The 72,089-nt window shown below is 35.5% G+C and overlaps 1 protein-coding gene across 1 annotated transcript; it reads left to right on the top strand.

The window, feature by feature from the left end:
• The first annotated feature begins 7,321 nt into the window (after positions 1-7,321).
• LOC149085342 (NK1 transcription factor-related protein 1-like) lies at positions 7,322-40,902 on the top strand. Its single transcript, XM_089233946.1, has 2 exons — positions 7,322-7,822; positions 39,492-40,902. Exons 1-2 carry the CDS (start codon positions 7,591-7,593, stop codon positions 40,133-40,135), a joined length of 876 nt encoding a protein of 291 aa, XP_089090072.1. The 5' UTR covers positions 7,322-7,590; the 3' UTR covers positions 40,136-40,902.
• The last annotated feature ends 31,187 nt before the right edge of the window (positions 40,903-72,089 follow it).

Here is a 72,089-nt window from a genome sequence, read left to right on the forward strand (position 1 = left end):
AAGGAGAAAGAAAACCAATGAAATTTACATGAGGAGTTTCACTGAATAATTTATTAGTACTACTTGATGATGGAAATTAATTTCGGAAGAGCCCTTGTTTTTGGAGGGGGATATTTACTGCACGTCTTTTGGATGCAAGAGACAAGAAAATTAAAAATTAAAACCGAGCCTAAGGTTTTTTGGGTGAAATTAAGAACGCGGAGTTTATTTTCATTCCTTCTCTAGTGCGATGGATGGCATGCAGCGCCTTGTTGAAGCATATTCATGCTTTTTTTTATTTAGTGTTATTATTATTTTCGCATGTGAACTTCTCCGTCTTTCTTTGAACCAATCGCTTTTTTTTTTCTGACATTCCTGTCGCTTTCGGCATATTTTCCAGTTTTCTTCAATATATGTGTGAGTTGATTTTTTCTTCTGGTTTTTCTCCGTCTGCTAAGGATTTTCAGTTTTTCTTATGGTTATTCCGAATGAGACATGTAAGAGAGCGAGAGATGCTCTCGCGTTTAATTTGATTGTCCTTACTCGGAAAGAAGAATAAGTAAATGCGCTCGAAGGCGATGTTTTTAACATGAGATGGCATCCTAAGTATCGAATCCATTAATGATGATTAAAAAGATTTTAAAGCGCTAAAAATATTACTTTAACTTAATAATCGTGATAGGGTTTAATTGATTTCATCAATAAAATAGGGTATCAAAAGCTTCGAGGTTTAATTTTTGTTGGAGAAAGGGGGGAAAAATCAAAAACAAAATCTCGCGATGATTTTATTATTATTTACGGAAAATAAGAGAGAAAAAATGTTTCTCTGAAAATTTCATGTTTTTACATATTGATGATAAAATTAATTTGAATTGGTTTGAATAACTTCACCAATGTTTCAGTTTTTTTGTTACTTGAAAAATTTTAAATTTTTTTATCATTTGAAAATTTGATTGAATGAGAATTTCATATATTGTGATCTTATTAGTTGATTGATTTTGATCGCTTTTCATTTACTTTGCAGATGATTAATGTAATTGGTGGATTGAGGATGCCTGATGTGTGGCTTTTTTTGCAATATACTTCTAACAACAGTGAAACAAACATGTAGAATTAGGTTGATTTTTTTTTCTGCCAGATTTCTCAGTACAGTACTTTAATTTACTTATTCAAACATATCTGAACAGAAAAAAGTTCTATAACAGAGATGTTAAAAATAAAATTATATATAAATGCAAGCAATGGTAAAACATGATGCACAAATAAAGTAAAAAAAATGATACGTGTGTGTGTATATATATATATACACACACACGTACAACCAATTAAAGCATGATATAAAATAATGCTGTTTAATCACTAATAATAAAAACCGATATCAGAAATGCAATATACAGTAGTTGATTGGCAGTAGTAACATTGAAACTTAAATTATTGGAAATTATTATTTTACATTGGAAATTAAGTTATTGGACGTTTCGAGAGGACTCAAACCCAATATTTCTATATTATGTGTTATGAAGATGGTGGTAAATATGGGGGAGAAGGTCTGGCCCATGTGCCCAATACAAGTTTAAGCCTATGTTTTAAGGAAGGGGCTAAAATGGCTTTCTTGCGAAATACAATCTGTAAAATTTTACAGTTGGCATGATTAATAAAGCATTGCAAAGCTCTGATTCAGACCCGAAGCTCGATACATTTTAACTTGATAATACTAATATGTTTATACTCTAGTTCAGTGGTTTTAAGAAGGTCATCCGTGATTCCTGGGGGTCCGTCTCTATTTCATATTTGAATGTGATAAATAGGGCTCGGATTTTTATGACATGGCATATTTCTTTAAGACAAGTCATATTTTTAGTATTTTCGAGCTATTGGTCATATTTTAAGCATTTTTGATCAACCGGTCATATTTTAGGAATTTTCAAGCAATCGGTCATATGTTTCGGCCATTTTTATCACCGAAAATTTTAATCTGTATTCATTTCTTCAGAGATGTAGACTTACAATGAATTCGCGTCTTTTTTTTTTTTTTTGGAAAAAATTACATTCCCAGTGGCCATTTTTTTGTTCTTGGAGGATCCTTTTGCTATGTTTTTGAATGACACGCCAAGCATTACGAAAGATGTTATTCATTCGGACACTCGAAATCTTCGCATTCAATGCATTTTAATCATGCCTAAATACAAGAAATGTGTGAGGAGGGGCAGACTTGATTTTACCAGCTCTCTCTGTGACTGTAAAATTCCAAAGCTCGATAACACGGTTTTTACAGTATTTTTTCAAGCAAAAATCTTTCGCTTTTTTCGAATCCCCTCCCCCAAAATTGCCACTCCCTCAAGTTTGGTAGTTATAATTTTATCGAACTTTTAGAAAAACCTTTGGAAAGTATAGGCCTGTATACAGTTTCCTCAAATATTTCTTAGAAGGAACTATAAACAGTAGCAGTTTTTTTTAAACATGAAACTGCATCTCATGAAATTCAGTGTGATTCTAGAATGTACCGAAAAACAGTGATTGTCCATAAGGTAGGCGTGGTTTTAATTTGAATATAGTAAGAGACTTTTAATTAAAATGGTAAATTGATGTATATTTCTTTAACAAGAAGCAATAATTGATAAAAAAGATGCAATAATTGAAAAAAAAAGATGCAATAATTGAAAAAAAAGATGCAATAATTGAAAAAAAAAGATGCAATAATTGAAAAAAAAAAGATGCAATAATTGAAAAAAAAAGATGCAATAATTGAAAAAAAAAGATGCAATAATTGAAAAAAAAAGATTTAAATAATGGGAAAATTATAGTCATATTTTTAAATTTTAAGGACATATCTTCATGTTTTCAGGTCATAAATGCTTGCTTGCATAATTTCAAGATTTTCAGGTCATAAAAATCTGAGAATAAATTATGAATATGGTCGAAAATGAATAAATAAAACAATCATTGGCATTATACCAGTTTTTTTTCTCAATATTTTTTGGTATTTTAGAAATTACATCTTTTATGGTGTCATTTCAGTAAAAAATAAGGCTGTATAAGTTCAATACTTTTTGTTTTATCTAGACAGAGTTTATTCCTTGTCGGTGTCATTTTTTTAGAGCTGCTGAAATTTTACGTGTTTAGAGATTTATAAAATCGCACCAAGTGTTGAGGAAATCGGAAATAAAATTCAAGAAAACACTCTATTCAACATTTCTAAGCAAGATTTTATCTTCTTATAGATAGCTTTAATAGTAAAATAAAGGCAAACTTTCACTCTTATAATTAATCATTTTACCTAGTTAGAAAAATCCACTGTAATTAAATAAATTTCTCTGTTGATGAATTGTTTCAATTAAAAATACGCTAATAGCTCCAATTTTTACATCCATTTTTGTAAAAAAAAATTCAATATGCTTTTATGGGGGGGGGTGAACCATGGGGGTAAAGAAACAATTAAATTTTTATGGATTTTTCGAAGTACTTAAAGTGTAATTGATATAAACATTGGCCTTAATTATAGTGGTTTTCCCAAATAATTCTAATCATTAAACTAATAAACATCATAGCAATTCGACAAAAAAATCTCGAAGTGATTTCACGATTGTTCTAGTACAATGCCATCTAATTAATGCATTTCCACGGACGTGATTCCTAATTATAAGCTAATTGAATTCAACATCTCCGGAGAGGAATTTTGTTTTTGAATATCTGCGAAAGGGGGAATAATACGTAATATAACCGGCAGAAAATTTTTTTGAAAGAAAGTCCTTTTATTATATCGACAATCCGAACTGAAATACGCATCTTAAATGGGAGTTGTTTACTTTTTTCTTTCTTCTCGTAATTTTTGTTAAATATTCATAATTAACGAATAAAACGTGCAGTTGTTATGTGTCATAATACATCGAAGAAGTGCTCAGGAATTTTTAACGCGTTTATGACACATTTCGAAAGATTAGTTAAAACAATCCTGACATAGTATGGAAGAAAAGCAAGAGGTCCACGGCTGTAAATTTTTCTGACTTCACATCGTTCAAGCTCAATAAAGATTTTTCGGAAGAATAACTGTTTCGTATTTTCTTAGCTGTTCTCGCACGTAAGCATCGAACATCTTTTCAACAATGAACAACAATAACAACAATAAGGGAAAAGGATGACATTCTTCAGAGACGCTTCTAAAAACTGTTAGTCGGAAAGTCGTTCCGATGATATATATACATAAATTGGTGTATGGATGGTGCCAGAGAGAGAGAGAAATATATACAATACTATGTGTTGTTGCCTGGCACGGGAAATGCGCCGCATTGAAGATCATTAGCAGCAACATCAAGCAAGCCAAAGCGACGCGTTGTTCATTAACTTTTGTGTCTAGCGACGCCCTGGGCTTTGATGTGCAAGAACGCGACATTCGCTAATTGGCATCGTCGCTTAGCAAACGGCGAACATTAGGGAAATGGTTAACGTATTAGCGCGTTCATTGGCAATTTTTTTTTATTTTTTAAATTTATTTAATTTTTTTTTTGCTACTGTGTGTGTGTGTGTGTTAACCTCTCGCAGTGCTCCACCGTCTTGAGCTGCAACTCCTCCTATTCTAAGCATCATCTCGAAAAAGGGTGGAGCTGAAGGAAGGAATGGGTAACGGGATAAAGAATAAGAAGAGCAGCTAGAGGAGGAACAACAACAAGAGATAGTAAGGAGGAATAGGAGTAAGGGTTGGTAGGAAAGGGTCTCAGCGGCAAGCTATGGCAAAGCACTACACTGGCAAGCTTAATTGGCATTGTACGCGAAAGTCTTCGCTCCGCTTAATTATTGTAATTTCTTTCGCGTTGTCACATGTTTGCTCCGAGAAAACAAATTAGTTTCTCTGGATCGCGTATACAAAGAACAGGGAGAAAAATTAGCTTTCATGTTTCGTTTGTCTCGTTAAAAATCTCCCTCCACCCTCCTATTTTCTCCTTTTACAGTCTATACTCTCGCACCCCCCCCCCCCAATTTTCTCTTCGCTTTTCCTAACAAACGTTTATCTTAGACGCTTTTGTGAATCCAATTAAGGGACGAACCGTTGACGTACCAGAGTTCATTTAAAAATGAATAACCGGTAGCGTCAATCAAGGAATTAAAAAAAAAGAATTATATATACGTATGTATGTGGAAACGAAGCAAACTACTGTCGGCAACTTGCGAGAGATTATCTCCCAAGAAAGTAACATTTTTCTAAGAAATACGAATAACGTGAAGAGAAACATACACAATACTGTAAGAATCTAGGTGCGATTGCGTTATTTATAAGTCCATTAGATATGAATTTTAAATTTTTTCGGGTCTTGACAATCATTTAAATAATTATGTTAGTATCTTGGGTATTGTTTTAGCAATATAAACTTCGAATACCTTGTTTAGTAAAAATACTTAATTTTAGAATTAGAATGAATTAATGAAGTATATATTGACCATAAGTTATCATTTGTATAATAGTCTTTTCTAATTTCTCTGTTCATACCAATGGTCAAGATCACCTATTCACGAGGACTTTCTAGAAGTGCCGTTTTAACGCATGGGCCCACCCTGGCACAGCCCGGAGGAGAAGGGGCCTCCCAAAAACGAGAACAGGTTCAAATTTTTGAGAATTTGCCAGATAAGGTCCTCATAAGAATCACTTGGCCTGGTGGCCCATGATGCTTTTAAGACGGTCCTGCTTTCTAGAGCAGTCTTCCAAACTTTTTGTTCTACCAATAAATTTACATTTTTAAGTCAACCCATATAATCCCATGTATCTCTCTCTCTCTCTCTCTCTCTCTCAGTAGTTTCTACTACCCACTTTGTTTTCTACCCTTCCAGCTACAGCACGATGTTCCAAGCCACCAATCTTTACCTGGATTCGACTGACAATTATAAGAGTATATTTTCTGCTGAATTCTGATCTTGTTCTTGATTTTCACACCCACAACCCAAGTGGCGATATCGTCCACTCTGGTGAAGATTGTTCTAGAGCAGTGGTTCTTAATCTTTTTCGTGATTGGTCTGGCCATATATACGATTTATGTAAAAAAATGGGTGAAAATGAAACAATGAACCTCTCAACGGCACAATTTGACTGATGTTCGGTGGTTGAGAAGCGCTGTGCTGGAGCATTTAAGAAATTTCATGATGTCTCTTAGGCCGGGATTACACTATAAAAAGTTTGATAAAAGGTCTTTCACAAAACTTGAAAAAACCAACCAATAAGCCTATAGGTTACATTTGCCCGAATGTAACTGATACGCTTATTGGTTGCATTTTCCAAGTTTTATAAAAGAACTTCTGTAAAATTTTTATAGTGTAATCCCAGCCTTAAGGAAATTAAAACCGTCAACACTGGAACGTTTCCTTTCTCTTGTGAGTGCGATGGTTAAAAGTTGACATTATTGAACTCTATTACTCTGTACATATTTGCACAATGTTTGTAATCAATTTGTTCCAATATCTCTCTCTCTGTTTATTTTCACCTTCCCCTGGTACGATTTTTTTTTTGATCAAAAGTTGTGACAAACCGTTTAACTCGGATCAATTCATTCGATCACCCCAAAAGCCCCTTCAGCTTTCAATCAGATTGAATTGCTTGCTTGCTCGCTATTCATGTTCCGGTTACGAGTTGAGAAGGGGATTAGGGTTGTGTATAACAAGTTGAAAAACGCGTGTACTTGTCAGTGACATTACAGTTTAGGAGCTCGGAGTGACATTATCGGAGGGGATGAAAAAGAGCTAACAATAAAAAGCAGATGGGGAACGGGATCGTGTTTTCAGATCAAATACAGAACCAGATTAGGATGATTGCTGAGGAAAGGATCTTGCATTCAGGCAGAGTCGTTGAAAGAAGCCATCATTTTCAACACGTGCTCTGGCGTGTGTCTCTCCCTACAAAAAAGTATTTTCGTTTTTTTTTATATATTTTTGAATTTCTTGCATGGTTGTGTTGTTCACTCCTCCACCGCATCCCCCCCCGAACAAACACGCCCATCTCCAAACCTTCCTATTTTCACTCTAATGCGGCGTCAATGGACGCGGTATTCAGTGCAAGGAGAGAAAACCTGGGGAGAGTTTAGTTCATTCGACTAAGCGTCTTTCTGATGGTTGGGGAAGATTCTTCTCAAGAGATACATACATACAGACGCATTCGTACGTACATACCTTCAGTATGAAGAGTATCAATTGCCTGCGCCGTAGATGGAGGCGGGTGGGAGCAACTTTGTGCTCCGCCTCCAACTGACGTCGGATGAATCGCCGTCTCCGAAGGAGCCAATCAAATGAGTCTCCTGTTAGCCGTCTCCAGAACGCAAAAGACCCGTAGTATTGGCACATGGACAGTGTCATCGGCAAAAACGAAAGTCTGTTCCGTCAGTCAAGACGAGGGAAAAACGTGATCTCGGACACAACAAGATACACATACTGTACAAAGAAGTGACGAGTTTCGCGCGAGTTGCCTCTCTGTGGGCGGAGGGTGGTAAAGAGCGAGCGAGCGAGCGGCAGACGCACGTTTTCCCAATCGATGCATCCTCAGTAAATGGACCGAATAAAGTTCGATTCGGGCGGGAGTGTCTGAGGAGACGAATCGCATGTACTGTATTCTTTAATTCTCGTGACATCCGGGGAATGATGGACAGTGAGTCGCCTCATGAGAGACTGGCTCAGGGTACCTTATCCAAGGAGGCTGTCGTTGCCCATCAGATGCAAACGTCCTCTTCGCATACGCCGTTCTCCGTAGACGATATTCTTGATCCAAAGAAGTTCACTGGCTCTAACCGGCCCAGATGCACCTGGCATCCGTGGCAGCAAACACTACTGTCCGGAAGTGAGTCGGATAATGACCAAAACTCCGTCAGAGGTAAGACATTCAACGCTCATTTGTTTATTGTTATATCCACTGCCAAACGAAATGTACGAGGTTAGCATTAAATGAATGACCGGATTTTAAAAATTTATGTTTTCAAAAAACTATTAGGCCCTACACATAATATAATCAGCGATACATAAATATAAAGAAGAATATTCTAAGTTTTTTTTTCAGTTGCAAATGTTTGATGTGTGAACATTTCGTAATACGATAAACATCTAATCTGTAATCAAGTTCATTCAAGGGTCGCCCTTACCATACACGGGGCCCGGTGCTAAAATAATAGTGGGGCCAGAGACGTCATAATAATTTCAGGGCCCCTTAGCCTCGATTTCATATATTATGTGGGAGAAGGGAATCAACATAAAATACACAGGAATACTGGAAAATATAGGCACAATTGAATGTAAATTTTAAAAAAAATTAATGAACCCAAGAAAATTTTAAATTGATGGAAAAAATAGTTCTAAAACAAAATTAAATTAGGACCTAATTAAAGAAAGAAGCGGGAAATGTCTATAAGAATTATAAGACATAGTTTTACACCGACCATATCTTTTTATGTCGTTTTTGATTCATTAACAAACATCACGGTACATATAGAGATTTAATAAGAAGGAATTATTTGTTATTCATTTAATATTTACGTGTATTAAAACACGGGATATAGTTTGCAGAAAAAAATTTCCGCTTTCTAAATGCTATTTGATGCTGGCGTCTGAAAATCTGTCAAGTTGTTTTTGTTTTGTGTCGACGTCACTCTTTTGCGGCTTGATTTTGTATCGATAGATTCAGATGTGGATGAGAAAGACCGCCGTTTATTCCTTTGTTACATGCAGTCGTCCATAGCACCACTATGAGAAGATTCATTTTTTGGAGTCGATCTAATGCGGCACATTTGAATAAGACCACGAAAGAGAAAAAAAGTAGCCTCTTCTGAGAACTTTTTCTAGTTCTTATCTATTAGTCTCCCAATTCAGAGTTGTTGATGTTGATGATGATGATGATGAAGGGCAATGATGCTCTGCACCATTATTGTTGGACAAAGTGAGAGAAAAAGAATGAAAATGTTCAAATTAATATTGTGTCTAATACTTGAAAACAAAAGAAATGTACTTTTCAGTCGATTCTATATGCGGAGAAAGAATTATTTATTCCAAATAGCCATAAAAGAAACAGCCCTACCTCTCGTTTTCACGCAATGGTTAATCACTAGCACACACATAATCACTATTTTCGTTTCCTTACATGAAAAAAAGTACGCTTATTTCAAGGGAGGGAAAAGCCCGATTTGAATTTTCTGAACGCTGAAAGCGGGAATGGAAAAAAATTTAAACGTTGTATCCGGGAAAAGTTAACATTATCAATATAGGGAAAAAATTAAATTCATGAAAACTAGTATTAAGCGGGATCGACTGTATATATATATTGAAGTGTCCATATAATGTCATTTTAGAATGATTATTCTTTTAAACAGATGTTTTTCTTTCCACGGCGATAATATAGATTTGATGCCAAGTTAAAATTCATAGAATTATTGATATAAAATCCTAAATAACTGCGCTATAAGATGATAAATGAGAGAAATGATTTTTTTTTCTTACAATTTAACTGCATAATATCAGATAATATCTCCTTAAAGTATAAAAAAAATACCGATTCGTTCTTAATTATTGATTTCCTTAAAAAGTATATTCCAGCAATGACAAAAATGATTTTATTTCTCGCTTCAAAATCCAAGAAATACCTTTAGCGTTGAAAATACACATTTTTTGAAATAAGTCAGTTTCTCCTCCTTGATTTTCCTACATGTTTCATACTGCATCATCGCTTGATACATACGTGTATTTTAGAACAGGGTAGGCCTATGGTAAGTGCATTAATTCGATTCAAAATTTTAAAAACGATCAAGTTTTAATATCATCATGCACCAAGGAACGCTATCTACAAGATAACTGGATGGATGTTAAACAGCCAGATTATATCACTCTTTTCGAACTAGGTAAGATTTCATTCACATGTTAGTCATTTCCTTGAGAAAAGCAAGGTAAGTATTGTACTGTATTAACCCTCTCATGCACTCGAGGCTCACGTGAGAACAGATATATCCACCCTAAATATAATTAGACGTTATGTTCGCTTCTAATGCTCATCTGGGGATCACGCCAAATAAGTACCAGAATCTATTTAAAATTTAGGAGTTCCAACTGTATTTGTAATATATCATGTTTATTTCTTAAATAAAGGAAAAAAATCAGTGCACACGAGAGCAAGGCCGGATTTAGGTTTAATAAGGCCTTAGGCTATTGAAGGTAATGGAGCCTTAGGCTATTGAAGGTAATGGAGCCTTAGGCTATTGAAGGTAATGGAGCCTTAGGCTATTGAAGGTAATGGAGCCTTAGGCTATTGAATGTAATGGGGCCCGTTATGCGTTATTTCTCCACGAAAAATTGTCGCTGTTTTTTGTGTTGAATATATGATATATGGTAATTTATGGACCTAATAAGTATCTAAAGCATTTCAAACATTAGTAACGTGAGGTAACAAAATTTCAAAGTTCCTACTGCAATGTGTTAAAATTAGATCTTTGAGCAGTTTCTCCAAAAAATCACAGTTTAAGATTTTTGAAACCCTCTGGAGACCTCGGGACCTCAGCCTGCAGTCTGTCTAGCCCAGTGTTTCTTAAGGTGTGTGTCGCGGCTCCTAGGGGCGTCGCCAACCTTTGTCAGGGGCATCGTGACGAGCTAGAAATATCGATGTGTGTGCCCCTTTATGCTTTGAAGCGGTTCTTTTATGAATACGTAATATCTACCAAACTATTCTGGGGAGCCGCAGAGGAACCATCGGAACTGGATGAAGCAAGGAAGCCGCGAGTGACAAAAGTTTGAGAATCACTGGTCTAGCCTATAGGAAAATCCGGCACTGCATGAGATTGTTAATTATATATTTTATCATCATATCGATTTATAAATTCTTCTATTAAAATTATAGCAGAACCGTAACATAACGCAATCGATTTGTGATTATGAGAGATATTCAGAAAGGTGTTAGGATCTTGAAATTGGAAAGGAATTTAAAATAAACAAGAATATATAGAATTAATGTGTTATATCAATTTCTTTTAAAGATAATTATAGAAACCAACGTAGAATGTACAACTTGCGTGGAAAAAATATGTATATATCTCGAGAGTGAGTGATTTCTAACAAGAGTTGCCTTTCTCCACTTCCTAGTAGCAAGTACACCGTCAGCGTTTTTTGTAATCAATGGTGAAATGTCTGCCAGTCGTAAAAACTGTTACTTGGAGAATTTGAACTGTTACTTGTATATTGTTATATGCATCGGTACTTGGAAAAGTAAGAACAAGAAGAGACCTCAACCGACAGGTCTCACAGGCCACTGGGGAAAAACAATAAAGCATGTTGTGCTTCTCGCGATTTGCCAGCGACAGCATTTCACTTTTTAACACGCTCGATGACAAAGAAAAAAGAGCCTAATTCAGAAAGATTTTATTTATTTTCTTTTACTATGTGGTCTTCTTTCTAGTTTCGTGTTTCAAGGTTTGGCAAAAAGCTTAAAAACCCTTTCACCTTATTCCCAACAACTTTTTTCCCCCGCTAAGAAAAACTTCACCAACTGCCGTTTGAAACAGTCGAACAAAGTGATCTAAACTAAAAAGCGGAACAGTACTAGTTTATTTTTACATGTCGAAATGTCTAACAAAAATACAAAGTTTTCCTTCACCTTTGCAAAGAACGGCGTGTCATTCCAAAAGACATATTCCACATATAACTTTATTATCAAGATATTAATTTTCTCAAATATTTCTACTACGCCACATTTAAAGTAGCTTAACTAAAGTAGACTTTAATAAAAATATTTGCTATCATTTAACCTTCTATGGTCCATGATTATTTAGATACATATAATTATAATGAATATTTAATATATATATATAATAGTTTAAACAATTATACCAATTTATTTTCTCAATTTTTTGGCATTTTGGAAAATAAATTTTTTAGTGTGGTTTTCAGTACAAAATACGGTCTACATAAGTAGAATACTTTTGTTTTATCTAGAAAAAGTTTATTCCTTGCCTGTATCATTTTTCGGAAGTTGGCGAAATTTTACGTGTTCGGAGATTAATAAAAGTGCACCAAATTGAGAGAATTGAAAATAAAATTCAAGGTTAAAACTATTCATCTTTGCTAAGCAAAATTATATCTGTTTCTAGATTTACGTGCCGAAATGTCTAGCAAATATACGAAGTTTTCCTTCATCTTTGCAAAGAATGACGTATCATTCCGAAAGACATTTTCACATGGAACTTTTATCATCAAGATTAATTTTCCCAAATATTTAAACTACATCACATTTAACGTAATTAAAATAGGCTATCATTTAACCCCTCTATGATTACGCGTATATTTAACGAGAGTTTGAATTTTAGATATTTAAATATATCTTATAAAAATTTCTTTTCTCAAGAAAGTACATTTTTAGTTTGATTTCAGTACAAAATACCGGCTTTATGTGAGTAAAATACTTTTTTTTTTCATCTAGAAAGAGTTGATTCTTTGCCGATGTCATTTTTCGAGAGTTGCTGAAATTTTACGTGTTCAGATGTTTATAAAAGCGCACCAAATTGAGAGGGAATTGGAAATAAAATTCGAAGTTAAAACTGTAACTTTAATAAGCAAGATTTTATCTGTTTATAAATAACGAAAAAACATGCCCCTCCCACATATTGGGGCAGGGCCCCTAGGCTGGGATCTTTCCGGAGCCCCCTAATCCGCACTTTTCATAGGCCCTTGTATTGTTAATTCATAGTGTGAGGAAACAAAATAATTATGGTAATTGTCTCGGACCCCAAGGCCGGAGCCACATTTATGTCCTTGTAAGTCCCACCCTTGTAGGGGCAATACATAAAAATGAAAGCAAACTATATATTTCATCCTTATAATTAGCAATTTTAGTTAATTAAAAAATCCACTCTAATTAAATTGCCCGTAGCTTCTGAAAAAAATATTTCAATACATTTTTATGGGGTGAGCCTCGTTTCTTATACTACGTTAATTATGTTCATTAACATAACTATTGCCTACTGGATGTCATCCAACTGCCGATTTTTTTTACTGTGTACATTAATACTTATTTTTACTCTGCTGTAAGTTTATGATTCAATGAAATTGAACTAGATGATTTGTGTTTCTAAACAAGTTAAAGGGAGCTTTTAATATAGACTTGAAAACATTAGTTTTTTCGTGAGAGCCAACAACTAACTTCATTCATTAGCGTTGATGTAGATATGTGTGTATAGGCCTACCTAATAATTCATCAAAAGAGGTAAACACTTTTATGGCGCTTCCTCTGAAACAGCAGCCAAGAAATATTTTAGGAAAGCTGGTGCATTTCTTGAGATGTTCATCACCCTTATTTTTTCTAATCTTTCCTATTATTTTTGACGTCAAGCTCGTTAAGCTTTTCCCACTTTTTCTGAGTAAACATTCATCTGCACAATTTACCATACGCTCTATAATTAAAAGTCTACGTGTTTTCAAACATAGAGACTTTCACACATATAAAGTGTAATTTACTATTAAATTTATCATTGGGTACATCTACTTTCTCTGAAAGACCAGTGTTATGATATTTCTCCATATCAAAATATTAAGATGCGTGAACGAATTCAAAAATAAAAACGATTTTTTTCGCATTTAAAACGTCATATGAATAGATTGTTATCTTGTTGGCCATTTTTTAGTTAATCTGATGATTGGAAGATATAAGTTAAAGATGCTCTCCCTTGATAATAACAATCATGAAATGCTTTTAACCCTTTGTATCCGACATTGTGAAAATAAGGAGAAAATTATAATAAAATAAAAGTGTGTAAATGATAGATAATAATAAATAGTTATCATGTAAATTATTTGGTAGGTCATTTCAGTTCTAATTAAAGACAAAAACAATGTTTTTGGAACAATTAATTAGTTCAAAACAAATTATTTAAAGTGATACTTTAAAGTACCGTCAGGATATAAAGGGTTAAATTTGTCATTCACTTATCAAAGTAAGTGTCCGTGGTTAAATTAATCACAGTCTTATTCAACGAATGAAAAATTGAAATTGTGTTTTTTAATTAGAGTGATCAATTAGTTAGCAGCTGAATTTTGTGACAATATTAAAAAATATTCGGTTTGAAAGGTTTGAGTTGTCAACATTTGAGTTTGAGTTTTAAAGTCTTTAAGTAGCCGATCATTGCGACGCGTCTAATAAGACCTCGTGTATATAAAATCCACACAGTTTCATTAAACGAGACGCAGAATCAGATAGTTTAATTCATTCAAAAACATTCACAATGAGTTTTCAATTGGCCGTATGTATCTCAAACGCATGTTGTTTTGAATTAAGTCTTCATATTCACATGAATGTCTTTAAAACAAATTAAGAAAGAATTTTTAGATATTGTTCTGATGGGGTCTTATCTATTTATTTATTTGCACTCAACATGCTGAGCCCAATTGCAGAGATGTAAAACCACCCCATGGGCATAAAAATACCAAAAATACAATAAAGTAATGAAAATATAAAAGAAAAGTAAAATAATAGCGATAATAATTCATCAAATTTACATGTCAAAAATTAAATCGTGAAATAAACACAAAATACAAAAATATATATACGTAACGGAAATACAAATTGATAATTCGATATAAGGATACAAGCCCCATTTACCTGGAAAAAAAATCCCGAAAAATAGATGAATTAAGCAAAAATTCAATATGCAAGGATGAGTAAACAGAAGGAAATTAATATGAGGAACAAATGAAAACAAGGGGAAAAAATCATGTTGCCAAAGTGCTCTTAGAGATAAAAAGAAACAAGTAAGAAATATATATCTATCGTCAATAGAAACCCAGCAAAATTGGAAGATGTCTATTAACCCTTTAATTGGCAAACATTGAAATATCCAGTAGAGAAAATTTTTGAGGGCTTATATATTAAGCAGATGGAGGTACCCTGAATGCTATTACATGAAAAAAAAAATTATTGTCAATATTTAAAAAAAATATGGGATGTTGCACGTCAGGAAACACTGTATTTATATGATTCATGTAAATTTCAATAGTATAAAAATGCCATTTATTTTTTGCCTAATTGCTTTTCTACCATCGTTGAAGAATGCAATATGTCTCCTCCACACATGGTATTTTTCTCCAAAAATGCAAGGGTTAAAATCTTTCTTGCTTGGCTTGTCAAGAAATAGGAGACACGTGCATCTTTAAGCCATTCTACTAGTGATTACAGAAACTTCATGAATAGCTTACAGGAAAAATTGAATGTTTAGGACATGCTTATATGCATCAATGCCGAAACAAGCTCAAAATATACAATGTCTTTGAAAACTATACCTATGAAAAATGTAAGAAACTTATGTTACACGAACATAACATAGCCAAATAAAGGGTTAAAATCGCTGCCTTTAAAATTTGTAATTTTTTCTCGCTTTTGGTGAATGACATTTTTGATGGTGGAATTTCATTCGCATTCATAAGGTAAATATGATAAATACACAACTGCCTTTTAAGAAATAGCTCACTGTGTGAGACTAAAATTGTAGGATAAAAACAGGGTTGAACTCAGCAGGTGCAAAGGGCAGGGCCGCATCAGGCCGCAAAATATTAGAGCCCGTAAAACAGGGTTAAATAACCGTGAATATTTATTTCGTTGTTCTGTTGAACAAATTTCTTTTTCAAAATTCCACCAATAGATACATGTGGTACAAAAAATATAAGTATTACGCTTTATTAACACATGCATGCATATAGGAATTCCTAGAAAAGGGTCACGGCCCCAAGAAAAGCGTCAGACATGGATGTAGCCCAAGGATAGGCATAATCTTTTTTTTTCTTATACTTTTTAAACGGTAAATATACAAGAAAATCAAAGTAAGAGGAGAGTTAAAAGTTTTGATATGGAGACCAAAAATCTGCTCATGGATTTAGAGGTCACGTGGTATGGGTTTCCGATGGGCCTGCTTAGCCAAAACTTTTAGCTGGCCCTTTACATTGCTTTTCTTGCGAATTATAGTGAGAATAAGATTTAAAAAAGGGCAAGAGCTCTGTCAGCGTCAATCATTCGTGTGAAGTTACACCAGAAATTGTAGAGGGCCGTAAAATAATTAAAACACCAGGCCTCGAAATGTTTAAGCTTGGACCTCGATAAAAGTTTTAGATTGCGATTAATAGCATTTTAGGCGCTGATATTGTTTGAATTTACGAGAGGATATTTTATTTAATGAATTTTAGGTGGATATATGTGTTACCTTTTTGACACGTAAACATTCTGATAATGTGTATAGGCCCTCCATTGAACTTGGGTGCAAATGTTCGAACGATGAGTAGTGTTTTTACAACTAATTTTCATATCTTGAGTTCGATGTTTCTCGGCGTTGTCATCTTGGAAAATCATTGATCATTAAATAATCATCTGCCAACCTCATTTCGTTGACTCATGGTACTGCTGACCCTAGTCCAGCCAAACAGACACATCTGATACAGTAGGACTTCGTTTGAGGCTTGCAGTGTAGTATACCCTGCAGTCGTAAGCATTTACCATCTTTACTTTAAAATATGGAAAACCGATGGCAGCACCAGCAAGAACACGAAACAAGCACAACTCTGACAAAATAAATAAGTTAAGGGCCACACATCAACACTCAGACCACACATTCCGGCCTATACTGATCCGTTAGAAATTCCGCAGAGGAATGTGTATGAGGTGCCTGTACGGTTAAGTGGTAGTGCAATATACTTTGTTTTGCCAGTCAATATACGTCTTTGTATTTTTGAAAGAGAAATAGAGTTTACAGTATTTTCAAATTCATTTTGTAAAACAAACACACGCCTTCCACAGAAAATTCAAACATTCTCGCTCCACTATTCAATAATTTCTAAGACATCAAGAGTTTACACAAATCCAGTTAAACTTTGATTATAATTATACCTACCTTTTTTTAACATAACATGAAAGCTAGAACTTTGCCACCGGACTCATCGGCTTTGTGGCACAGCCTGAACAGTACGTTTTTAACAAGAACCTTCTGTTAGAGCTGCCGATGGTAAGATAGCATATCAACTATTTTGATCTTGAACGATTTCAATCCACGTTTGAATTCGGCGCGGTGTCGCGTAAGTTCGTAACCATTCGTGACTCAAGAATAAGAGATCCAGGTCTCCTGTTAAAGTCTTTCTTTCATTCGTGGGCAAGAAGCATAGAACAGTGTTTCTCAACCGCCGCGACATTAATAATATCATAAGATAATAGCTAATATACGATAACAAATCTTATAAATTAAAGTGCCGATAACGAATATTTGGTCATTTTTAATTAGTTAATTAATGCGATGCTAGTTAATAATCTTATAAATGGTCTGCAATTAATTTTCTATTAATTATTTACTGTCTTAATTTCAATTCACCGAGTCACGGTCTCAAAAAGTTAAGAACCACTGTCATAGAGAACAATCACAGTGATTCAAAACGGTCACCAAAATGAATATTAACCGTAAAAAGGAACAGCTGTATTATCAATTTATTGAGAAATTTCTACCCATCAATGTTTACCAATCGTAATTCAAATATTTTTGCATATAAACTTACAAAACATTAGAATTATTAATGTTCGAAAAAATTTCTATAAGCAATTTATAAAACTTGAACGAACTTATATATTATACTGTGTTACAATTAATGCGAAAATGCATCAAAGAGAACGATGTTTCAATGGCATTTAAGCAAATTTTCCTATTTCTTGTCGTTGGTTTTGGATGCGAGATTTATTATTATACATATATTCCTTTTAAAAACTTCACAGAATTCGCAATGTGAAAGAGAAATAGAGTTATTGTATATAGTAAAACCCACTTGAAATGTTTTATCTTTTATGGAAACCATTCATGTTAACGGCACAAATTCGAAATGAAGACTTACAAATGGAATTACATACAGTGTCCCTAAATTCATTGTCTAAACTTGAGGGGGTGGTAGTACAAATCCAATATCCATATTCATCATAGAAAATGGGGTCGCAAAAGCAGTCTCAAAGCCAGTGGGGGAAACAGGTAAGGAAGCACGGAAAGTTACTTTGACCTGAAATGCGAATGAAGAAAGAGAGAGAGAGTGAGAGCACTACACCAGCTATACAACTTAGAAAACGGTATAATAAAATGACTAGACCCGATCAGACGCAACAAACTAGCAATGACCCTAGTGGCGAATCGAGAACGAAGAGAAATACGTGTACAAAACTGTATGCCGTTTGTTACGATCTAAATCAGCGTTTCTCAACCTTCTTGTACACAAGGACCAGTAAAATGTATGAAAAGTTTCGACGGACCACTATGACTAGTGTGACTAAATGACCTGTATTTTACAGGACATTCCTGTGCTTTTTGTTAGACCAATGTTTTACACAATTGTCTCGTTCGTTCAAAGAAGCTCATTTTAACCTGCTATCTTTAATAAAATTGTAAATGTAAATAATTTTTTCACAACTCATAAGCTACATGCTATCATAATACAATACATTATAAATATTCATCTCACATATTTGTCATATTCAACGTTTTTTTCCCTCGGGAATTGCATTTTAATTGCAATTTACTGCGATTTCCAATAGCCCTCATTTACCCGCCTTGATAATTTTTCAGCGCTTTTAGCAAAAATTGGTGATTTTGCCGACTTATAGTAACGTTTTTGGTGCCATTTGGCGATTTCCTGTATTTTTTCGTGTTCAAGATCCCAAAATTTTCCGTATTTTTCCCTTTGGATCACAAGGTCCAAGGGTTTTTTCGTGAAATACATTTTTTATATCGATTTGTAATAGTCCTTAACTTCAGTAACTTCAGCAATAATTAGCAATTGTATGTTTTGGCGACAATTAGTGATATCCAGTATGTTATGGGATCGCCATTTCCCCGTATCTTCTTCGATGAAATATAGTTACTTAAAATGGGTCTTGTTTTCCATTTGAACCCAGGAAAATATTGGTTCAGTTTCACTATTGAATAATTTTTTATTCGATTAGAATTAAATTATCAAATCTGCCCACGACCACCTATACCAAAGGTCTTCAACCTTTCAGACACGGCAGGCCAAAGTGAAACTTCCCACGAAGCCCGCAGGCCACCAACTCATGTAATTTAGTGACATCTCAATAGGAGAAGCCAATGGGGCTCCGAGTTAAACAGGGACAAAAATAATTGAAGATTCATTTATTCTGAAATTATTTCTTTTATTAATTATCAACTTTGATTATTACTTAAATATTTTTTTGTTTAATTCTGAAAAGTTTATGATTTATTACTGATTAAATTAATTAATTCTGAAATTAATTTTAGTATGAAATCACTTCAAATGATTCTTTAATCATTTATTTCACACACAGTTAGTTCTGAAAAAAAACTTTTCTTCTCAATATATATTTTGGAATTATTTCTTTCAATAATTATGCAATTATTCTTCTGGTTGTAAAATAATTTCTATCAGAAACTACGAAATAATTTCTCTAATTGATTTATAAGTTATTTTTTCACTAATTCTGAAATTATTTGTTTGAAAAATTGTTTCTAAAATAATTTCTTTCAGTAATTCTGAATTCTCATCAATTCTGAAATTATTTCTTTTATCAATTTGTTCCGGAATTATTTCTCTTTCATTTATACTAGAATTAATCGTTTTTCAATGTTTTTAACCATTTTCTGAAATTGATCGGCGTGCCACGACAAAAACCTCAGAGGGCCAAATGTGGCCCGCGGGCAATACGTTGAAGACCCCTGACCTATACCATTGTCACGAATCACCTCTGGTCCGCGGATCATAGGTTGAGAAACGCTGAACTGGATGATGCGCTGTGATTAGAAGTTTTGCTCTACCTCGCTTTGTTATGACTGACTTCAGAAACTCGCCTTTCAGGAACTGTGCTGTTTGTTGCATCTGATCGAGTGTAGCCATTTTACTATAGGCCTAGCCGTCATTTGAGTTGCATAGCTTTAGCTTCCTCCATTCAAAAATTATTTCAGGTTAAAGTGGCTTTCCATGCCGCCTCGTCTTCGGCCCGTTATCGGCTTTACAACTGCTTTCGCAACCCATGTTCAATTATGAATATTGGTGAATTTAAGGTGTGCACTACCATCCTTTCACGTTCGGTCTGTGAATTCGGGAACACCCTGTATACGAAGATCAATTTTTTCTTGAAAACTTTAAAAAGATACCGATAGATGATATTTAAAATATAAAAAAGTCTTTTTTTTTTATCAGAAGGGCATCAACTGTTTATCAGGTTTCGATCAGTAATTACTTCAGGTCATCATCGTTGGGTGGTCCATAACTCTCTGTTGGTGGTTTCAAGAGATCATGTATCATGAGTTTTGTTGAGCACGTGTTTTAGACAAACCCGACAGCCGCTCTAAACCAATTAACCGTTAGACTCTTACAAGACATCTTAGCTTTTATTCATTTCTTTATTTTTTTTGTATAACAAATGCACTCTTTCTCACGGAAGACCGGAATAAATGGTGGTAAGAAAGTTTGGACGCTGAAAATCAACAAATATTTTTCAATTTCCAGAATTTCATTTTAGTCTCCCGTCTGAAGATTCGATATCATGACATTAACGACATTCGACATCACCAAAAACAGATAAATAAATAAAAAATTCCAAAAAAATGAATGAATCACCAAGCTAATTGCACGGCGGAAGGAAAAACATAAATGACTCATTAAAAACCATCTAATGAATATAAAGAACACTTTGTTAAATATATATATACAAGGTAATTTACTCGCTAATTTTATTCTACTTGAAAGGGCACATAGCGAGTCTATTTTCGACGTAAATCATTGAGTATAATGATCTTTATCGTACTGTTACTTGATATTTTTTGTACGCAAATCCCAAGTTTTATATAGGGCTGGGAATCGATTAAAATGTTTAACTAGTAATCCAAATTTTTTAATCGATTAATCGCATATTTTTTTTAACCATATGATATTAAATAGATGCTATAAAAAAGTATATTTCATTCGTTTCACATACTTATTCGGTAGATGGAAACAAATACGGGAGAAGATTGAGAAAAATTAAGGCTGCCCGCTTGAAGCAATTTGATATGCTGAACACATTTTGTCAAAACCTGAAATTTCTTCACTTGGCTCGTGTCTTTTTTTTAAAAATCGATTATTTCAATATTATTATTCTTCCCAAATGGTACTTGTGAAAAGAGGAAGGAGCTGATGTTTCGAAGATTACGAAAAACTACTGTTCATAGTGGAGACAATACATTTTGGTTTTATCTTCTAAAACTGCAATCAAACTTAATTTGAAACTGAAATCATTAGTTTCCGTTGAATCGACTTGTCGAAACATTTGATTAAAATATTGATTCAGATATTTTTAAATATGGTCTGCTTTCCGAAATGTTATGTATAGGAAAATAATTTGTAAGACATCTAATCAGTTTTGTCAAACAAACCAAGTTAATTCACAAACTTTTAATAAAAATTTTAATCGAATTTTAATTGTATTGATCATGTCGATTAACTCAAAAAATTTCAACTGTGATTAACTATTGATCGAGATTAATCGAATAATCAGACCTAAATAACATTTTTTTTATCCCAAGAACCTTAAACACGAATGATGACACTTTTTTGCCCTTCTCTAAAATTTGCATAATTTATATTTGTGGTTAGAAACAGAAGAAAAATACTAATGTGACATTTTAGATCCGTTGAAAAAAGTGATTTTTTTAGCTTTTTCCAAGTGAAAAAAACCAAGAAAAAAGAAATGTTCTCAGGATTTTTATTTTCTGTCATTAAAAATGAAATAAAAAAACACATATTTTTTATGAGTTCTTTTGTGTCTAAAATGTATCCTATCCATTCATTTCAATTTGAAGAAGTTAATATTTCTCTTGAAAGTTTCATTCATCAAGTGCTTTGTTTTAGAGGTTTTTTGCTTAAAACAGTATAAAAAAAAAGTTTTTGCGTCCCGCAACATTTTTCGTGGTTTTTTTTTTGCTTCCGAATTCCCAAGTTTCAAAAACCACAGTTTATACGAATTTTTTTTCCTTAGGTTTTAAAAATACAAAAACCTAATTTTAGCGCAAAAGATATAGCAAAAACGAAACTCGTAGCCTTTTCTAATGGCGATGGTAAATAATAAATACGAGTAGTTTCTGAAATTCTTGGTAATTCTTTAAAAAAAGTCTTTACGGAAATGCTTTGTTTTTTCACCCTAGTTTTTTTTTTAAAGTATTGTTATATATTTTTTGAGTGATCAAATAAATTTCACGCTTGTGTATGTGAAATTGTTGTGTATTGAGAAATAAACAACATACTCTCATGAGGATAACTAATTACTGTTAATTCTTAGCGTTTTAATAAGACTAATCATGCATATTTTATTATTTAATATTTCAAAATTTGTTATAACATGGAGCAACAGAAACGAATGAGAATAAACTCGGTTGTTTTTGTCGTGCTGTGGCCATATTATGCAATCTGATTGATTAATTATGCCGTGACGTATAGTTTAAAGCCGATTTGAATGGGTGCACTAGTATACTATTACCACAGTCTGCAAACATCCATGTCAAGACCACGGAGTGTGCTAACCATTCGGCTATCGGGGCTTCTAATCTCAATTCTGCAAAAATGTTTACCTTGACCAAGATCAATACTTCTCTCATTAATTACAGTGGTATCTCGAATTTCAGGTTTAGTTCATCCTTAGAATTCGCTCGTATTAGGAAACGCTCAAATTTTTGATAATTCCAATATTAGGAACTCCCCTTGATTTCTCTATTCATTATAATTCATTATAAAGATGAAATTACTTCTTCAATTCGATCCCCCCCCCTCCCCCCATGTTTTGGATAATTTGAAGTTTGATTCGGATACAGTCAACCCTTGATTTACGAACTTAATTCGTTCCTGAAGTCCGTTTGTAAACCGAATTATTCGCAAACCGGAATAATTTTTCCCATAGTATCATCAATGTAAAATCCGTTCTTGGAATTCCGAGGATTTTTAGTGTAAACTTTTGCAACAGTTCTTGTGTACAACCAATGATTATGGTTAAACCAACACTTGAAAAATTACCATAATTCAAAAGAGATGAAATGTTAACGGAATGAATGATGCTAGGGCAGAGAGGGAGAGAGTCGGTTGTGTGAATATGTAGCTACTGTATCATCTGTAATTTAAGTGTCAAAGTCCTCAAAATCTCCTCTTGTAACACTATCTGGCCACAAAATATACCCCAAGCCAAATTAATGGTTTTGTATGAGGCAAGCTGCCGAGCTTTATAAATCAGAACTATGTAATGTAGGATGACAAAATAATATTTCCAGAAGTTACACCGCTAGTTCTATGCCAAATATTATTGAAAAACATTTTGGGAAGTTCTTTTCGCCAGAGCTTCATGAAGCTTGAAATGACCTGCTTATCCATGGGATGGATTAGAGGAGCCGTATTTGGTGACGGGAATTTTACTCTGATGAAATATAACTCTTCAACCAAATTCTGTCGAAAAAATCATTGAAATCTCAAACTTCTGAAATATGCTCCGGCCGTTCTCTTCACACCGTTTTGAGCGTTTGTCATCTCATTTGTCATCATTAATTTTTTTGTTGGTCGTAAACCGAACTTTTCGCATACCAAGACGATCGTAAACCGAGGGTTGACTATTATGTCTCATTTACAAAATTTCTCCTTTCTCAAAATTCCAAGCTAACTTTTACTCAGCCTTTTCTTTATTCCGCGGCTTACTGATCTTTTTCAGGAGCAATGATTATGGTACCAGTTTCACACACTGGTAATTCCCGCTGCAGCTAGTGTTTTACCGAATAATGGATGACTTCATTACAACCTGCCAATTACAGATACAAACGCTACTACTCAGTACGTTTGTTGTGTGGTAATTTTCTAAAACAGAATTTTTAAAGGCTGGAATGCTGATATCTCAATGACTTTTTCCTGCACCAGAGTGGCGTGTTGTTAAGATGCTCGTCTACCACCTGGAAGGTTGCTGTCACGGTCCTGGGTTCTAACCCGAGGGAGGATGTATATAAGATATTTTCCCTAACGAACTTGAGGCAACCACCAATAGACAGCGCCTTCATTTCCAACCCATATCATTAATCATTGATAATTTTTGTCGCATTACGGTCATTTTCTGCACACAAGGGCTGATTGGACCGGGACCTACAATTTATTGCTGATTCCGAACGGCAGGCTTGTTTTTATACTCATCGAGAGGTTGGTGCGCTAACCCCTCGATGGGGGACTCACTGCGATAGCAATTTTTTGTTGCGCCCATCTCATTAATGGCAGTGAATTGCGATGTGGCCAGAGTTGGTGAAGTAGTGACTTTTCCTGGTAAAACGTGTTGAAAATGGTCCTGTCTGCTAGAATTCCCATCAAACTCAATTTGAAACTGAAATCATCACCAGTATATATTGAATCTAGTTGTATATTTCCACATGCCCCCAAAATATTGACTCAAATGTTTTTGAACATGGTCACATACAACAAAGAACATAATTTCAGAAATCTAATCGGTTTCGCCAAATAAAAATCTGTTGTTAAATTGTAAACTTTTAATGAAAATTTTAATCGGATTGATTGAGTTGATCATCTCAACTAAAATTTTTAACAGCGATTTACAACTGACTGATTAACTGATTTGATTAATTGATTAGCGAACCAGCCCTAATATAAATTCATTAGTATTGTAAAGCACAATGCATTCATTCTACAGGGTGTTCTGTAAATCCTAATGCAGTCTATATCCCATCAACTGCTCGTCGTAGGGAATGATTCCAGTTAAAAAAATGCTCAAACCGTTTCCAGAAATCACCCGGTACCATTTCTAAAAGTGAAAATATAGTTTCTCACAAAATTAAAAAAAAAATCTAAATTTTTACACCGTCCTCCAACTTCCAATTAGAAAGTTGTTGCCTTATCTCTACTGTGTGTGTGAGGCTAACAAAAAAATCATGTTTCAAACTGCAATATTCGCTGAGGTATTTGAATTCAAAATCAGAGAAAAATGGGAAAGGACAGCATAAATGAGGGAAAGAAGCGTCGTCCGCGGTAGTTTATGCTGTTCTTTCCCAACTTTTCTCCGATTTTTGAACTCAAATCTCTCAGATAATATTAGAAACGTTAAATTTTTTTGTTAGCCTCAGGAGAGACGGGGCAATAACTTCATAATTATAATTTTTGGCACAGACAGACAGACATGACTGCTAACTGCCCAGAGGGATCACCTTGAGATGGTTAGTGATCTTTCCCAAAATTTTTCATTTTGGGAAGTTGTATTTTCACTCTCGAAACTAGTACGGGGGATTTTTGAACACGTTTTGAGCATTTTGTTAAATTGAAGCCATTCCTTTACGACGGGCGGTTGATGAGATAAAGGCCTCATTAGGACTTACAGGACACCCTGTATGTAGAATAAAGTTACTCTTGCTGACAAGACAAATACAGTACACAGCGCCCTCTGCAATCAAATGCTGTTCAACTTCGGCTAAATTTCATGCGCTGAGTGAGCTTTTTCTCATAAGTTTCAAGCTCGTAAATCGAATTCCTCGCTCGCGCAACTTGCATGTCTCGCAAGTCGAGACGTTTACCGTATGATATTTTGAATACGTCAGACTAGTATAAACACATTAGTCTTGGTATTGGCTGTCATTCAGAATTACCAGTTTGTTGCATGTTACTGCATCAAGATCCCATTCTCGGAAGACGTAACCCAAAAGAAAGAAGTTAAAGTAAACTAATTATAAGAAGGTCTGCACAAGCTTTTCTAAGTATAATCGACTCATTGTTTGTTCGATAGTCATGTGTCATTCACTCTAAACACAGCCTAAAATTGAAATGAACTCGCAATCATGAATCTTCGGATTTCTAGAGACTTCCTTTGCGGTAAATACTAATTATTTAAGTATTTTTTCAAGTACTTGGAGAAGTTTTTCTTTATTATTATTACTTCTGGCTCTGTATACATAGTAGTATGCTACTACTAGCTCGTGTCGTTGGGGATCGATAAGATCTACATTTCACAAAGAAATTCTTGTCTCGATTCCCTCGTCTCGGAAAATAGGGGTTTTTTTTTTACTTGAACAGCATATCACATTCATCTCAATGGTGTCAAAGTTCCATGTCAAAAAAGAACACACAGAAAACAACTAAACGATTGCATTTTACGATGACTTCGGCCCTCAACTCCAATTAAAGACATTAAATGAGATTCTCTTTATTCTCAATTTCGAAAACAAGGTTTTATTTGTTAGTTTTTAAGAAAGTTCAAAACTAATTATTTCTGTTTACAGATAAATGATTGCTTATTTGGAAGAAAGAAAAGCCTATTTAGACAGTAACAAATATACCTCATCAAAAATAATTCTTTACATAATATAATGAAATTCATTGAACAGATAATTTCCATTACTTATAACACAAAACCGGGCTCAAACCAGTGCAAAAACAATTTAGCTGCCCTCCAGAATAGAGGTTTCGAATATTTTAGTTTTAGCGTAGAAGCCGCGTGGTTATGGAATGTTCTACTAAACAAAAAAAATTTGCTTTGAACCGAAACAAGTATTTGTTCATTATATATATTTTTTATTACAACACCAAGTTTTGTTACTGCGGAACCCCAAAAAAGCTCTCGCGTAACCGTGGTGTTTCGCAGAGTACGAATTGGAAACCAATGTTATAAAACAGGGATTTTCAATTACCCGGAGTTACGCATTTCGTGGAACCCCTCAACAGATCACCTTTTGAAAATCATTGCTCTAAAATATCTGTATACGAGGGTAATGCACCCCTCCCCCACATAATGTTGCCGGGCTCCCAGGCCCGGGACATTTCCCGGACCCTTCTATAGTTAAAAAATATTTTAAAAAGCAATAACATATTATTAAAATTCATCCCGGAGCCTTGTGTGCCTCCCCCCCCCAGTGGGGCCTATGCTGTGAATGTTAATGAATATGATACATATGGGTTTGCAAATAATTACATTTAGATGTAAACTGATGTAATTTTAAGATCAGGCTTTGTTATGCTGTTAAAAGTAAGATGAAGTGTACATAGTTAATGGATTTTAATCCCGTTTTAACAGCCCCTATACTATTTTACGGCCCGGTGGGCCGTAATTTTTATTTTTGTTCGCCTCTTGAAAGAAAGTGTAACAGTAGGGCTGGAAAATTGATTACAATTTTTAACTGACTAATCAAAAGCTTTCCATCGAGTAATTGACTGATTAATAGAACTTTAATCGAATATTTTTAGACCCTAAACATGTGTAACAAACGTAGTCATCACCGACCATTTTCAATCGACTGCTGAATGAAAATCTCTTCTAAATTTTTCCATTTTACTCTGATGCTTTTGCCTTCCAGTTGACTCCAGTCACTTTTCGGATCTCATCAATACATTTGGGGACACCTTCTTGGAAGTTTAACACAGTTCGGGGTTGTTGTCCTGTATTATTGCAATATGTCCAGCCCATTTCCATTTTAAACGTTTAATTATTTCCATGATATCATATATCTTTGTGTTGCTTCTTATCCAAATAATTCTGTCTCTCCTTGTAATGCCTAACATACATCTTGTCATGCTCCTTTGTGTTGTCTGTAGCCTTTGTATCGTCTTGCTTGTAAGTGTTCATGTTTCAGCTCCATAAATAAGTGCTGGTAGCTCACACTGGTTTTCTTTTCAGGTATAATGGCATGTTGCTCTTCAGAATTACACAGTTTTTACCGAAAGTGTGCTTCATCTCATCCTGATTCTTGTGTTTATTTCGTTAATGATTCTATTGTCCATGGTAATATTTTGTCCCAGGTATACATAGATAGTGCAAGGAAATGCATTTCTCTAATGTAACGAAGGTATTAATGGAGAATGTGTGATGTGCGAACGCAAGGAATTAAATTTTTTTTTCGGTTATTCAATGAACTTTCAGGTATTTTAAAAATAAAATTTAATGAATAATATTTTATTGCTTACCTATAGGCCTCAGCGTCCTATAGATAGGACAGTTTGATTTTTATATTCCCTATTTATCCAAAACATTAATACGATTGGTGTTTTTAGCATTCATCTATGAGTTGAACATAACTTTAGTCTTTTGCAGATTCATTTTCAAACCCACCTGGGTACTTGCCTTCGCTAGTTCTTGTAAACTATACCGTTGTTGTAAAAACGTAGTAGTGGTAACTATACAGGGGAGACCATAATTCCCCTTGTCGCATTTAACTAGCGAACCGTTGATCTTGGAGGCATACTTCTAGTTAGAAAAAGTGTCTAAATAACGTGTAGAACTCGGATATGTCATTCATGTCGCAAGGGGTTACATAGATGACCCTTTACGACCAGGAAATTTTTGAAAACATGAATGTTTGTTAAGTATTTCACCCGCACGATCGATCAAATTCGATCTTAAAGGGTTATTAAAATGTAAAAGTTAACTTTTTTATACGGACACAATGCCCTTTAAAAACCTAATTATAAAGCTGTTCTCCTGTCTCTCCTGGGGCCAATAAAAATATTCCACGTTTCTAAGTGCAATGTTCTCTGAGATATTTTAATTCAAATATATCGGAGAAAACATGATAACGAGGTAGTAACTTGAAGTATAAACGAGGGAAAGAAGCGTTGTCTGTTAGTTTATGCTGTTTCTTTCCCAACTTTTCTCCGAGCATTGATCTGCGATCAACAATTAATCGGACCAGCCCTAGTATAACCTACAGTAAACACTCAGTATAGGTATCCGAAATTTTCATTTCAGTCAAATGTTTGTAAGGCCGATAGCACACTATAAAAGCTTTATAAAAATTATTTTATAAAACTGAACAAATGCAATGAATAAGCTTATTGGTTTCATTTTCTCAAATGTAACCAATAAGCTTATTGGTTGCATATGCCAAGTTTTATAAAATATTTATCAACTTTTATAGTGTAAAGATATGGACAAATAGTGCACGCTGGTTTCCGATTCTTCTTCCGACTCGCAGCACCATGTTCGCACACTGAAGTCGGTATTAGGCCGGTATTACACTATAAAATTTTGATAAAAGTTTTTTTATCAAACTCAAAAAATGCAACCAATAAGCGCATCGGTTACATTTGAGCAAATGCAACCAATAATCTTACTGGTTGAATTTTTCAAAATTTATAAAAGCACTTTTAGAAAACTTTTATAGTGTAATCCCGGCCTTACACTGTAAAAATTTCATGAAAGTTCTTTTATAAAACTTGAAAACTACAGCCAATAAGCGTATTGACTACATTGGAGTGAATGCAACCGATAAGCTTATGGTTGTATTTTTCAAGTTTTATAAAAGATCTTTCACGCACAACTTTAAAAAAAACAACAACCAATAAGCCTATTGGTTACATTTGCTCGAGTGTAACCAATACGCTTACTGGTTGATTTTTCAAGTTTCTTACAAAAAACGTTTATAGAGCTTTTTATAGAGTACGATGCGGGCCCAAGAGTAAAAATTTTATGTTTTTTGTATTCGTTGTTTCGTGCAAAGATGGCGGCCATAAGTGATCGTTAAGTTTGTTTAAGCTCAAGGTTACCCTACATGTTAAAGGCCTATTTATAGGACTAATAAAGTCAAGTTTATATTTTTCCGTAAGTCTCTGGAAAGAGGGTGTTGTCACGTGCGAGATGATGATGCACGCAACACAACACAAACGACTACTTAAGCCTGCCTGTGTGGAACTGTTGATTCGCTTTTATCATCTAACCTAAATGTTAGGATAGAAGCCAAAGCCATTTGTAAGCTGAGGCTCCGCCTCAATGCCCTCCCTTACATACGGTAAAGGCGGAGTTGAGAAGAGAAAAGGGCGATTCCCTTTTCATTTCCTTCGCCCTTTTCTAGCCTCCCATAATCTCCCTTCCTTGTACTATCCGCTCGTCTTTCCATTTGAGACAAATGTAATTAGCAGCCAAGCCCCAAGCGATTTGGTTTCGATTTTGGTCAAGATCGATCAATCGATCTTCAGACTGTACCAAACGGTGATTCCTCGACTTGCGATAGATCACAATAAAGAGACGCAACAGCTACTAAATAACTCGATACGCATTTATTACGATGGATATCACGAAGAAACATACAGTTTTTTGAAAATAATTATTTTTACATTCATAAGACTCAGACTAAATACTGTATATTAAAACGTTGCTGCAAAAAATTATTATATTCAACGTAATAGCCTAAAACTTTGTTGTTGTTTTTTTCTTCCTCTAGAATTGTTCTGTGAAATGCTTCAAAGCAATTAATTTTTTTAAACTTTTACATTAATATTACATGAGAAAAAAATGGGGTTTAACAACCATCGGGTGGAATTCGATTTTAAACAGTTTTAATGTTTATTGCCAATTACACTGCCGTAGAACCTTTCTTTGCAACAAAAAATGCTTTAATTTAGAAGACAATTAAGAATTGTCACTGGTAATTTTCTCATTTATTTTTTGTGACTCAAGAGATAGAGAGGGAGCGAAACGAAAATCCTGACAAATTGCTGTTCTTACAATTAGACGCATATTAAATGAAATCGCCCTTATTTATTTTTCTCATTTAAAAAATAAATTCAAAGGGACTCCATTAAAATTTGATTTTAAAATCTTGGAAACAAAATACAAACTTTGAAAAAAGAATTTTTTTCGTATAACGCAAATGTTAAAAACCAGCAAAATGATTTTAATGTTGATATTTATTGTTAATGATAACTATTGCTAAGTGAATAACTCATATTGTTTATCCGATTACATTTTTACTCTGTTATTCATTCTCTCCAGCTTATTGTTGTGTATTCTTTTTGACAATTATTAAATTGTTAAAAATCTACATTTTTACTAGCAGGGGGCGATTCGAAAATTAATGTGTTAATTTCCGGTAAGTAAATGCTGTCTAAATTCTAGCTATTTTATGGCATCAGTTTGTCATTTGCATCACGTGCAGTAGGTCTACACTCTTATCGCTCAGGAAGTGAAATTCGCCTAGGGCAGGTTTGTTCGACTTCCTTTGATTTTTAATCGTGTTTCATAATCGTATAATAATAGTCATGCCAATATACTGTTCTAGATATTTGAGTCATTTTTCATACACTAATCATTCCCTTATCGGACCGAATTCCGTATTCACAGCCGAAGTTTTCTTTTATTTACATACTAATACTACGAAATTGTACATAAGTTGCGTCCATTAGCATTTCATTCATTTAATTGTTTTTGTCTCTTCATGCATACTTAGATTGATCAAACGAACAGTTTAAAGCATATTCTGAACGGTCGTTACAATGACTAGCATTTTCCAATATTGCCAAGGAAGTCTGCTAGGAGCAAGCAAACTTGAATAAGCAGTGATAGTTTCTAATATACTTTTTTTTTTGTAGTATGAAGTTAGTTATGGACTAGTTTTTGTTTTATTATTCCTTTAACAAATGTTTTTACTTTTCAAGATGTTGAGAGAGAGCTTTCTCTATTTATACTTAATTCATTAAGTTCGATTAAATTATTATATGGACATTTAATATTTTCTCACTTCTGAGATTCTCTATTTTCACACCTTAATATAATAAACGATGCATAAAATATTCACTTGGTAGTTGAATAGTTGGCGCATCAATAGTTGGTCAGTATGTTTGGGTTCTTGCATAATTGTATTTGTCATTCTATTGGAATGGGCTCTAAATAGTAAGCCATAGTATGGCAATAAAATCTGAATGTATAAAGGTTTGACAAGGTAGATTTGAAATGAAATGCTGGAAGCAAGTTAGCATCAATGAAAGAACTTTTTCCATATAGTTTTTAACTAATTTAGATTTAAACAACTTTACCTTTCACTCATTTTATGATTATATTCACGTTACGTAAACGTGATCAAACAGAAAACTTTGAGCTATCGAGAATTTTTTTTGATATACCAGTTCAAGTAACTTACTAGTATTTGCAATTAGAGCTAATCTAATTCGCTAGGGTTAATTAATTTCATTTCTTCATCAAAAATTGATTTTTATTATTGCTAGAGAGATTTTGGTTTAAAATAGTCTGTTAAAAACTACATAATTCATGTCCACGTTCCATTAATCTTTTGTTCAGTGTTTTCATATATGTATTTATTTTTTTCTTTTCCTTCCAACTTCAGTTGGATATATTTCTGTTGTTGAAATGTGTAACGGTGAATAAATGAATAAATAATATCGTAAAATGAATCGATCCCTAACAGATAGATACATCATCAGAGTAAATATCGTTGAACTTACGAAATCACAATTTCCAAAAATTAAGGGTTTCAATGTTGGGATTAAGAGATTTTGTTATTTTACCTGTTTATATTTATTGTAAATATTGCAGATATTTTAGTGCAAAGAAGTGTTTTAATTAGCGGTTAATGGGATATTTGAGGAGCTTATTTTCAGAAAGAAACATTTGCGCAATTACCAAATTTACAGTAGCAGTAAAAACAAACATTTTTCTCCGGAATGGGCTATTTTACAAAAGTAAAAAATAACCCAAAAGGTAGCTTACGGGAGTGGTATAAGAATATTTAAATGATATGTTTCTTGATCCATATTTAAGGGAGTTGTCTACATTTAAATTTCGGAAATGTTCCGTTTTGAAAGAAAATTATGGTGGAAATGTGTTTGAACTTTTTATTAAAATTGGGGCTGGTTAAGTTTGAAATATTGGAAATTTCTACGTCACCTGTTGATTTCAGAAGGTTTCACGTAGCTAAAGCAGATACTCTTACTATTCTCTCGTGGGTAAAATAAGAAACACGATCATTCTACAGTGGACCATCCTATAACGGACACCTCCACTAACGGGAACTTTTTTAATTACATCGACGAGACTCAGTAATTTTACTATCCATTAACAGACACTCCTCGTTAGTGGATAAAATTCGATCCCATGGATATCATTGATTTAGATGTTCTACTGTAAAATACGACTTTGAAAATGCTTCTGAAGAAAAATGTGCCTTTAAAAAAAAAACTCCCTTCATGCCAATAGGATTTGGCATGATCCAGCGCCAAATCCTATCACGCCGCTTTGTTATGTTTCCTTTTGAATGAAAAATACCGAAGTGAATGAACACGATGGATATGTTCCGTTTTTGGTGGAAAAACTACCAATTTTACATTGTAATTTCAACCAAAAATACTCTCGTTTGAATAAACTCCGCTGTGTAATCCGACAGAGCTCATCCCCCAGAGATTCAGAAACCGTTGAAAAGTGCATTTCGAAAAAAATGGAAATGTTCTGCTTTGAAAATAAGCTCCTGATTTGATCAAAGGTTATCAAAAAAATCTTAAAAATAAATTTTTTTAGTGCTTTGACTGTTTCCACGACTGGAAGCGATATGTATTGAACCAAGGTTTTCAGAGATTTTGTTTTAAATCAAAATCTTTAAAAGTATCCTCCGAGCAATAAAAGTCAGGAATTCAAACAATTAATTAAATTGAAAAAAAAATTGTAAAAATATTTACCAAAAAAAGCTAAAATGATACCACTATAGAAATGTTTTAAATTGGAAGAATAGAATCCAGAAACGAAAGAGGCTCATGTTCCATGATGCGGTGGTATTCTTAAAAGTTTATCAATCAATCACTCAAACTTTGTGTGACAAATTGTGTTTCTACAAGAGATGGCATACCATTAGACACAAATAGTATATGGATAATTTTATTTGGAAACTGTGAATATAATAAGTAAATTATTCGTTCCAGATCGGCCTTGTACAGACCAACAGCCTATTTAATCGTTAAGGTCAATAAAATGTATAATTTTTACGATGGATTTTGTGTACTTAAAAAGACTATTAAAGACTTACGACGTGGGACAGTTAAGAATGAGAGAAAAGTTATTTCTATCTGTTTCACAGTCAACGAAGTGTTTTAGGAATTCATTTCTTTGCTCGGTAAAAAAATCAGCATTCAAACAAAATATGGAAAAAGTCGTTAATAGAGTGTTGGAGTCTAGACAAAAGAAGCAACTTCTTTCTTGGTCGAAGAAGAAGGAACACAGGTGAGGAACAACCAATATTTCTGGATCTAGACGAAGGCGACACATCATTCTAATAGCCGCTATAGGTATCCAACGAGACAGGTAATTCTGTGGCAATATAGGACGTTCATAACTGATATAGTACTTTTTGCTGAGTGTCGTTCTCGGTTGTAATAATCTGAAATGGAGGTATCAATTCGGGTAGTTGCACTAAGAATAGAAGGCGAGGTCTGAACTACGTTATCCATGCCCTATATGCCTGGATAGCCAGAGTGAATTATCTATATTAATCTGTTTAAGTTTATTTACCCACGATCCCTCTATTACGTTTTGATATTTCACGAGCTCAGTGAAACAGTGCCTAGGTAGCCCTGACTGAGAGAGGAGCAATAAGAATTCCCAATGTGAAAGCATCAAATGTAGACCATGATCGCTATGGGTCTTTGACCACATTCCAATCTAGTCGCTATCCTGGAACAAATTTGGATAAATGAAGGAATCTTTTGAAAATTTGATATGTGAGACGTTTTTGAGATTTCTACATAGTCTATCGCCCAGAACTCAGTCCAAAGATTCAGAAACCGTTAAAAATGCATTTCAAAAAAAGTCAAAATGTTCCATTTTGAAAATAAGCTCCTCCTTTTCGATCAGAGTTTAATATAAATCTTAAAATATATATATTTTTTGAGTTTTGACTTTTTCCACTAATGAAGCGATATGTATTGATCCAAGCCGTTTAGAGATTTTGTGTGAAGTCAAAATCTCTATAAAAGTATCCAAGTGATAAAAGTCAGGAATTCAAACAATTAAGTTGCAGAAAAAAAGAGTAAAAATATTAACCAAAAAAAAAAAAAAAGAAAGTAAAATGATCCGACTATATAAATGTTTTAAATTGGAAGAAGAGAATCCGGAAACGAAAGAGGCTCATGTTCCATGATGCGGTGGTATTCTTAAAAGTTTAACAAGGGCTTTAGTAAAGAAAATAAAGGAGTTTAACCGGAAAGAGACATAAGAAAAATTAGCAAAGAGTTAAGCAAAGAGCGGAGAAAAGAGGCCTTTGGCGCGAGAAATCGAACGCGAACATCACCTCAGAAAAGAGGTTAAATTTAATTCAAACCATTTATTTCAAGTCGTGTAAGGAAAGGAAATTACCTCCGAGCAGTAATCCTCGTATGTGTTTGAATGCCTTTTAATTCTGTTCAAGCATTCTTCTAAAGAAAACTCTCGAGATGATCGCATTCCACGCATGCTTCTTTCCTTCTTCTTCTTTCTTACCATTCCTTATATAGCGCTGAATCAGTCAGTCTCTGGTAATCTTTTGCCCGGTTTTGTACGATTTAAGAGGAGCACTAAAGCACTACTTGGATTTATTTTATATATACATATAAGTTCGCCAATAGGCTACCGTCAAACCTATTCTCAAGTGTACGCTTTACGTGGAGCGAAAACAGCCATAAAAAAACGGGAGGGGGAAAAAAAGATTTTTTTTTTTTTCGATTCCGATTTTTTAGTATTCTATAAAAAGTAGTGAAGCTAGGTAAAATATTTCTACAGGACTTGAAATAGTATTTTTCGAATAAAAGATGAATTTTTTCTTCAAGATTTTTTACACCAGCTTATTTTTTATTAGTCTCTCTCTCTCTCTGATATGTAACAACGGATTTTTATGTTCCACATTTACATGATGAATTTCTTCTAAAAAGCCAATAATGTTCCAGTAATACAGGGTGGTTATAAATAAACTGACGCTACTCAGACGTATGTATTGAAACTTGGTACGGACCATGGGGAAAAGACAGATTCAATTAAAAAAATGGTTCAATTTTTGACAATCAGATGATAAAGTAGCTTTTTTTTTTATCATCGCAGTTATGTTTTTTCCCATGGTCCAAATAACGTATATACCAAGTTTCAATGAAATACCTGGAACCTTGAACCTTCATTCGTATATCGGGGTGCCGTAGATGAGACTTGAACAGTTCATACTCCCTCCATCATCGCTCTGCAAATTGAATGCAGTAGTGCATTGAAGCCATGGAAGGTATAAGAGAGTAGGGATGATGACAATTTAAGAATCCTCTCACTTCATCAAGATGGCGAAAAATTTAGAAATGTGGCTGGATGTACATTTTTACACCAGAAGTTACCCGTGCTACATGCCTGACACTTCTGGAACCTACCACGAGAGTTTGAAGCTCTGTCCTCTTCCACCTGAAGCGAAACCTCCTGCACTGCGGCTATAGAAATGGGTTTTCTTCCTCTTCCAGGACGAACAGCCAGCGATCCTGTGGTTTCAAAATTCATTATCATACTCAGAAGGTTTTTAACATTCATTGCAGATTTTCGAATTCACTTCCAAGTCCGATATTTCCGTAGAGCAGTTACTGCGGAATTGCTGTTTTGGTAAAACAATTTGACCAAGAAAGCACGATCTCGTAAACTTATCGTTATTGTGAGTAGCAAACACATTGAGAAACAAGATCTCCGTGAATGTTTCTAGGTTTTATAACATCTACTGCGTGGCGTCACATAAATTTACATGTTTACTACGGGTATTGAAAGTGAAACGCCCTCTCGTGGCGACATGTGCAACTAATTTTTTGCCTCTGAAACAAATTCCCATCACTTCATGAAGTCCTCCACAAAATTTCACACTTTTCTGATGACTGGTTTCGCCTGTAGGTTACTTTAAAATAGGGTCTTTTAATTAGGGACGCCCTTTACATAAAATACAAAGGCCACAACACCCAAAACGCCCAACGAGGTGGCTGAAAAAAGATGCCCATAAAAAATATAGACATCGAATATATATCTAAATTATTGATCATTTTTGTCGCACCACGGTCATTTTCTGCCCACGAGGGCTAATTAAACCAGGACCTACAATTTATTGCCGATTCCGAACGGCAGGCTTGTTTTTATACTCATCGAGAGGTTGGTGTGCTAACCCCTCGATGGGGGACTCTCTGCGGTAGCAATTTTTTCTGCGGCCATGTCGCCGTCTCTGTTGTACCCGTGTCAGGAAAGTTTTCTGACAAGGACGCACCGGGTATGGAACTCGCGACACCTCTAAACATCCTTTGGTACTTTAGGCGAGTATCTTATCGACCTGGGCTACCGCGCCCTATCTAAACTATATATCAAAAGATATTGACTATACTATTCCGAAACGTAACACTTCGGAATTACGTTTTGGAAACGTCAAGAGCAATAATATTAGGATTTTTAGCATACATCCAGGCACGAGCTGCGTAAAATAATGTAGGACGACCAATAAATTTATACAAAATGAGTTTGTTGTTGATAGAGAGAGGGCCGTATTGCGCCTGCAAATTTTGCTAAGGGCCCTTCTGGCTTGTTTGGCTTTTTTAATAACTTCAGAGCGGCAATAGGCGAACGAAAGACGTTTATCGAAAGTATATAATATTAAATTATATATTATATTTATATACATAAATATCTTGGTAGATATTTATGTGTATCAGATGGATGTGAATAATGTTTCCTTGCATGTTTATGAAAGCTCAATTTTTCCAATGAAATACGCCCAATGAATTATACTGACACTACTCCGACCTATGTAGCGCTCGTTGTGATGGACGTATTTTATTGAAACTTTGTATGTGCATACATCATTTGGACCATGGGGAAAAAAGATGAAAAGGCGATAAAAATCGCCACTTTTCACCTAGTGGTCAAAAATTGAACTATCTGTTTCTATAGAATCTTTTCCCCATAGTCTTCATGTCCTATATACCAAGTTTCATCAGAATATCTCCATCAGAATGAGCGCTACATGAATAGTATCAGTTTATTCATAACCATCCTGTACATATTATTAATTGTATATGATCTACTTTAATTAACGAAGCGTATAATGCCATGGTTTTATAAGCTTCATTTTAAAGATAGAAGAATTTGCTACCATTGATCCCTGCTGGAACCGAGTTGAGTATTCTTCAACCTCAATCACAGGCCAACGTTATCTAACACATTGTTTCTACACTTTTATTAGCCCCATGCCCTCCCCTTTAGACCATATTTTCTTCTTGTGGTGGTCGTTTGGAGATATGATTGTAAGCTAATTTTTTTCATGATTTTATAAATCCATTAAGAGACCCACAAAATTCAACGCATGGAAACTCTTCGAATATTAGTGAATTTCGTGTTTATATGAAAATTGTTGACGTAAGGAGAATGAAACGGAACACGAAAAGTTAGAGGAATCTGGCGTGACGCTGTTATAGAGTGTATTATTATACTCCAAAGGACACTAATGGTCTTTTTAAGTGTAGGATGATGGTGCATTCCTCTTTCTCCTGTTTCTGATATCGACTCTCTCGCTCAGGAATTGACTCGATACCTACCAGAGCGTGAATAAAATCGTGACATCTTCAAAATTGCTTTTTCTCCCTCTTTTCACACTAAAAAAAACATACGCAGTGTAAAATAAAATTGTTGTTGGAAAGCCTATCTTTGGATATTGGTATATCCACTGAGATTAGTTCATTTCCGTATTAACCCTCTATGGTTCAGTGTATATTTGAATATACATGATCAGAAAAAACCCATTATACCAAAAAAATGATTTTTTCTCCCTCTTTGGTATTTTACAGAGTACATCTTTTAGTGTCATTTCAGTGCAAAATATGGCTATGGAAATACAATACTTTTTCATCTAGAAAGAGTTGATTATTTGTCGGTCTTTTTTTTAGGGTTGCTGAAATTTCACGTGTTCAGAGATTCATGAAATTGCACCAAAATGGGGGAATCTGAAACAAAATTCCAGTTAACAACTATTCAACTACGCTAAGCAAGATTTTATCAATTTATAGATGGCAGTGAAGGAAAACTTTTACCCTTAAGTAGTACATCTTCACGACGCCTGAAGTTGCCATTTCAAAAATGGCTTAAGAAAATATTTCATCCAATTGTAAATCAAATACAAAAGATTTCGAGTCAATCGCAAGCACAGGGGGGGGGGGGGATTAATTTATTCTATCAAAATAAGTGCTAGTAAAATGAACCTCTTATTTAGCGATTGACCAATGGGAATAATTAAAAAAAATTAATTCCGATTTTTGAAATTCGTATTTATTTTTTTAGACTTTAAAAATTCATATAACTCTAACGAATGGTCAGATGTCCAAGTTCGAGGGTCATTTTATGCAAACACGTATTGAATAAAAATTTCTGCAAAATTTCAGAATTTCAAAGTCATTTTGAAAAATCGATTTCAGTACCCTTAATTAACTATTTTAGATAATTAAAAATTCACTATATAATTAATTAAATAAGTGTGTTGATGTGTACATTTTCAATCAAAAATATGCTAATAGTGCCAAATTGTTTTTGCAATTTTTTTTAATGTGTTTTTAAGGGAATGAACCGTAGAGGGTTAACCCCCCCCCCCCCTGAAATGCTACTCGTCTTTTTTTTACGCTTAAAATACAAACTTTTTTTTAGTTCATATTGTGCCCATTAGAAATTTATGAGGTGCGAAAACTATTTTCAATATTGTTCGATCAAATTTAATGATTCCAATTATTTCTTTCAATTCTAGCAACCGATTCGATATCTCCATCTCCAGATGTATTGGAAGTGGCAGATGATCATCAAATCCATAGCTCTTCGAAATACGACGGTTTGCCGAACACTTCCAACGGACTCAGTTGCCTGTCCGGCGATGAAGAATCCAGAGACAAGGACTCCAGCAGCTGTGACAAAATGCCTTGTTCGGCAAGCGGTAGTCAATCGAATAAGAAAAAGAAATCCTCGATGGCAGATCACAAAGGTGGTAAGCCACGACGTGCTCGGACAGCTTTCACCTATGAGCAGCTAGTGGCACTCGAAAACAAATTTAAGACGACGCGTTATCTGTCCGTTTGTGAAAGACTCAATCTGGCACTATCCTTGAGACTAACGGAGACGCAAGTCAAGATTTGGTTCCAGAATCGTCGAACCAAGTGGAAAAAACAAAACCCCGGTATGGACGCAAATAGTCCGACGCATCCTCCTTCTCAAACCACAAGTCTGCCGAATTCATACGCAGCATCTCCTTCCTACGCCACTGGATTTCTCTTTAGTAATCAATTGCCTTATCTACCGGCCACGACAGCCATACCATACTCGGTTCTGTCTTCAGCACCGCAACATTTCGGTCAACATACCGTGCCTCCGTATCTCACGCCTTTCAGCCATACGTAAAAAACAACAGAAACCTTAATGAAATAACCATATACATCACCATCCAACGCGAATCAACCCGGTATTTTTTACAAGCCCTGCAACACGCACAACAAAAATATCCAACACCAACAACCAGTGCTGTTTGGAACAGAGGAATAATGAGGGGATAAAAAGCGATGTATGGTGTATACGAGTGCATATTATTGTACCTAAAAATTGGCATGTTTCAGCGAACCAAAAGAGATATAGGTATATTAAGACTATCGTGAAAACTCGTCATAATAGCGATAAAATTTTTACGAAGACATTTATTTTCACAACTCCTAACTGACACGAACGCAGTGATACGAGACTATTATAATCAATACAAGATTGTTGTTACCTACGTTAATGTATGGTTGAAAAAGCAAAATGAAATGTGGTGGCCCTCATAGAACATTCTGGAACGTTAGAAACACGTATGTCACGCATTATTCCCCAACCAAAAAATGTGTGTTTATTATTCTAATTGTTATATTCTTTGTTTGTGAACATACCGTTTGTTATTTTACCCAAAATATAAAAAAAGTGTTTTTTGTTGGATGAAAAATACGTGATGCCACATAACAATAATCAATATAAAAATATAAAACTGATAATTTTTAAATTTTATTATGGGTTCTTGCAAATGCAAATCCTCACTGAAATAATCTGGATGGCGTCATCTATTTTTCACAGTGCAATATTCGCAATCATTTTATTTGTAAAACTGTAAGCATTTATGTTTTTACCATCATACTGTAAAGAATCAATGAAAAAAAATATTTTATTATATTTAAAAAAATAAAGTTTCATGAGTGAAAATTCTCATTTTTGCATTGTCATTTTGTGTTCATTAGATTAAAGTTTCTTCCTTGAAATTCTATAGAATGTACGTGGTGATTCTAAATTCATGGGAAAACTTTGAGAAGTGATATAAAACACCCAAACAAGCATTTTTGGTTATACAATGTGTAGCCGAATCGCGATAGCAAAGGCATTAGAGGTACTTGTCGAGAGTGCACAATAGCACTTCACCAGCAGCAAATAATTCATTTTCCAACGGATTTACTACGGTATGTGCTATCAACCATACAGGGGTTCAGGGGGTTGTAATGTGGCAAGTCTCATCGTAGTTTACCGTGGGTAAAGCGAAATCTACCAACAGTAGATTTATTATACCACATTATACCGCTTGTCACTGTTTGGCGCAGCATAGCTTTGATGGTCTTTGCACTAATAAAATCCAAAATCCAATCATATCGGAGCGAGGATATGATTCAACCATAATGAAATAGGCCCATTTTTGTCGGGAAACTCTAAATTACTCAAACACCCGTCTTTCACGATCTCTCTCGATTTCTTATTATTGGCCCATTTCTGGGCATTGTATACTCTATTCCCATCGAAACCTTTGGGGACCTCATTGCCAAAGTAAATGTCATTAACATGTCAGCAATGTGTTTCATTACAGAGTTTGCACTTCAGCCTTTCATATTCGACCGCATATTCCATGACGGAAAATGCTTGTTTAGACGTATTCTATCACTCTCCTAAAGTTTGTCCCACGAATTCAGAATCACCCTGTATGAAGAAATAAATATATTCGAGATAGAAATTCCACAGAAAATCGCTTAAACGTCCGAAGACTTATATTAATGGAAAAAATTGAAGGTTCGTTAAACTCTTGGATTTTTAGCAGCCGTGGAATTATAAAAACAAATTAGTCAACGACAAACACTATCAAGTCGAATAAAGGCAAGAGTAAATTGAAATTGTCTCGACGTTCTCGCTATCAAAGAATGTATTGTTATAAGATAGAGGGAGAGCTCTATTCCTGTCTGTTCTGGCCTCAATCCCACGCCCCTCTCAAACAATCAACAAGAAACTGTTAAAAGTGCTGGAAAAGATGATGATGATGTTCATTTGGCTCGTGTTCAAAGACATAAGCTGAAACATGGCTTTAAAAATCGTGTCTTTAAGGTTGTCTCTCTGTTAAAAAAGAGATTGAACAAAATATAAATAAATAAGTGGTACGACATATACTCAATTTACGGGCTTTCACAAGTCAACTTCTCCTTCTTCTTCAATTCGATGTTGACAATCAACAGACAATCACCATTAGTTGCATCAACAGTAACTTTTATTTTTATCTCGTATAAAAACGTTAATTGTTAATTTGGATAACTTTAAAACTCTCTCGGAATAAGCGATCGTATTTGTTTGTGCGATTAATGTTGTAAGACTTGATGGAAATTCGGTGGGTTTTATTGTTATTTTTGGAACGTGATTACTGCATTCAATATCTTACTTATCACTACATCCTGTTCTAGAATTAGCTGAATTAATACATGATTAATTTCTTCATCCATTTTACATTTTGTAATAAAAAGTCACCCGAAATCTAAATATTAAGGGGGTGGCGAACGATCTTGACTTCCGATGCTTTCCTATGGGAAAAATCTCCTTCTTTTAAGGAACATTAAAAAATTTTCTATTCACTTTGGGCACTCAATTTTTTTCTCAAATAATATGAATATTTTTATACAATTTAGCGCGAGCATTTAGAATTTCACTTGTTGGTTATTTTTTCCCCGAATTTTTACTTCAACATGTGACTTTTTTTAAAAATCCCCGTACCCATATTTTAAGCCATAAATTTTTTTAAATAATTTAAATGAAAAATCCTCGTGTTATAACGTATGTAACACCATAGTGTTGAGAGAAACTATGTTTCAAGACATTTGAATGAGTGGTGTTCGAAAAAATGCTCCTTATCAAAAAACTTAGTTTTGAGAAAAGAGAATTTTATAGGGGAAACCATTAGCATGTATAATGCCTGCCAGCGGTTTATGTTAAAATATTTTAGAAATATTTTAGTATAAGTAGAGCAAATACTTGTACAAAGTTAGACGTAAAAAGTTTCATAGTATTTAAAAATTGAAAAATTGAAAAATTTATTTTTTGGTAAAAATTTGCATACACCGACAACACCCTTAATTTCTTCATCCACTTCACATTTTATAATAAAAAGTCACCTCGGAATCTAAATATTCTGTCACTGATCATAACTTGGAAAGACTATAAAAATGACTTTTTCTCTCCTTGGTGTTTGAAGTATTACCCCCCGAAGCATTCGCAGCATGTGCAAAACCGCTCCGAAGTCCTTATTTCTTATAATAGTATACATACACGGTATTTTTTACTTTCACGAATAATGTGGAGGCAAAGGTCTCAAAGCTTGTCTTTGTCATCACGGCGGATTCAAAAAGTCCGCAACAGTCGGAGCATTAACGTGAAAAGAATGTCGCATTCGTTCTGGGTAGTTTACTCGTTAATGTCCCATTAAAAAACCTTTTTTTTTCTTAATTCCGGAGAAAAGATGCCAAGTTTGTTGCCACACATACAAGAAAGGTGTCTTAAAGCCGCAAAACTGAATAGAAACCTTGTTCTTTTAAGGCACAAACGTCCGTCAGAGCACAGCGACCAGACAAAGAGAGAGATAGACAGACTATCTAATACATGCAAGGGTTAACGCTCTACTACTCAGCTAATCAAGCGCGAATGAGGCGACATTCTTTCGCCATCTGAAAAGTATTAACTAGGGAAAAAGTATTGTACGACTTCATTAAACGACCATCTTTTTCGATACTATATTTAGTACGTTGTAAGTAATGTGGCGCTGGAATTATGTGCTGATCTGTATGGTGAATCAGAGAATAATAGTCTTTAGCTCACATGGAGATGGATAGGGGCAATTAAGCTAAGCTTGGCATTCTTCTCTTGCCTGTTGCGTTTCAGCGTTGTCCAAGGCTCTTGACAAACACACAATGGGTGCTCTCTTTTCCACCGACAATACCTGAAAAGTATTAAACAAGAAGTGGAAAGGGACTCTCGGTAGCTATTAGAAGAGCAAATTGAATGCTGTCGTTCTTAGTTTATCAGAAGCCATTCTTCTCCTTTCTCTCTGTTAGCTTAATTAGCATATCTTGGTAATTGTGGCTTTGGAGAAACTCTGAATTAATAACGAATGATGAAAAAGCTCATATGGCAGGAGTTCTTGACCTATGAGTCACAGAGACTGCTGAGATGGGTCATACAAATCTACATAAAATCTGGTTAAAAATTCATTTGTTGCTGCGCCACTGGTTTCAAAGGCATCTTGACGACATTGGCGGACTGGGCTGAGACTCAGAAATTTTTTAAGGCTCTCTTGAGCCATGATTTCACATAGATTTTTGGGTAGGGGAAGTCTGCATTCATAAATTCATAATATTATTACAGAATGCGCAGGAATTCTGAGAAATATCTACACAAAAATATGAATAATCCAAACGAAAATTGATGAAAATTCAAAGTTACGAAGGTTTTCAACAGCTGGTTGATGTAATGATAAATTCAAGAAAGAAAGAAAATTCAACGGTCCTCGCGGGGAATCGAACCCACGTCCTCTCATTTGCCGGATGAGTGCCCTAGAAAAGGCAACGAACCGCAATCTTCCCTTACCCTGATAACTCAACCCCCCCCCCCCCATAGATCCGTGCCTGGAAAGAGGGGTCTAACGAGACAAGGTCTAATTTCAGCATTTGTTTTTTTTTTTTTCTAATATTTCTTTTACATCTGAATGACATGAATGAACGCCAGGGTCTCTGCCACCGGACTTATCCCGTTGCCGAGATCTCTTCAAACCCAGCTTCGTGGCAGAGTCTGGAACAAAGTGAGTGCACCTAAAAGTCTGAGTGTGTAGCTAGTGTTGTGTATGATATTTCAGTGCTGCCATCTATACTTCAAATTGTGAGTGAAGTGTAATGATTGAATATTTGTAACGTTGTAGGCCTGTTGCTCTCTGTGGCGAGACTTTTTAACGGGGAGATCGGCTCGTATTCGCGCCTTGAAGTTGGGAACCACAGAAAACCAACTTCAGCCGACCACCACTGTGACGCCGGTGGGGTTCGAACCCGGATCCTCGCATCGCGAGTCCGTCACTATGACCACTCGACCACCACAGCGGCCATCTGAATGACAACAATCAAGCTGCTGTCATTACAAAAAGTAAACCATTATTTAGTGAAAAAAGAAAGACGAAAATCAGTTTTTCACAATAAAGTTTGATTTTTTTGTTTGAATGATTTTGAAATGTTAAATTTCTTTATATTGGTGAGGACACTGCTAATTTGCATACTTTGAAAATATTGCAATTTTCATAAATCTCAGTTGAATTCTCTTGTGATAAACGTGTTGTTTAGATTTCAAAAATGTAAACTTTCAGCCCTTGGGGTCTAATTGGACAAACATAGAGAATAATACAAGATGTATATACAGGGTGTCCCCTAAGTCCTAATTCAGCCTTTATCTCATCAATCGTTCGTTGTATAGGTATGGTGTCAATTTAAAAAAATGCTCAAAACGTGTTCATAAATTACACTGTATCAGTTTTGAGAGTGAAAATGCAGTGTCATAAAATAAAAAAATCTATATTTTTATATGCCCCCCCCCCTTCTGGGTCCTTGCGCCATTAAACCCAAAATCCAATCCAATCACCCTTCTGTAATTTCTAATAAGAAAGTTGTTGTTCATCGAAAAAATTCGATGTTTCCAAGTGCAAAATTCACTGAGATTTAAATCCGAGCCGCGTTCTTCGGATGCCGGACGAGTTCTCGACCGACTAAGCTATAGTGACAGATGGGGTGTTTCTTTCTTGGAGAGCTGAATGGTACCGTGGACGGTGACAACGATCAGCTAATGGCTCGTAATCGAGTCCCGGTAGGGGCAGAGACGAACGTTTTTCAAAAATCAGTATCTCAACATAAACAGACAGTTTTCGGTATATCTTGTATTAACAAGTGGAGAGTGGATATTTTCTCTACATATATAGAGATTAGTGCCTAACAAAGTGTTTTGTGGTATCAAGTGGCATCAAAGTTCAGGGCCGTCTTAAGAGAATCATGGGCCCCCGGGCCAAGTGGTTTTTCTGAGGCCCTACCTGGTAAATTACAGAAAATTTCAACCGGATTTCATTTTTGTGAGGACCCTTTTCTCTTGAGGCCCCCGGGATGGGCCCGGGTGAGCCCATGCGTTAAGACGACACTGTCAAAGCTACACCATGGCTTAACAAAAATTGAAACTAAGAAGCTCCCATTTCAATATGCTTCAACTTTAAGCACAAAAATTCCTGAAAAATTATATTAATGTATCAGTTCATAGTGTGTGCTATCCAGTTTTTTGTGGGCTGTTTTTTTTCTTGTCCGATTAATCCCCGCTAATGGGGCAAAGGAGTTCCTGTATAAAATTGATCATCACTGCAAAAGCAACTGAAATTATTTGTTTTGAATACTTTATTATATAACATAGATGTGTATGGTTTCTCAATAAACTAAAAAAAAATTTAAATTTGTTTATTCCACTTTGAAAAAAATCAAAAACTAAAACTTGTCCCATTAGCCCCCTACTTTCCCCTATAAGCTTGTAATATTATGTGTTCGTGAGACTGGCTCACCTTTTTCGGTTCGTTTCATTACTACGCGCTCGATTATTTCAAAAGTCGTATTTTCTTATTTTTTTGCAGTATATAACTTTTCCCCCGTGTGTAAGATCCACTTTTAGCACAGAAAAGAAGACGACAGAGCTCAGCGAAACCAAAATGGCTAAAGTGCGAAGGAAGTGACAATGAATTAGCACAGCTTCTTTAGGAAGACATCGTGGTGCTAATGCTCGTCAGCTCTTTTCGATTCTACGAGAAAAAAGTAAGAAAGGAGGCAAAAAGAAGACGATATTTCTTCTTCAAAGCTCATTTTTTCTCGTCCTCATTAGTGTAGATGCCTCACATTCCGGAGTTAACGACTGTGTCTCGGTCTAACAAGTTCCTCACTCGGAATATGTATCCGCCTCATCTCCGGTGTCTCCACATTTGGCGTTACGATAGCATTTTGTTACCTTTTTTTTCCCTTCGAAGTAGATAACGGCTAAGGCTCTATGAATGTCAAGCTCTAGTGCGATATACTTCTCATATGTCCAGGAGCTTCCTAACATGAGATGAATCTACCCGGTCCACATAACTTCACGCCTTCTTCAAATTCTTTGACAAGTTGGGGTGAAGTCTTACTTACTGGTGTTTTCCTCATTGTGCCATACGTTTGGGCAATCATATCATGTGCCATACCATCGTACATAATTTCGAATGCCTGGTTTGACATTTTTGGTTAACGAAATTTTCCAGAAACTATTTGGAAAATCTGTTATAAAAACAAATAGGTTTATCACATGGATATTACCCATGTTGCTTCATTGATTAGCTTTGAAAGCTTAGGTCAGAAACAGGCACCACATGTGAAAGACAAAATATCCAAGTTCGTTTTTTCTCTTGAAAGTGATTCAATATAGAGGAAAGGAGGGTAAAAGGATATTAAAAAAAAAACCCACATTTTTTTTGCTGTTAGACAATGACCAAGTTAACACGTGTGTGTTTTGAAGTGTCTCAAGAAACCGTCACAATTGATAACATCCTTAATGTCTCCGACTTATTACGTAAAATTTTATTTTGTCATATTAGTGTGATTTTTCTGCAGAAAAATCTTAACTTTTTTTTGTTGATAGAGATTGATGAAAACTTTCGAAGTTTAATTTATTATGAATTATATTCGCGGTCAAACGTGTGGTTGACGTTAGAATTCACCTCTAGCTTAGGGTGTTGCAATCTATGAGAGATTTAGAAAAGCAATACACGGGCGACTAAGAGAACGCATACAACTGTGATGCGAGTTCTATCATTCAAAATGCAGTAAATCTGGAATTGAAAAATGGAAGGCCATCCAACTCATAAAATGAAGAAGGAGGGGGGGGGGGAGTGAGTGCATTTAAAAACCATAAAATCACAGAAAAAACTTTCTAAACGCCATCAAAAAAATGATTCAACAAATTTGACAATGCAACGAGAAGTCCATCTGCCCAGCTTCAAACCAGAACAATCCGTTTGTGACTATTGTGATATTGTGAAATCTTTGGGTGCGTACTCTTAGCCACACAGACTGCGTAGGCTACTAGAGCAAGAAAGGGTACGCACAGAGAATATCGCATTCTTCATTTTTTTCCTCGAAGATTTATAACTTGTTCGTTTTAAAGCTACTGCTTTAAATTCTTGCACTGTTACTTCTGATTTAACAAACTATGTTCCATAAAATTTTTGCGCCTTTGTTTTTTCAAGTTTCGTTTTTATAGTCAAAAACCCACTAGGTGCGTAATCCTATGCCAGTATAGAATTTTATACATCTCTAATACTTCATTTCTTTGCAAGTTTTCAAAAAAAAAAACCGCATTAAAAAAAGATTGCGCGCATTATAAAATAACATGACCTCAATGAAATTGAATAAAAATTAATTCAAAATAAAGGAAACTGTTCAGCTCATGAAATAACGAAAAAGATTTGGGATCCACCCATAAATACTCGGGTTATAAAAAATTTTTAAATTTTAATTTTGAATATAAGATTGAGACGATAAAATCTCAATCTTTTTCCACCATGTTATGAACTGAACAGCTTTCTTTATTTTGAATCATTTTTTTATTCAATTACATTGATTTCATGCCATTTTATAATGCGTGCAAGCTGCTTCTAGTGCATTTCTTTTTGTTGAAAATTTGTAAAAAAATAAGTATTAGAGATATGTAAATTTTGTACTGGATAGCGTACGCGGTAAAAATACGTGGTACAAATTTGAAACTAAATTAATACAAATACAAATACAAGCCACAACAGGCAAAATGCCCAACGAGGTGGCTGAGAAAAAGATGCCCATAAAAATATGGATTTCATATATTTCAAAAATACAGCAACCCAATTAAAAATGCAATTAATAAAATTATAAACAATATATATGTTACGGTAAAAGCCCGAAGAGCGGCAAAACCCAGGTTTCAGCGACAAATCCCAGGCTTCACCAAGTCGAGTTGGTAAAAGCCCGAAATACGCTTAAAAACGTATACATTTCGGGCTTTTTCCAAGCTCTCCGGTAAAAGCTAACATTTAGTCTCTTTCATGAAAATTAGCAAAAATGCGAAATTTGAAATCTTGCCATTTATCAATCACAACGATCTTGACGCTATTGGATAAATATATATAATATTTTTAATAATTATATATAAGAATGACTTTTACCTACCGTGTTAAAAGGTAGGAGACCCTTTTGACATGGGCGGAGATACGGGGGTGTGAGCCCCCCCCCCCCCCCACAAGCATCAAAGGTGGAGTCGACAGATCTAATGTATATGCGTCTATATGAATTGACATCATCATCATCATCGTGCCCCCCCCCCCCAGACTTCCAAGTCTATCTCCACCTGTGCCCTTTGAAATGCTAGTTTTTGAAGTTATTTTTTTTCAAAATTTTCAGGGGGAAACCCTCGGACCTCTTGTTTCTCTGAGGGCATCCTATACCCCTAGCCCCCGCCTTCCCCCGGTTTGTTGCATCTCCCAACTAACCACCCCCACCCACAAAATTGCATTAATCAGTCACTGGCATGGATAAACGGCTTTCTACAAGAACAGGTGAAAAAAAAAGTAATTCAATTTCATATTGTGTGTTGTGAGTGTTCTCAACCTGTAGCTAAACCAAAATACTATTGCATATAGATTTCTAACTACGAATGTTTCTATTGAAATGATAACACATAACCACCAAGTCTTGTCCCCTTTGGTGCTGATTGAAGATGGGGAGACTCATGAGCGGTAGCATGGATTGGACCGGAGGAAGTTTATTTCTCGGTATCATCGCATTTTGCCGCTTTGTACACAGAAGCGCTAAGCTGTGGCAGCAGATTTCCTTTTAATTAGAGGCGATTGTATATAATACCCCGTGGTTTGACCCTCTCTGTCTCCCTTTTCCTATACCTCCGGAGGGTAGATTTATACCCTCCCAAGGGAAATACCTACCATGACGGAGGCTCCTCTTCTCGTTTCTCCCCAGCAAAGCCCAAGTTCTGGTACGGCAAAGCTATTCCCGTATCCAATCCCCGTGGGTATCCAACAGTCGGATATGGGAGAGCGTTTTCCAAACGGTTTGTGCGTCACCAAGTACATTGATGTTAGCAAATAAATGTTCTTATTCCCGAGAGAAGATCATTCTCTCTCTCTCTTTCTATATATATAAGTGATGCAAAATTAAACGCCATAAAAATCTCGACTAATATGGTTTTTTTTTGCCTTTAAAAAATTCAAAATGGTATTCTTTTGTGTTCTTCACCTGCTTCAATGTTGTAACAACACCATAAATAACCCTTTCCCATTTTTCATGACAATGTATTTTCATAGATCTATGACGTAGGTTTCCAACTGAGGCTCCGCGGGACCCCAGAAAAAGCTGTAAATTTTTTTTTTGGTGGTGCAATAAAAATACTGCATTAATCCTTTAATGTTATAGATAGATTGTTGCTTTGCGATTTTGCAAAAGGTCCTTTAGACGTTCAGCCTTTAGACCTGCAGCCAGTTTGAAGATAAAAATTCAGAATTGACTTTGCACATAAGCTGAGGTCATATTCTTGGAGCAAGGGAGCCACGGGTGACAAAAGTTTGAGAACCACTGATTTAAGGGTTAAAATTGGAGAAATATTCATGTTTATTTGGATGCAACTACAAATACAAAGGCCATAACAGGCAAATTACCCACCGAGGTGGCTGAAAAAATATGGATGCCAAATAACCAAAATACAGCAACCCAATATAAAAGTATATATCACAAAAAAAATTAATAATATATAATACACTTCCCATAAAAAAGATTATGGCTGTCTTACTTAATTATCTAAGCATGGATAGCTTCTCGATTTATTCCTCTGTGTCTATCGTATTTCTTTGTAAACGTATCAATTGTGTTAGAATTCACGATCCCCGGAGGTAAGCTGTTCCATTTATTGACAACCCTATTAAAGAAAAACTCCCTGCGACATCACAACCCGGAATTATCCCTTACTTATTTTTCAAATGCTATCTAGAGATTATCAAGGATTCCACGAGAACTATTTATATAATCCATAAATATTTGATATAATTATTTCCTCAATTTTTTCAGTATTTTATACAGTACATTTTGTAGTATCGCTTCATTACAAAATGTAGCTAAGAAATACAATATTTTTTACCTGGAAGAAGTTGATTCCTTATCGGTGCCATTTTTTGAGAGCTGCAGAAATTTTAAGTGCTTAGAGATTTCGACTATTGAACGACTATTTAACATTCATTCTACTATTCAACTTCGCAAAAGCAAATTTTATCAATTTATAAAAGGCAGTAAAATAAAGGAAAACTGTATATTTTACCCTAGATCAACTATTTTAGCTAATTAAAAGATTCACTCTAATTAATTAAATTTCTGTGTCGATGTACTTTTCCAATCGAAACTATGCTAATAGCTATAATTTACATCCGTTTTTTCAAAAAAATTAAATACGTTTATATGGGAAGGGGGGTGGGGTGAATCATAGAGGGTTAACCCGGACTGAAAAATGCATGTTAATACAAAATAATTACATAATATGAAAGATATCGTCCATAATAAATTCGGATATAAAAATTTGAATAAAGTTAAAAAAAACCAAAAAAAAAAAACGTGACGTTGTTCTAGTGGAAAGTTAAAAACATAGACACAAAAAAGAAAAATCTGAAAGTTTTACCTAAAAAAACGGAGGTTGTACGTAATTACATCGAGAGAAGAAAAGAAAACGTATAAAAGAAAACTTTATTAAAAGATCAAGATCTTCGCTTCGGTAAAAGGAAGTTACTCCAGTCTCAAGATCAAACGATTTTCGGAAGAAAAACCTTGCGAAGAGCTTATTTTATTTTATTTTTATTTTTTTTTTGTATAAAACGAAAGGAAAAGGAGAGAGGAACGGGTTGTGTGTGTTGGATGAAAAAAAAAAAAAATGAAAAAAATTCTTTTAGCTTTGGCGTTCTTTTTATCTCGCTGTCACTCGTCTTTGCAGTAGTATTATTATACATAGAAGCAGCAGCAGCAGCAGCATCGTATGAAGAATAAGAAATAAGAAGGAGAAGATGATGATCATGATGAGACTACTTCAAAGGAGAATCGCGTATCATATGAGCTACTACAGTGAGTGTCCGGGCTCGCACTTGCCCGCATTTAAAATTCGGGCGCAACTTGGCAGCTCACACGAAAAGGAGGATCAAGTGGCTGGAAAAGGGGTCGGTCGGTCGGTTGGATGGATGGTAGAAGAAGGTTTCGCCTTCAAGCAGCAAAACCATTGCCTTCTCTTTCCTCTATCCACTGCGCGCCTGATCTCTCTCTCTCTCTCTCTCTCTCTTTCCACTACTACCACCGCTACCGAGCAAGCGAGCCTCCATCATCATCATAGCTCGCGCGCCTCTCGCAAAGAGCCGCTGCTAATGCTTGGTTTTAAGCCCATTACAAGGCTCGTTTCACGAGGCCATTTCATTTTCAAATTACCACGCTCGGGGAGCCAATTAAAGGCTCCGCCGATCCCCGCCTTTGGCGCGGGGACTTTGGTGACAAATTGCGTTAAATTACTAGGGTTATAGAGCTCGCCCGAGTTAAAGCGCTTCCCTTCACAGCGCCCCGCCATGCGGGAAAGCCAATCATTTAGTAAGGGGGGGGGGAGGAGAGACAGGGCGCCCATCGAGTGTGTGTGTGGTGGTGCTGGAGAGCGAGCATGTGTGTGTGTGTGAGTGGCAGAGATAGCGCGACGGGCGCTGCTCGAGCTTGCGTCAGGTTGCGAGCGAGAGAAGCTCTCGATACAATAGCCAATTTGTTCCCAATGTCTATTCATCACCGTGATTATTATTCGGGGGCTGATCCTCTTTCAGTGGAAAGGCTGCTTCGGATCGCTGCATCTATCGCATCCGTCGTCATGGATACCACGACCCGGGTCATCCCTCTCGACTCATACAAGAAAAGACCTGCTGCTGCTGCTGCTCCAGAGACTTTATTATAAATAGATTAGGATAACTTCCAAGTGCTCGACATACCCCACTAGCAAAAACGTTCAACTGGCAAGTGGGGGGGGGGGAGACGCACGAGATGTGAATCTTCAACGGCACAAAATGGCACTAAACAAAAAATAAAATAAGAAAATTCACCGCCCAAAAAAAAAACTACCTCACGTTGATCCAGAACAAAAGACAAAGCAATTACTGTAATATTTTTAAAAAAGGGTTGATGATCTATCATCATGATGCTAATCTACGAAGACTTTACACCGAAAATGAGAAAATTTTCGAACTCATTTTGTAATCATCTTGACCCTGTCTAATTACAGTCGAACTTGGTGAATTCGAAGTCCAAAGTGTCACTGGATAAAAAGTTCGAATTATCCAATTAATCTATCCTGAATATGTAAAATGACTACAAATTGCAAGTTCGACATTCGCGTAGGATATTAATTATCAATTATTATAATTTTATCATCAGTTACCAAACTGTTTTCCAAATTTCACTAAATTTACAATTATAATAATTGATCTTAGCTGCACCATTATTCCATTGTTCTAAAATCAACATCACTGATTTACGGAAACAGTTCATGGTCATATGTTATGAAACTGTTTCCCAAATTTCGCTTTTCATTCTTATGCTATCAAGGAAATATACTTTCATTAACGTATTACCATTTGTGCTTTCCGATATTTTCTGTACTCTTCATGACGATAAAAAGATTCAGATTTTGAATGTTACACCTTAATCTATAGGTTAAAAAGCATAATCGATATTAAGTGGTACACATTCTCGATGTACTCCATCTGAACAATGTCGAAATGGGCAATAAATTATCAAAGAAAGGTGTGCAGAAAAACAGAATTCTTAAAGTAACATTAGTCTTTAAAAATTTGTTGTTTAACAACTTGATCGAGAAAACAAACGTCTAGGGGTTCTCTTCTAGAATTTTTCCGAATTAAATTTGCAATACACAAAAATCATGTTTTTTCCCCTCCAACTTCCAATTATCCGAGAAATTTGAAAAAAGTTCGAATTAAACAAGAAATTTCAACATTAAGTTAGAAAACTCAAGGGGAGTTCGTAAAAGTTCGAATTAACCAAGTTCTACTGTATATTGTTGCCCACGAACACTGGTCTCAAAGATTATAATTCAACGTACCAGTGCTTAATTTGCTTAACTATACAGTAGAGAAGCCATCTTCAACCTGTTACTCGTGAGCACCGAGAGTGCGCAATACTTATGCCAGATTTTGTTCTCTCGAGCACTTGTAATCAACACTTCAATTAAATGCCCTGTAAAAATTGCATCCAAGAATTCCGGTCATGCAGATACGTCACCATAAGGCGTACATGCTGAACTCATGGCCCGCGGGCTTAATGCGGCCCTTCGAAGAAATATGATGTGGTCCGCGACCTCTCTCTCTCACTCACAAACTTTAATTTTGGGAAAATTAACTAAGCGGCACATTTACAAATTACTTAAATGACCCGGGGTGCAGTTGTACATCACTAACGTGGTACATTTCCAGATCCCATAAGTGACACGTGGTGCAGTTCTACATCACTTAAGTGGTACATTTTTAGATCCCATGCGACATACAGATATCTTAAGTGACCCATCACACACAAGCGTCTCGCGGTATATTTATATATCATTTAAGTGTCCCGCGAAAAATTTACAGATCGCTCAAGTGACCCGCAGCACATTTGCAGATCCCTCAAGTGGTTCGTGCACATTTATAGATCACTTAAGCAAACCACACCATATTAACAGATCATTTAAGTGACCAGCAGCATATTCACAGTTCACTTAAATGATTGTATATCTATAGATCACTCAAGCTGCCCACAATACAGTTCCAGACCATTTTAGCAGCACACAGCACATTTACAGATCACTTAAAAGATCCGCGGCACATTCGCAGATCACTTGGGTGGCCCACCGCGCAGTTCCAGATCATTTAATTGACTCGCGGCAATTCAAAAATCACTGAAGTGGCTGTCGAGTACTTAAGTGGCCATGACACGTTTTCAAACAAATAAAGTGGCCTGCACTCTCTTAAATGTTGAGCACCCTTGCCGTAAGGGGTGCTCTTTGTTTGATGATAAATATAGGCAGTGCTCATGACTCGAGAAGGTTTGAAGAAGACCCTTGCAGTAGAGTCTCGAAAGTTCGAAGTTCCGGATAATCCGAGGTGTGCTGGGAATTTTTCGAAATTCCTTTTTAAAACGCTTTACGTATTTCTTTTGTTTGATTCTTCCAACGAATGCGAGTAACTTCAGTTTTAAAGGGTCTTGATACCTAGGCTGGGATCTTCAGAGGACCGCTATTCCAAAATTTTCCACAGGCTCTTCTATAACAAATTTATGATGTAAAAAAAATTGGGGTAGGCTGTGCCACAGCTGCAAGTTCTGACGCGGATACGTTTTTTGTGCTTTGAATTGCGTGGTGCTCGAGATATGGTGTGAAAAAATTTGTTACGAATCAGGGCCGCGGGTATGGTGCCCAGACGGGAAGAGATATTGAAACCGGAGCGGTATCATTGGATGCACCTTTGCCATGCGCATCTGATGATATGATTGCTTTTGACTTGTGTTGGGCACTTCCTGAGATACGAGCGTTTAAAGAATTTCGTCACGCAACTTTTTGCGAATGCTCCCGGTATCGTCAGGCGATCTGAAAGACGTATCCACGTCAAAAAGTGATATTCATATCAGGGTCCAGGAATATGAGGGTCCAAGTCAGCCTCTCTTATAAAGAGAGCATTGGTCTTGACCGATCTTAACTACTTTACCTCACACTCACTCCTGTCATGTATTTATTCCATACGGCAATTTAATATTTCATTCAATTGTGCTCTATATCTACAAAATGAATTCCTGACCAGAATTTTTACTAACCAGGTTCAACTTTAATTCAATAAGAAAATAATTTGTTGAAGGGCATCAGAAATTTTTTTATTAATATTGATTGAAAAAAGTCAAATTTGAATAAATCTCTATTGAGGAATTACACTATTTCAAGCTGAAAGTTGATGGCTTTTAAAGTCAAACTGACTAGCTCCGGCTGTTCTTGCACAAAGCTCTCTGAGTGAGTGAGGTCTAAATTTCTCAACGTATTAAATAATTGATGATTGTTAATTAATTAATTATTGATTGTTTCAGTTTTTTTGCAAAATGAATTCCCGGATGTAACCTATATCCCTAATTTTTTCATTGCTCTCTGGGGGGGGGGGGGGGTGCCCAACCCCAGTGACTCATTTGTGGTCCGCGGAGTTTCACAAATTTATTGATGTGTCCCTTGGATGCAGAAAGTTGAAGATCCCTACTAAAGGGCATCGTCATGTTCAGTAGTTCCATGGCTTTGTAGATTCGTGAGTGAAGACTTCAATTTTATACACAGCACGTCTTAAGATGTAGAGTGAATACTTTCGTACACCGTTCAACTACCATGCTGGATAACTTATCCAGATACCAACACGGCTGTAACTAGTAGAAAACGGATTTTTTCTCCACTTCTTGAACTTGTTGGTACTAAGTATGCAGTAGTGAGTTTGTACATTTAAGTAATCAAAAAATTTATCATTTATATACATAGATAGATAGATAGATAGAGATTCTCTCTCTCTTTTCAATAAGTTTCAACTCAAGTTTCCCTTTCTTCAAGTTCACCAACACGTAATGAGGAATTTCAATTCAGCTCAATAAATATGAACTTTTAGAGTCCCTTATTCTCGAATATTATTAGTGTAACGTGTAACTATCAAGGGTTCTGGTACTCTACTTAGGCCGGGATTATACTATAAAAGTTTAGTAAAAGGTCTTTCACAAAACTTTAATAAAATGTTTTTGTTAAAAGGTCTTTTAACCAATAAGCCTATCGGTTGCACTCGTTTGAATGCAACCGATACGATTATTGGTTTCATTTTTCAAGTTCTATCGAAGAGCTTTTACGAAACTTTTACTAATCTCAACGAAAATTGCTCGAAGAAATGTGGATTCTTTTTTTCTTTTTTTTTTTTGGCCTCAGGAGAGACCGGGAAACAACTTTTCAATTGGATTTTTTAGGACAGGATGTCCATATAAAAAGATAACTTTTTATTTTATTAACTACACAACCCTTTGCAGCATGAATGACGCATTTGACCGACTATACGTTTTACTTGGATGTATTTTCTAATTGGAAGTATGCTTCTAGGATGAACGGTTCGTCAGTAAAAGGCATTAAGGGGAAATTACGGAATCACCTTGTATGATGCAATGATCACTGTAAGTGAATTCTCTCACAAAAAGGAAAGTTGAAAATAGAAAACGAATAGCTAAAACAGCATTTTTTGCAACCTTCTCAACATATTGCGCAATGAACAAAGATTAGGAAGAAGTTGAATGCAACTTCCAAAATTCTGAGAACTTTTTTTTAATCAGTGAATGAATGGAGGCCATTAATTTCCTTCAGTTCCAGTATTGTGGATTCAGACTGAAAGACCGGATCAGAATTCACAATATCTCTAATGTGTAGTCCGGCCTTTAGATATTTCCTATAGCTTTTCTAAGGGAAACAAGCAACAGTATGAAGATCGAAAGCAGTTTTAAAGTCAGTAACTAAGCTAAAATATCTGATTTCTTCAAAAAACTACAAGATTTAGGTGCAGAAATTCTAAGTATATCAAATTATTTCAAGTAGGAGGCCTTAACATCTTTTAACATATTCCTATGTTTGTTTGCATCTAACGAATGTATGCGTGAAATTAATAACTTTTTGTTATGAATGGTTGGCATTTAAAAATATTTGATTAAAATTCGATTGATATCTACTAAAAAAATTTGATTAAAAAACCAGTTAAAATTTTAATCAATTTCCAGCCGTAGTGTAAGAAATCTGATCTAATCTCAATGAAAATCACACGGCAAGAAATTTTCCATTTCGAATGAAAGTTTGGTTTAATAGTAGATGGCAATCCCCCTTCATTAAAACAAGTTAAAATTCATCAGCTGCGTTAAAGCTGCGTTTAGATCCTTCAGACGGAGCTTGTTACGACAATTTGCAATGTAGATACTAAGAGATGTAACACGCACCTTTTGATATTTTTACTGTGTGTTTTGCGTTTATTATATCACATGTCATTGTTCTAAGCACGGATCCAGAGAGGTAAGATCGCCCCTCCCAAGAGCCAAATAATATGGGGTAAATTTGTCTGTTCCGTAAAATACGGGATGATCCAATGCACCTGCAAAATAAGTCGCTTCTCCGACAGATCGCCCTGGATTCGTCTGCCTCCGCTCCATTGGCAGCTGAAGATGTCTGTCTTCACTCCATTCGCAGCTGGGATGTATGTCTCCGCTCCATTCAAGCTGAAGATGTCTGCCTTCGCTCCATTCGAAGCTGAAGGTATCTATCTAGGCTTCATTCGCAACTAAGGATGCCTGCCTCCACTCTATTCACAGCTGAAGAACTGGAGATATACTCCTTTTCTGCATTCCAATCTTTTGCTCTTCATTCGCAGCTGAAAATATCTGCCTCAGCTTCCTTTGCAGCTGAAGATATCTGCATCGACTTCATTTGCAGCTAAAGATTCCTGCCTTCGCTCAGGAGTAGATCCAGTGGGGGGAGGATATGAATGATCGCCCTTCCCAAGAGTCAAATAATAAGAGAAAATTTGTCTGTCCCGTAAAATACGGGATGATTCAAAGAAGTTACACAATTCTCCCCTTCCGACACATCGTCCTGGATCCGCGTCTGCATTATCTCAGCTCGCAGTTTCATTTCTAGCAAGCAGATACCATAATACACAAAATATACTTGCAGTAGCATTGAGTATTTTGGTAGCATATTGACTTCTCTACGTTGAGTAAGGAGAAGGAAAAAAGATATATATATAATAATAAAAACCAGAAAGAGACCCTTGGTGAGAGAAAGAACGAATCTTGAAGATGAAGAAACGTCAGGAAAAGTAAGTTTTTTTCCGTTCGTTATAACGTTACCCCGGATGCCCTGCCCAAAGATACACGTATAGATATCATATCTAAGAATCACGTCAACGGCATAATGACAGAAGTCATTAGGCTCTCAAGTCATTTAGTGCTAAATGACCTCGCGTTTTGCGGTGTACATCCGTAATGCGTTTTCACTGTTATGCATTATTTATTGACAAGCATCCAGCTTTGTGTCTCAGTGTATGTGAATAAGCAGTTGCACTCCTTTACCCAAAGTAATTAGCTCGAGTTTTGCTCATTTGTTCCGGGTGACTTTACTCGCTCCTGCTCCCATTTCCCACTTTTCCTGATCGTTGTTGTTCTCTTGGGATTTCAAACTGATTGTGTGTATGTGTTTGTGTTGCACTGAACTTGGATTTTTATTATGATTCGAGTAAAACTTGAGCCAGCTGAGATCTTGATCAGCGTCGCGTACTAATTCCGCTGAATTAGCATTGTCAGAAGATGATTCATGATTTCAAAACTTATACAAGACACACGAAAATGTTATTTTTAGTCTTTATGCAAGACTTTTAAGAACTAAATACGAATTTACAAGTAGTAAAACACAGCATTTAATTCTTATCACTTTGAGTTGTTAATCAGTCATTATCCTCAGGATCCAGTCTCGGTTCTGGAAACAACAGAAATCTTGAGTTTATGGTACTTAATAACAACAATACACGGAACCTCATTACATATGACATCCATATTTTTATGGGCATCTTTTTCTCAGCCATCTCGTTGGGCATTTTGCCTGTTGTGGCGTTGTATTTGTATTTTTATTTGCGTAAACTTTTCTGCAACTAATTGCCATGTACAGTGATGCCTCAGTTAACGAACGCCTCGGATTACGAATTTTTCTGCTAACGAAGGTTTTTTTCGTATTTTTCTGTCTCGGCTAACGAACAGGCGAACGAGACATCAAGGATGATGCAACTGCATTTAATTTCTCTGATATTGATTTCAGCTTGAATTTACTGGATCATTTGTCAATAACGCTACAAAATTATTGTTGCATATCTGAAATTGATAATAGATAAATTATATCAACTTTTAACTACGCATATCACAAACACCTACATAAATTAGTGCATAATATATAATAATGTATATATTATGTAATTTATAAGATATTAATTGATAAGCGCAAGTCCTATGTATCAGCTCTTCAAAGTGACATAATTTATGAATAAATAAGTAAATTTTAGTTTAATATTTAGACAAACTATTAACGTATAAGTTTAAAATTTCAGGTGTTAGCTTCTAAGCATCGTATTTGATTTCGAAACCACTGAGAAATTATTAGAAGCATCCATTAAAGAGTTCAAATTGTTTTTATCGTCATCCACCGATTACTTAGTGCTTTTAAATCCGCGAAATGCATATTAATGGTGTGTCGATATAATGTGAACTCTCCTTAATTCATTAAGTCAAATTAATTAGGCGTTTAAATTTTTTTTTCCACTCGCTGCTCAGGGACTATTTTTCATTGATGCGACGAAGACAAGCAAAAGCAGTAAGATTCAAAAGGCGGCGCAATAGATGCGCAAACTTTCAAAAATACATACGAGAGAGAAGTAGGTTCGTGTTACTCTTTTCCAAGGAATCGAAAAGAAACGAAGAGAAAAATCATAGAAAAGAGAGCCGATTAATCGGCTTCTTTATCGAGTGACGTCAGGATGAACAGGAGGGGGGATGGGAAGCAAACAGGAAGACATGCAGCAAGTAATTACGTTTAATTTAAATGCTAATTACACAGCTAATGGTGCTTTTAATCGCGCCGCTTCATCTCCAATCGCTGTGCTCCACAAACTTCATATTACAAATTAAATTGACGTTCGGAGTCCTTTTTCCTCGGAATTAGCAGCCAGAGAGATCGGCTCATGAAGTGCTCGTTTATAATCTGCTCGACAATTATTCCGTTGAAAGAAACCGAGAGCAGAAACAGTAAATAATCTAATGCCCCATCACAATTCATCTCACCGACAATTAGGTTCGATTCAACAATCGAAGCAATGTCTCCTCGCGCTCGTGTCAAGAAATTTATTGTCTTCTCCGATCGTTCGCGTTAATCACTATTTTAATTACACCCAGCCGTTCCGGTAAATCCGTATCCACCATCAATTAAGTGGCTGCTCGATGATTACCGGAACTCTTCCAGTAATGAAACATTCACTCATTTAGAACCAACCATCGCCGCTTATATAAAACATGAAAAAGTAATGTTTACAAAAAAATGATAGGAACGACAGCTTTTTAAAGTAATTTCATCACTTAAGAAAATTTATAACAGTTGAATTTCATTCATCTATTCCAATAATTTCCCCAAACTTTCATGCTTTGAAAGTACCCCTTGGAGGATTGCGCACAACCAGAAATACGTTAGAGAGTTAGAGACGTGTATTGCATACCCCCAGAAAGGCGTAGAAGGCATGCGTAACCTTTTGAATTGCATGAGAGACTTGTGTACCCCTTTATAAATAACAATTGTTCACCACGGGACATGCTCATGAAGCTTGAGTACCCACAGAAATACATAGAAAGCTTGTTTATCGTTGATATCACTTATGTATTTCACTTGTATATTGATATCGCTGTGATCACTTTATATATCGTTGGCTTTTGGTAATCCTATAAATGCGCTGGATGCTTGTTCGACCTTAGACATGCGTATGAATCTTGCGTATACTTAGAAATGCGTAGAAAGCAATTCTTTCTTGATATGCATAAGAGGATTGTTTATTCCCCCAGAGATGCTTAGGAGGCTTTGTACCACTGATATACGTACTCTTAGGGGAAACGCATAAGAAATTTGCTAATGTTTTGCACTTTTTTTTACTATTTTGCTCGTTTTCTCTGTCATAGCTGATCATTTTTCACACACCCCCTTCCCCACAGGTTGGAAATACAAATACAAGGTCCACAACAGGCAAGTTTCCCAATGAGGTGGCTGAACAAATTTGCCCATAAAAAATATTGATGCCAAATATAACCAAAATACCCAATATAAAAGCATATATCACCAAAAAAACATTTAATAATATGTAATACACTGCTCATAAAAAAGATTAGGGTTGTCTGAACTAAATATGGATAGTTTCTCGATTTATCCCACTATGTCTATACTACATCTTTTTAACACGAGCTTTTAGGATTTTAATTGCTGGTTTTTTTTTTTTTAACTCCAACAATATGCAACTAATTCAAAAATCACCAAAATTTACCCATATTTTGTGCCATAAAAATTTTTCAAATGATTTCAATAAAAAATCCTCGTGTTGAAGTATGCTATACTATAGTGTTGAGAGGCACACAAAGCTTCAAGACATTTGAATGAGTGGTGTTCGAAAAAATGTTCCTTATCTAACAAAAAACTTGAAATGAAAATCAGTAGCATGTGTAATGCCTGCTAGCAGTTTATATTAAAATATTTTAAAAATATTTTTAGTACAGGTAGAACAAAAATTTGAACACAGTTAGCCGCAGAAAATTTCATAGTATATAAAAATTGAAAAATTGGGAAATGTTTTTTGGAAAATTTGCGTGCACCTACCCCTAAATAGAAACGACTAACCATTTTACCTACTAATCACCACCTATTCCATTTCTCGGTTGATAGTAGCATAACTGATAAATGGAGTTGTGAATTGTTTCGATTGCATCATTTCGCATTCTCAAAAAGAAACTTTTCAATATATATGTGATAGGTAACGGAAACGTCAATAATATTTCTCACCCAGCTGTTTTTCACTGTCAAAAGCACACACGCACACATAAGTCTTTCTTATGCGCTGTGGGAATGAAGGCAACAATCATCGCGCGTGTTCCTATGCACACACACATATGGTTTTTTCTGAAACCAAAAGCACCCAAGAGATCAATACGTTTCAAGAAGCAGAGCTGACAAGTAATCGTGTTACATCTATCTTGTTGGTACATCATCACGCATAAGAGAAGGGGTCTTGTGTGTTTTCTTGTCCCTCCCCAATGCTCTTCCGTTTGTGAAACCGGATAACTCTTCGAGAACCAAGTCTCAAGTCCTTCATGAAAAGGATCTCTAGCAGTAAGTAGTTGTGGATCGCGAAGAGAAAAGGCTACTCTTTTCCCCCAATTTCTAGCGTTGCTTGCAAGCAAACCTTTGCCCTTAGCCTCATCTCTAAACTCACAAGTAGCAATTATTTCATTTTCTACTAGACATCTAGCTTTCCCACGCACCCTTATGTTCCTCTCCATAGAAAATATATATTTCATTCACAAAAAACCAGTAGCACGAAATACACGCCTTAATATTTCCGTGGTTAGTAAAAAAGACAGATTTTTTAAGAGAAAGAAATCATTCATATTATAACATAAGATATGAATGAGACTAGAATCGCATAAACACACACAACTTTCTCAGCAAAACGAATAAAATCAAACAGAACGTTATATTCCAAAATTAAGTAAACTCTGTAGTTCTTAGTTGGAAAATTTTCAGTTAGAGCCCCCGGTCGTGTTCAGAAATTATTGATTTCTTTTTAAAGTTTTTTTTATACTATATTGGATTTCACAAGAAAGTTTGAATTCAAGAAGTTAAACAGAAGACTCATTAATAACATGAATTGAACATTCCTGGCCACACGAGGGTGGGCCAGGAATGTTGAAAAGTTTCACTATGGATCGTCTAAAGATAGGTTCAGCTTCTAAAACTCTACTGAGATATTGGTGGTTCTAGTCCATGTACCCGAGATGAGTATTAGACGAGTTCGTGAATGATATGATGATACACAACTGCACCCGATGCCGGATTCCGGTCACGCTGTACGTTTAACATTTATAGCAGGGGTGGCCAACTTCTCTCTGTTCAAGGGACAACATAATGGTTAGACTCAGTGTCGCGAGTCACGCCTGGAACAAAACTCCGGTATATAAGCCGCGTGTGCTTGGGGAGAAAACTCCGGTGCGTAAGTCCGCATGCAGCCAGTATGATTGGTTGCTATGGCATTGCGGGCCAGCTACAAACATTTTGACGGGATTTAACTGATTGAATAAACTTCGTTTAATTAAATACTAATTTGAAATTAGTATTTAATTAACTCAACTTGACTCTTCATTTTTTGGAAAAGAGTATCTATATGCTCTCTCATACACAGCGAAATAGCTGCAGCGGGGGCTACTATTTTATGAGAGACACAACTAAGTTATTAAGAAAAACTTTTTCATCTTTCTTTTCTTTCAGCTAATTATGAATGTTAATGCTCTAACCAGAGTGGAGAATGTTAGTTCATAAAACGTTTAGAGTTTATCAAGCAAAAAAATTATTCGACATTTTGAAATTTGTTATTCTGAATTTTGTGCAAAAAAATGCTTTTCTAGTTTGTTTTTTTTTCTCCTTCTGAATGAATAATTGACTGAACATTTATACCATTGGCGTACGCAAAGGGGGGTTTTAGGGTTCTAACCCCCCCCCCTAAGCTTTTATTTTGCAGGAAAAAACGTAAACCTCCCCCCTTGAGAAGAAAAAAAATTGAACCCCCGCCCCCCTTGAGAAAATTCTGCGTACGGCTATGATTCTTACATATCGGCAGCACATTACTTTTGAAATTTTTATGGAAAAAGAAAAGGAAAATGTTTGAGGGAAATTTTGCTCGTCTAAATTACCATCACGGACCTCCGATGATTGCTCAAAAAATCTGCTACTGTCACTTCCATAACTCTCACAGTAGGTTTTTGAAATCAATCATGTGAACTATGTGTTTAAAGAGGTTTTGTGTTTTGTATAAGAAAAAAAAAATTTCTACATAAACCGCAATTTTGTCAAAACTAATATCATAAATATAATAGTTTTTTTTAATCTTGTCGCGGGCCGCAAAAAACTACCTTGTGGGCCAGCTGTTGGCCACCCCCTGATTTATAGCATTTATAGCATTCCAAAATACAGCTTTCGAGTTATCTCCGCAACGAAAACTGTTGACATGAATCCGATCACTAATAAATATAATTTTAAAAATTAATTTTGAAATAAATATTTTTTATTAATTGCAACAGTCAGGACATATAATTGCCCTTTTTGTCCAATTCAAGCTCAAAGACACTCACATAATAAAAATCTTTTTTAATCAAGTTCTCTTTTTTCATTAATATTCTTTCATGTAAATTTCCCGCTCGCTTCCATGAATTTGATTTTTTTGTCTTCAAATGATTTTTGTCAATATTGTATGTATAACATGAATGTAAGATATTAATTTCTGCTGTTCTGTATTCATCTGTGTTGTTCTGCAAATAAATCCATCTATCTATATTCATCAACTATCATTGTCGATTTGCGTAAGAGGTGTTCTGTTGGCACATATACATTAATCCATCAATCATTAATTGACTTTTCACGGTGGTAGGTGGTTAAATGTTTATATGGCAGGATGCTGTGAAATTTCATTGTTCTTGTCCAGATCAATGAGTTATGTATTTTCAGGCTCTTCTCTACAAAAACTGAGCGAAAGTAGCATAGTTGTTAATATGCAAAATATCATGATAATTACGATGATGCTACCCATATGCTTCAGCAGGGCTCCTAGGCTAGGATCTATGGCAGGCTCTTGATCAGGTTTTCCACGAGACCCACTATAGTGAACTTATAGTGTGAAGAACAAGAAAATGATTAGAATCGTCTCTGACGGGCCTCTGGGCTGGAGACCTGTCAGCCCCACCCTTGGGGGAGTATGAATACCGTATCAATGTAAAAAGGGCATTGACAAATACTAATAATAACAAATATTTGTATACTGAAATTCGAATTTTATTCAAATCTTTTGGATTGAGAGATACATGAACGAAAGATTCAAATGACGTAATTTAAACCTCAGTTATGCGCGATAATTTTGTGTCTTCGTTTCATGTGGTTAACACAGAAAACGGCTGTAATTGCATTTTTACAACGTAACTATTCGTTCACTAATAGGAAGATTATGTTCTTCAATTACACGGCTCGGAATGTTATGTGAGGGAGCTACTGTGGCTTTTAGAGATATGTAATTATACTTGATTCGTTGTCGGCGGAGACGGGCACATATGCGCACATACGTTGGAAAATGCTAGAAAATCTTCGCAGGACAGACAGTCATGCGTCGTCGCCTCTACGTTATATGATCCTTGAGTTCTCGGATGCTATTAATGTGGCAATTTGTTGTTTCTAATGAAGAGGGTTGCAAGAGGTCGAACACATGTGCCGTAGAGTTGAGTGTTGGAGGATATGGCTGTCGAAAAGCGCGAAGGATTTGTCACTTCACTACCACGTCTAATTGGCAGGGGCACGTACGGTTCAGGGAGTCCCGAGCGGAAGCAAGAGCTCTTCATCTCTCAAAGATACATATACTACCAACACCACCAACTTCTAGCGTCGAGTACATTCGACGAACAACTTATCATCACCGTGCCATGTTGAAAACGAACGACGCTATCGATAGAAATACAGTAATACCCCGACTTACGATACCCCCCCGAATTGTGCGATTTCGGAGTTACGCGATTTTCTGTGAGAAATGCACATTTCTGAAGTTCCAGCATAATCACTGGATTATGGCTGAATAGTAGGGATTATTGAGTGATAATCAAGTAAGAATCGTTTTATTCGATCAGAATACTATTTATAATAAAACTACATCAATTTTTGAGAGGCTACAGTGAATAAGATTTAAAATTTGCTGTTATTTCAGAAACAAAAGGATTGTATGGCATCTGCCAATTTTGCAGAAAAAGGTCACAATTTCATACCCGAAGTCCAACGTCATTGACACAAAATTCGTTTAATATGATGGTCTTTGATGACAATGCACCTCGTCTGCAACCCTCACTTTATTTTAACCCACGGATGAAAGTTTTTTTTTTTTTTTTTGCCTCCAAATACAAGCAGCTCATTTTTTTTCCATGGTCCGAGGTGTTGTCAAAACATTCAAAGTGTTTAACACGTAAATTTCATTTGCACAGATTTTAGAGAATAGTCTTTTTTAAGGACCGGATTTCAGCCATAAGGCAAGTTAAATTTTATGAAATCATAGGCAAGTATAGTCGGCCCTGCTTAAAGATATCAATGATTCCAGCGCACAATATCCGATTATGCGGGGGACAATTCGATTGCCATTTTACAACATTAGTATAGTCGGTCCCACCTATCGCCTAACTTCGGGATATTACTGTAGTGTTAAAAACGAGGAGAAAAATACCTATGTATATACCGTAGTCATTCAATGACTAAAATGATTCCAGTGAATATATTAATAACAAAAATATATGCGATCGTTTTTGGTATCCATTCCCGCTTCTCAAATATTGAAACGCCTAAAAATCCCTGACAATATTAGTTTATCGTGAAAAAAAATCTCTCCGCTATATTATATTATGATTTTGCTAAACTCGATCCTATCTTGAATAGATAAATCGAGATTCATTATTAAAAATGTATTACGTATATATTTTTTATAGATGTTTTAAGAAAAGTTCTTGAGAAAGGACAAGGAGGAGAGAGAGAGAGAGAGAGAAAAGTTGTCCCTTGGCAGATGGGAATGACTTTCTCTCAAGAGATCAGTGAAAGAACGATTTTACTGGAGGAGCAAGAGCCATTTAGTAGCTATAAGTAGCTTTATCGCGTTGAAGCGAATCTGGGGTAACATCTGTCAAAACAAATGCACAAGATCTTAGTATAAGAGGAGTTTGAGGAGAGAGAGACATACACATACATATATATAAGAGAGAGAGTATGTGTGAGAGAAAGACCTGCTGCTGCCAGAAAGACCTTGGTTTCTACGTGTCTCTTTACATTCTATGCTATCCTTTAGGGCGGAAAGATGTGTCTCCTCCTCATCTCACAATTTGCGGAAGAGTACATCTCGTCTCTTTCGTCACTCATTGCCTAGTCAAATTACTAATGCTCCACAAAACTCTCGCGAAACCGCGCTTCCGTATGCATTTCGAGGAGGCTCCTGCGCTCTTTCCAGATCCTTAGGCAGGGCGTTCATACCTTCAAATTCTATTAGGGGTAGGAAAAACTCACTCTCCTAATGTGATCTCTGAACGGTAAAACGTGCTTTCGCGAGACGCCAATAAACTCCCCGTTTGAATTTTTTCTAACCGATGTCTTGACCTTGCATTGCGAACGTGACACGTTTATCCATGGTTGGATTGAAATCAAAAAAGTCGATTATTTAGTTTATTGTTTCTTGAAACCTCTTGAACGGTGGAACGAAAGTCCTCGTTGTGTATGGACTAAGCTGATAGCTTCTTAATCATATTTATGCCGATTCGTAAACATTAGTGCGTTAAGAAAATGGCTTTAAAAAGGTATAATAGAAAATACTTTAAATTTTCTGGCGTGATTTTCGGACTAGAGAAATATCATGTGGATCCAGCAGAATCAAGTTAGACGGTAGGAAAGCACCATGCCTTTACCAGGTAAATAATACAGGGCTGGGCAAATCACAAAAAAAATCTATGGGCCAGAAAACATTATTAGGTGCAAAAAATTATTACCCACAAAAAAAGGTCCAAAAAATTGTGCTTTTTTTTACTTTTTCAGAGCATAGTGATCCTCTTTCATATGTTGGTAGATATTTTGTTATAAATTCCAATTATTTTGTGCTGCTCGCAGCCTGCAATTTAGTAACTACACAAAAAAAAAATTTAGGCCCCCAATACCCATTTTTTAATTGCCATGGTGACCTGGCGCCTGGGATTTGTCCGGCCCTGGTATAACATTATTATAGGTCATATAAAATAAGAAGAGTGACGATATTATATAATGATCAAGGTGAATAATATTGAAAATACTGTGAAAATGAGATATCCGATTAGAAATATATATTCTATTACCTAAAATATTATCATGATGAATATTTATATGCGAAACGCTGGTATTATGCCAATATAGAGAAATTGTGAATAATATGAAAATAAATAAATGAATTATTTACACATTTTAATATTCATTTACTATATATTAAACAATTAAATTTTAGTATTACACAGTTTGGTATTTCTTTGTTATCAATATTTTCACGCGCGCGCGCGCGCGTACTATCGACCCATTAACATACTAGCAAGCAGTACCTGGTGTCCCATAAATTCGTAAATAGTTTAAGAATTCTTAAAAAAATTGAAGTAATTATTGTATTTGGATGCAGTTTGCGAAAAAGTTATTCTCACAAAGGGGAAAATTCTTTTTTTGGTATAGGAAAAAAATTTAGTTCTAATTTTTGTCGAATAGAAAGCGTGCGTAGCACCTTCTATCGACAACAACACAATGAAAATCTTATGTCACTGTCAGCAACAGGAAAATAAAGAAAAGAACTGTTAATCGTGCATTCTGCATTTTATAGGACTTTGATTTGCATATTTCCAGTGATTTGCTTTCCTGCAATGCCCCCAATTGACAGAAATTTGAAGTGAAATTTTTAATGATGCATAACCTTTACACATCAATCCACGTTTCTTGCAGACAGCCGGAGAAAAAAACAGGGGTCCCCCATAAAAATGTGGACATATTTTAAAAATCATAAAAAATCAACAAATTGACGTAACTGGATGCGATTTGCGCCTTTGGACTTATCACAGAGTCGGATTTTTTTCGGTTAAAAACAATTAGTTAACATTCTCGTAAATAGGTGGCTCTATATTTGATACCACATTAACAAAATGCATGAAAAGCATCTAGCTTACAGCAACATCACCAAATGTTCTACCAGTATCAACATCGCGGTCTTTCAAAGCAACATTATAACGCGACAAAACCGTAATTCAATTCTCAATCACTGTTGGTTAGGAAGAATTTGTTCATAAGCTAGTTGGTGATTTCCAGGGATATAAGAGATTTAAAGAGATCAAATTTTTTTATTACCAGGTAGAAAAAGTATGCAGCATCACCTATTGGCGAGAATTTCAACTAATTTCGTTTTGGTGCCGTGGAAAAAATTAATTCGATTGTTTGACAAGTCTCAACCAATCACAAAAAAGTTATAGAATGTGATCTCACATATGCATAGGTGTTAACAAGGAAATTCGAGTCTAATATATATCTAGGATTTTTACTATATACAGGGTGTTGCCTTGAAGTAGCGACGAACTCAAAGAAGTGATATTAGTCAATATATATATATATATATATAACCATATTTATATTTGCATATTATCTCATTTATCTCACTTATTAATTTGGCATTATTATCTTAATTCTGCATAGCTTGCGATTGCATTTTCTCCTTTATTTTGCAATGTCAGCAATATGAAAAACGACGTTAAATGCTGGTAAAACGGTTTTTTCGCGTTTAGAGCTGTTTTTTCCCAACTTTTCTTTGTTTTCCGAACTTTTCTTTGTTTTCCGAATTCGAATATATCGGTGAATATTGCACTTAGAAACATAGTATTTTTTGTTGTCATCAGGACGGACAGGGTTTTTTACGATTCCACCTTTTCAATTGGGTTTCGGGGACACGTGGACTATAAAAAGTCAACTTTTTTTTACTTTAATAGCTAGGCTATACAACCCCTTGAAACATGAATGACATATATGAGTACTGCACGTTATTTGGAAACTTTTACCAATTGCAAGCATACCTCTAGGATCAACGGTTCACCAGTAAAACGCTATACCCCCTGTTTGCTATGCGTCCTGTATAATATTAAATGGTGCTATAAAATTATTTTTTATTCATTTCACACACATATTCGCTAGACGTGGAACAAATATAGAAAAATTAAGAAATTCAGGCCGCCCGCTTGAAGAAATTTAAATATACTGAACATACTTGTGTGTGTCAACATCATTTCTCATATGCAACTCACGGAGTATCGATAACCAGTCTATAATGTGTTGTGTGAAATTTTCATCAATTCTGAATAAAGAAATATGATACGCAAAAGAAAAAATGCTTGTCAACATCTAGAATTTCTTAACTTGAATCTTATTTTTGTTTTCGTTTTAGAAAATTCGTTATTTTAGGTTATTAACTGATTTCCAAACGTTAGATTGCCCAGTTGTAGTAGAAGGTATGCGCTTTACGTACGATTTAGATTCGAATACTTTGATTTCAACCAATGACCGTGATGGTTTTTTTGAGAACATTAATCGATGTTTATACCTGTGAATAATAGATAAACGAATAAGTCCGGAAAATAAAGCCGAGAGCCCGTAAAATTAAATTTCAAAACTGATTTAGAAACTAATTTCGATCTTCATACTCCTGCTCGTTCCCTTAGAAATTACAGGAAATTTCTAAGGGGGGGGGTTTCGCTTTTAAATGGTATATACTGGGGAAGCTGAGACGCTTCCTGAATACAAAAACTGCTAATTCACAGTAGAAAAAGTAGTGGTTTTGTCTTTTGAAACTCCATGCCAAAAAGTTTGATCAAATTATTGATTCAAATATTTTTAAATAGTGGGTGATGGAATGGTCCAGGGGGGCGATAGAAGCTACGGGTATAGCATAGGATCCTATGGGTTCACTTGAGTTGGGGGCGATGAGAGAAAAGAATTCCTGAAGAAGGGGGTGATAGAACAAAAAGTTTAGGAAACTATGATCTAATCGTTCAGATGGCAGCATGCTGCGCCGGTAGGTTATAACAGCTGCATTATAGACATTTAGCGCATCGTGATTGGCCGAAATGAGTGATGAACGTCAGTGAAATCTTTGCTGGTGACGTTTAACAATAGATATACTTAATTATGCTTGAACTTGACATGCGCAGATGGAACAATTGTTAGAACACGGGACGCACGTGACGAAGGTTGTGTGCTCGATTCGTTCTATAAGTTCTTTTTCCCCTATCTTTGCTGCCCCCATTGATTTACTAAATTGATACGTTGATATAATCAAATGCGGTCCAAGTAATCAAGATGACAATAACGGCTCGCGAAGCTGGGCCCTGCTATCATTTACCTATTCACTAAAAAACTGTTTTATTTTTCGTTTATGAACTTCGAAATTCAGTAACGAAAAAAAATACTCCCTTCGTGACGTCTTGCTAGCTTTCTTGCTCGTAGTAGCCAATCACCG

The sequence above is a fragment of the Pholcus phalangioides genome, unplaced genomic scaffold (assembly GCF_987345545.1).
Source record: "Pholcus phalangioides strain wild (caught in Gottingen) unplaced genomic scaffold, Ppha-v1.0 ptg000007l_1, whole genome shotgun sequence".
Lineage (NCBI taxonomy): Eukaryota > Metazoa > Arthropoda > Arachnida > Araneae > Pholcidae > Pholcus > Pholcus phalangioides.

Excerpts from the sequence above, each read along its gene's own strand:
- LOC149085342 (XM_089233946.1), top strand. The coding sequence starts at position 7,591 with ATGATGGACAGTGAGTCGCCTCATGAGAGACTGGCTCAGGGTACCTTA. Across the intron at positions 7,823-39,491 it reads TGACCAAAACTCCGTCAGAG|CAACCGATTCGATATCTCCA; the intron begins GTAAGACATTCA and ends TTTCAATTCTAG.